At 45.9% G+C, this 72,089-nt stretch overlaps 1 protein-coding gene across 1 annotated transcript; it reads right to left on the bottom strand.

The window, feature by feature from the left end:
* Positions 1-35,865: 35,865 nt before the first annotated feature.
* TXNIP (thioredoxin interacting protein) lies at positions 35,866-42,632 on the bottom strand. Its single transcript, XM_086945393.1, has 8 exons — positions 42,161-42,632; positions 40,503-40,575; positions 40,231-40,378; positions 39,496-39,598; positions 39,128-39,384; positions 38,789-38,957; positions 38,100-38,254; positions 35,866-37,524 (listed from the first exon to the last, which is right to left on the bottom strand). Exons 1-8 carry the CDS (start codon positions 42,408-42,410, stop codon positions 37,474-37,476), a joined length of 1,206 nt encoding a protein of 401 aa, XP_086801519.1. The 5' UTR covers positions 42,411-42,632; the 3' UTR covers positions 35,866-37,473.
* Positions 42,633-72,089: the final 29,457 nt, after the last annotated feature.

Below are 72,089 nucleotides of genomic sequence, written 5' to 3'. Positions count from 1 at the left end.
AAAGCTACATTCCCAAATTTGCTAAGACCAGGCATCTTATAGCTCACTAATCTAGCTTCAAACTTCAAGGGGTTATCTCTACCAATACACTCGCAAATATACGAGCCCCTCAGCTTTGGTAATTGCAATGACCAAATCAAAAACCAAGAAACCAACCCCTCAGCTTTGGTAATCACAATAATCAAATCAAAGACCCAAAGAACCAAAAACTAAGGACTCAAAGAACCAAAAATTAAGGACTCAAAGAACCAAAAACTAAGGACTCAAAGAATCAAAGAACCAAAGAACAAAGGACTGGGAGCGACCCACTTATACTTAACTCTTACTTTTACTATTCAAAAGGTTATCCAAATTCTAACTGTCGAGTTCTACATGACCTAACGGTCTTTTTTAGAATACTCACGCCAAACAGGTTCTCAGTCAGGAGTGACATCATGTGGAGGATCAAAATCAGGATGATCAGAACTATACTAGGTTGCAGAAACAAAGAATCTCCAGAATCCCTGTGCACAGAGTACCTCCTTAGTAAAATCCTGTTCTGTCCTCCTCAGTAGATTTCAGCCTCCTGACAAGATCACTCCCACAGAAAGTCACTTCCCTGATGAAGCCCACATTGGCCGCGCCATTTGAAGAACTGAAATCTTAATTCTCAGGGGTCTCATTAATGCTCAGAAGAACTTGACACAGAAGCTAGAGTATAAAGAGAACATTTTTATTAAACTCAAATGAGTTAGGCCACGTCACACAGAAGCCGTAGCAAGTGAATGAGGTAGTCTGAGGAATACAGAAAACAGAGGCCTTATATATGCTCAGGAATACAAAACTCAGCATAAAAGTAAGGGGCAGTCCTTGCTTTTGCAAGCATGCAAAAAGCCCAACATTCCTTCTTACACAAGCCGGACAAACCCATAATTAAAGGACCACAACCCACATCATAAACAGACCATAAAAGAAGGAGCAGAAACAGATGAGAAGTAGGATAAGGGGTGTGTGTGTGTGCATACCAAACTTTACAATCTCCTGTGCTCTGATCCTTAATCTTGATCAGCTACTGGGCAAGGAACTGGCCTAACAAGGTCAGCTTCAGGCAACAGGGTCAGTTCACTCAGGTCATCTAAAAGTCAGCTAAAGTCATCGGCCTCTGTGAGGGCAACTACAAAATGGCTGCCATGCACAAAATGGAACCCAAGGGTTCAGAATTCACGGAACCTCACTAGCTTACTTCCACCCACCCTATCTTTCTCTCATTTTCTCTCTCATTTGGTCTCTCTCTCCCACCTCCCATTTTCTCTTTCTCATTTTCTGCCTCTCTTTCTCTCACTCATTCTCTCTTCCTGCCTGCAACTTCTCTCATGTTCTCTCTTGTTCTGTGTCTTTCTCTCTCACTGTCTCAATCACTCTGATTTCATCACTGTCATTTTATTTCTCTCGCTCACATGCTCCCACTTTTTAGGTCATCATGTCTTCTAGCGCGTGCGAGATAGAATGTTTACTAGAAGGGTCCTGAAGCCTGCCCATTGCTTACCATTTGTGGGCTTAATTGTCACTCTTATTTACTGCCTCCTAATGCAGCAGCGTGCGCCGGCTTCACTTCCTCATCTTTTGGCTGGACCAAGTACTGATTGTTTCACCTTGATTAGTGTCCTTCCCCTTCTATTTATGAGGTACTATTTCCCTTTCTTCTACCCCTGTCACCCTTGTTGCTTCTTCCCTCCCATCGCCCACACCCCCTTGTCTGTGTTGCACCTTCCCATACACCCCTGTTGTCCATGTTTATTCTTCCCTCCGACCCTCACATTGTCCTTGTCGTCAGTTCCCTCCAACCCGTCCATTATCCATAAACCCTCTTCCCTCCCACCACCATTGGTTGTTGTGTTGCCCGACCCTCCATAGAAAAAAACCCATTATGAAGCGGCCAGCGCTGGTCACGTCATATCGATATTTTTCCAGATGATGTAGTTGCTATATAAGAGATAAAATAACGCAATTTCATTGGCTTTCCTGCTGTATGTAGTTACATGAAAGCCATCACATTCGATCATCTCTAATCTCAGATCTATTTCTGATCCCATAATCATTGGATCTTTACCTTCCAGACTGTGCTTTCAATTTGAACTTCTGTGCCCCTAAAGTGTAAGGCACTATACAAGTAGCCTTATTCTGCCCATGCTTTGGACAGACATCGCACCCCCGCCATCTTACTTCTCCTAGTGCTTGCTGCTCCGTATTGGAGAAAGATATGTCACATTATTCCACTAATGCACTTTAATTCCAGTGTTGCTCCTGTTTCACGTCTCCTTGGAGTTGGCATTGTTTTATTGCTCTCGTTTTTTAGGTCTCGCCTAGCAATGCAGTGCATGCGCCGCTCGCCTTGGCGAGATCTATTGTCATTTTTTTTTTATGCGGAAGGGAGACAGGAGATGTGCACGCATAGGGACAGGAGATGTGCACGCGTACGAATTGCAGCGTTTCAGCACAACGTGCTTTCGCTTTTGCTTGTTATCTTCTGTTCCTGTACAGCTCAGCAAAGACCACCAGGTGGCACTGGCGTCCATCAGTTACGTGGGCTGTTTTTTGTCCATCGTCTGCCTGACAGTAACGCTTATCACCTTTGCTATTCTAGTGTGAGTAATGTTTACCTAGTTTACCCTTTTATAATCAGAAGAGGACATTTTGTGCTAAAGGTTGAAAAGATGTTTGTTTTTTTGCACATTTCATCTTTCTAAAATTTAGATTTCTTCATGCATGCTGTAGATCCACCTGTTTACTGTGTTATTGACATTTGTAAAGTAGACAATCTGCCTAGTTACACTCAGGGTTATAGGGTATAGAGAAGCCTCGCACCGAGTGCAAAATTGTGTAAAAACGAACATAAAAGTTGTTATTCCTGTGAGGAGCGGGAAGGGATTACACATATACCATCAAACAAAATGTATACATCGACATAGTGGAAGGGCAATAAAAGGACAATCCCTCTCAGTGCTTATGATGCTGTGGATGGCTCTTTCAGCTTTATCTGCTTTCCACCAGTAGTCGAGCAGACAGCATCGCCCTGTGCACTTCCAACACAAACTGGTCCAGAGATTCCACAGGAGTCTAGGCGCATACAAATCACAGCTCAAGCCCACCATGCAGCAGACCTGCAGGACCGGTGTCATTTTGGAAATACGAATGTAGAGCAGTGTAAGTCATATCATCCTTTGGTGGAGCACCGTGTCTACCTCGTGCATGGCAGTGGCAAGAGGCACAGGTCCTGCTGCATGAACTGCTCGAAGCAAATCAAAGACCACAAACATTTCATAGGTGTCTGGTCAACATCAATTTCAGAGTTAATGTAGAAGCTCCTGCTACCCAACCTGGAGCTGAAAAGAAGGTGGTGTGATACGCGGTGAGAACAGAAGGAGAGAGATGAGAAACGGGGGGCAATAAAACAATAACAGCAATAAACTAGAACCCACCGAATCTGTGTATAGGAAACAGGTGAAACCCTGTGCTTAAGAAAATAAGACACTGTCAAATAGGCCTCAGCCCACTCTATCCAGGCTGGAGCATCCATTTAGCCCAATGCTAATCATTTGAGGGACTTTAAAAGGGTGACACTTGTCAGCGGTGAACGTAAGATTTGCAGGTTGTATGCAGATCTCTGCAGCAGGTGGCCAGCCCTCTAAGCTATATCTCTAACAAAAAGCAGGCACGGAGAACTCTCAGAGTAAAAAGATGCAATTCCATTTTCATCCGAAATGTGCTACTCTGCTAAATTCATATATTTTTTTTATGTAGGAGCTATTAAAGCGACCTTGTGTACGTGGAACTAGTGAGAAGATAGTGTGCTGGGCTAATGCCATTGCTGCAGGGGTCTGTGCTAGAAGCCGTGGATTTCAGTCCGACCCGAACTTCGAATTACATCTTTTAGAGGGTGGTAAACTTAGTGTTTCTATTTTCTGCGAAAAATACAGATTACCCTTGCCCTTTACCTCGGTCTCTCGCTACAACTCCTTGGTGTCTTTGCGTCTCTGAGAAGGGGCTTCACGTCTCTGTGCAGAGCTGGGCAACCCCACCCCTCTATCCCCCTTTCCCTCATGTGGGTGCCCATTCCTCCTAGCCGAGAAACTCGACCGGATCAAGCCAACCTTTCCCACACCAGGATCATCGCATAAACATAACAAGCATTTGCAGTGCAATAGGTCCCGCACTTACGCGAGTTTCAGCTATTGACATTGCAAATAACAATGCCTTTTATTTTTGTTTTCGCTTTTAAAACAACAATAAAAGGCATTGTCAGTTGCAATGCCAATAGCTTAAACTCGCGTAATTGCGAAACCTATTGCAATGCAAATGCTTGTTATCACTTCTATGCAGGGCACGAGTCGGGGGTACACGCTGGTGGACGGCGTCCACCCACTTTTTTCACAGGGTAGACGGCGTTCACCCTGCCAAGAAGTTGGGCCCAACTGAAAAAGATGCTGAATTCTTCCCGGTGTAATTTCCAAACACACCAGGACACTTTCCGCAGCGCCTGCACGTTGTTATCTCCTTTCGATCTCAACTACATGCAGGCGGGGACTAGGATGGGGCTCTCCTATTTCTGACTCCTGCTGCACCCATAACAAAGGCCGAATCTGAAGGGTCATCAGGCCTCCTTTTGTTCGAGTCTCCTGGCTGGCAGCAGTCAGGAGCCTCACACCTAGAAGCAAATGCAGCAGAGGGGAAACAAAGGCTCACACCTAGTTAGCACTTCACACATACATAAGAGATGCAGCTTTTCACTTTTTTCAGGCTCTATTTAGTAGATATGCATGCACTGTTAGTACGTCAGGTGTGTCGATCTTTCCCGGTACTTGCACAAAATAATAACATTTATATTGCGCTTACTACCCAGAGGAGGCTTTGTAATAATTTAAATATCACAATTTCTTCTTTTAAAGCACTATGGCTAGAGGAAGCTTTAAGCTGACAAAAAGCACCATTGTTTTATGTAAAGCTTACAAAATTGTGACTCTTCTGCCTATATAGGGAGGGTTTGCAAGTATTTTCGAAATGTGCTCAAATGTACTCATGATCACCTGCTAAACATATATGCAAGTGCAAAAACAACAGTTGAGGGACAAAATGCAGAACAATGTCATACATTCACCCCAGTACAGAGATCTGGGCCTAAATCCATCGATTTTTTTGCACTCCTCACCACCCCTGTTCAGACTTGGCCATATGCAAATCAGCCTTGACCCTGTGCCGCCTGGAAACAGTCCAGCCCGAACTGCCAAGCCATGTCTTCCCTGGACCGGAATCAAGCATCTTAGGACCGGTTTCTGGCTATCAGCCGTCATCAGCCAGGATAGCTTGACTCCAGTATTGTGGAGAGCACGGGACTCACGTCTGAGTAATAGATGCCCCACTCAGGGTGACAAATGCAAAATCAACAGTTGATGTACAGAATGCAGAACAATGTCATACATTCACCCCAGTAAAGCGATCTGGGCCTAAATCCATCGTTTTTTGCACTCCACACCACCCCTGTTCAGACATGGCCATATGCAAATCAGCCTTGACCCTGTGCTGCATGGGAACAGTCCAGCCCGAACTGCCAAGCCATGTCTTCCCTGGACCGGAATCAAGCATCCTAGGACCGGTTTCTGGCTATCAACTGTCATCAGCCAGGATAGCTTGACTCCAGTGGTGTGGAGAGCACAGGGCTCACGTCTGAGCATACCCGTCCCACTTGGGGTGACAAATGCAAAAACAACAGTTGAAGGACAGAATGCAGAACAATGTCATACATTCACCCCAGTACAGAGATCTGGGCCTAAATCCATCGTTTTTTTGCACTCCACACCACCCCTTCAGACATGGCCATATGCAAATTAGCCTTGACCCTGTGCCGCATGGGAACAGTCCAGCCCGAACTGCCAAGCCATGTCTTCCCTGGACCGGAATCAAGCATCCTAGGACCAGTTTCTGGCTATCAGCCATCATCAGTCAGGATAGCTTGACTCCAGTGGTGTGGAGAGCACGGGACTCACGTCTGAGCATACCCGTCCCACTTGGGGTGACAAATGCAAAAACAACAGTTGAAGGACAGAATGCAGAACAATGTCATACATTCACCCCAGTACAGAGATCTGGGCCTAAATCCATCGTTTTTTTGCACTCCACACCACCCCTTCAGACATGGCCATATGCAAATTAGCCTTGACCCTGTGCCGCATGGGAACAGTCCAGCCCGAACTGCCAAGCCATGTCTTCCCTGGACCGGAATCAAGCATCCTAGGACCAGTTTCTGGCTATCAGCCATCATCAGTCAGGATAGCTTGACTCCAGTGGTGTGGAGAGCACGGGACTCACGTCTGAGCATACCCGTCCCACTTGGGGTGACAAACGCAAAAACAACAGTTGATGGACAGAATGCAGAACAATGTCATACATTCACCCCAGTGCAGAGATCTGAGCCAAAATCCATAATTTTTTTGTACTCTACACCACCACTGTTCAGACATGGCCATATGCAAATCAGCCTTGACCCTGTGCCGCATGGGAACAGTCCAGCCCGAACTGCCAATGGGGGGGAATGTTTTGCCAATGTGCAACATTCCGTCCATCATCTTGTTTGTTTTGCTGTTCACCCTATGTGGGAAGGGTATGCCCAGACTGGGGTCCTGTGCTCACTAAGCCACTGGAGTCAAGCTATCCTGGCTGATGAAGGCTGATAGCCAGAATCTGGTCCTAGGATGCTTGATTCCGGTCCAGGGAAGACGTGGCTTGGCAGTTTGGTCTGGACTGTTCCCATGAGGCACAGGGTCAAGACTGATTTGCATATGGCCATGTCTGAACTGGGGTGGCTTGGTGAGCAAAATAACGATGGATTAAACCCAGATCTGTGACTGGGGGTGAATGTTTTGCCATTGTGCAACATTCCGTCTATCATCTTGAGTGTTAAACATATATGTAAGGACTTAAGATCTGATGTCTCTTCTTGTGATGCCACTGCCTGTGATGTCACGCGGCTCACGCTTCGCGATGTCACACACTGTGATGTCACGCGCTGTGATGCCACTTGCATGGACTTGTGCCCTGCTTCCATGTATTTTAAGGCACGCTTAGCACCCCCACCCTCCCATTGTCTATGGCGCTTCTTCCCTCCCACCCCCACCCTCCCGTTGTCCAAGTTTCCATTTCCTTCACACTGCCACCCTCCTGTTGTCCGCTCTGCCTCTTCCCTCCCATCCTCCCATCGTCTGTATTCCCCCTCTACCTGCCATAAGAAAAAAATGTGCTATGACGGAGCAACATTGCCACATCATAGCGTTTTTTAGCTGCTTGTTCCCTCAGGCCTTCCCTTCTGTTGTCTGTGTTGTCCACCTGCCATAAAAAATGCCATGCTACGAAGCAGCCATACTGGTCTACAACATGACTAAAAGACATTGGCAAAGCTGGTAGCTCTCACATGGATGAACCCTATTGGGCTTGCCAATGCTTGTTCATTTTCGCTGTCTCTTGTGGCCCCTCACCATCTCTCGTTCCCGCACAGCTTTAACAGCCTTCCTTTCTCTCAACAAACAGTAATTAACTTTGTTTAATTTCCAGTTTCCCTGCTCAGGGCTCGGTCGCACGAAGGGCCATCCATCGCCTGAGCAGCGCAGTCCATTCCATTCCTGGGGCCGGTGCCTGCCTGACTAACAATAGGCGGAAAGCGAGCTCCAGGCCGCCGCCCCCCATCTGGCAGTTGGTCACATCCATTTCCATGGCGGCTCTTGATCCTATCGGCGCGCTTCTCATTACTTGGCTGTAACTGCTCCTGTATAAACATCCTGCAGGTAGCCGGGAGTTTCCATAACTAAACTGTCTCCCAGCAGAGCCCACTCCAAGTTCTCTGGCTCCCTGACGGACACTGGAGCCTAAAATAGCGGCGAGAACTGGATGTAGGGCGGCGGGCATTTTTTTGTAACAAAATAGATGTTATATGACGTTACAATGAATGAATTTATTGACTGTTCGATTCATTAAAATCATTACAGTAAAAAAAAAACATTAAAATAGATTCCCCCCTAACCCCCTGCCCCCTTCCCTGCCCTTCAATATATTTGTCCTCATAATCTTCAGCTCATTTATGTCGGTTCTCAAAGTTACTTGTAATTGCATGTTGAGTAAAACGGATTAATACTGGGAGTTTAAAGTCTGGTTTGATTGGTTAAACTTCAAGTTTTGAATAAAAAGATGGACGCCCTTAGTGCCTGGCGGGGACCATCCTACTGACTTCAACATATTACAAAATGTAGTGTGCCAATTACGAGAAGTTACAAATAGGTGTTCTGAAAAGTGTCTACGCCACTCAAGGCAAAATGTAGGAGTGACCTGTAGTTGGGAAAAATTGTTGGTTGTTGGCATTCCATCTCTCCTTAAATACCGGTGGTACATCTCAGACTGCAGTCACCCATGACTGACTTGGTCGCAAATATAGCAGGCTTTTAGAGCAGTGGGTCTCATGATGTGGCGCAAACACTAAAGGTGATGGGAGGAAATGCTTGCAAATAGTCCAACCATTGACAATCGCACCAGGTAGCATTGCAATCCATTGTTTTGTTGCCCACTATGCTGACCTCATGTTAGCCCCAGCCACATGTAAATCAGCCTTGGTCCTCCTCCAACAGGAACAGCCCAGCCAAAGCTGCCAGGTCCTCTCTGAACCAATGGCCAAAGTGTGCTAGACCGGCAGGGTACGTGTGTCCCTACTTTTTAAAATTTAATCGAATCAGTTCCCCAACTTTTTTATTTTGAAACTGCATCCCGGGATGGCTGAAATAGCCATGGCCTATAGATAAAGCTCGACTTCTTGCCCAGAGAAAACAAGGTCAGTGTCCACTTCTCATGCTCTGCCACTGGCAGCTGCCACTCTCTTTCTTCCTCTTCCTCTAATTCCTTCTTTTCTGTCTCTGTCTCACTCCTCCTCACTTGCTGAAAACCATGATTTCAAGAAACGGCTATTACCCTCTCTTTCCTCCATTCTTTCCCCTGTGAAATGGTTCCATAAAAGTAAGAAAGACTTTTGCTGGAAATGTCGTCTCTTTCTGATATTTTTGTATTCCAATGTGTAGCCTCGAGACAAAGAGAAAAAAAGGTTGAAAATACAAACAAAAAAAAATAACTAACTAAAGCAAGCCCGAGTGGTCGCAAAGTGGTCAGATTGGTTTTATTCACACCCAAACACATTAGCGCCACTTTGCAGAGTTTGCCACTGAATCGCTACTTTAGATTTCTCGTCTTTCTTTGAACAGCATTGTTTTCCCGGATGGGGAAGTGCACAATTCCTGGAAGTGCTGCAATATCTAGTTGTTGCGTGGAGTGAAAAATGTTTAATGTGACCCATGTCAGCTGTTTCCCTTATTTTAGTTTATAAAATACGTACCATGTCTCTGTGTTCAAGGATGTGATCTTTTTAAACCATACTGCTTACATTTTGTAAGAATATAAACAATGGACATTTTAATGGGTCCATGTTGTGCCCTGTTGTCATGTCCTTAACTTTTCAGGCAAAAATACTCCTTGATTTCTGAATAATGAGTGTAAAGACGTTAAGATAACCATGTTGTTCCTGCTTACATTTCATATGCTTTGCTTAATCTTGCATTTCCTAAGAGTGTTTGCTTTTCCCAGGATGTTGTTACTTTTTTTTCAGGCAGCATATTGCTCTTTTCTAGTGCATTATTTAAATTGAGTCGCATCCAGGTGTTTATAGCGGGACATATTGGGTTTTAGTTGAAGGCAGTGTGAGTCTTTCTCAGTGGGGCAGTATGGTGTTCAGTGGGGGAGAGGATGTGGCACTAGGGCCAGAGCTGCTGAATTTGGAACTGGGGAACCAGGTTCAGCCTTCATGACCAGTCCACCAGACCACTCTCCTGAGGGACCTTATTCTCAGGCTAGACCTTAGAAGGCCCAGCTAGACCTTAGATGCCCTGGTGTCTTAGCACCAGCAGGTGGACCCGAGTAGTGGCAAGTGTGTCTTAACCTTGAAGGTGTCTACCACAATCTATACTGAAGTTCACCTCCAGTCTTGCTGGCAGGTCTACGAAGCTGGACACTCTAGAGCAACAGTAACTCTGTCGCTGAGGTCACAGGAACCTTGAGGCCAGTCCGCCTCACCCCTTGGTACTTCCATTGGCCTTGTTTCAGCAGTAGCAGTGCAACTCACCAGGGACTGGCAATGCAGGATTTGCAAGCACCCCAAACTAAGTTTGCAAACTTCACGATCTCTCTGTTTCATACACAAGCACTTTTAACATGTGCTGCCTGCTTTGGGGCCACTAGAATTATGCAGCAAAAAATGATATTGCAGTGTTGACTAAATTATGCAGCAAAACAAAGGCTGCAGCGTAATGCAGTGCATTTTCTGATACTTTATTATTTTTATATTTTTACACCTACTAAATTTTGCTGCAAAGATTTTGCCTCATTAGCAATATTTTAATATGCAAATGCAGCAGTGAGAAAGGTAACCAGTCAACCTTTGTAAAGGGCCCTTCGATTCACAGCAACACAAGTCAAATGTTTTTGTAACTTTGATCCGTTTGAGCTACCAACTATTTTTTTTTTTAATTATCAGATTACACAGCAGATGATGTATTAGGTAGCAAATGTGGCATAGTCATAATTACTTGGAAAAAATTTCAAACTAGGGGATTTTGCCATTCTTGTTTGAACTGCTCTTGGGGAAAAAGGGAGGAGAAGTACTGATAACAGAAACTGCTTGGCTTGGAAAATATTGGCTTGTGATTTTACTTTTAAGCGTATTTGGGACATTCTGAGATTGGAAATGAATCTCACTTTGTGAATGTATTTTATTTTATTTATTTATTTATTCGACTTATCTAGCGTGTTATAACCCAGGGGTCTCTAAGCGCTTTATCAGGGTCAGGGTCCAAACATCAGGTACTGTGAAGGACAACTGTTAATAAAAAAGTTACAGAACACCCCATGCTTGCTGGAAAAGCACTGTTTTTAGTTTCTTTCGGAAGGCCAACAAATTAGTCTCCTTCCGTAGTTCAATTGGCAGCTTATTCCAGGCTGTTGGAAGCAAAAATGAAAAGGCCTGTCCACCTACTGTGGCCAATCTACAACGTGGTTGAATAAGTAGAGAGGCGTCAGCGGATCGAAGTGTCCGTGCTGGGCTGTAGGGAACAAGCCGAGATTTTATGTACATTGGAGCCTTACCATACAGGGCTTTGTGAACAATACACAGTCCTTTGAACATCACCCTCTGCTTAACCGGCAGCCAGTGCAGTTCTTGCATAAGGGGAGATGCATGGGTATTCCTTGGTTTTTTTTAAATAAGCCTAGCAGCGTCGTTCATGACAACCTGCAGCTTATACAAGAGTTTCTGTGGCAGTCCTATATATAGCGAATTGCCATAATCTAGCCTAGCCAAGATCGTGGCAGAGACTGCCCGTCTCATGGTGGAAAAGGACAACAAAGGTGCAACTTTCCTAAGTTGTCGAAGGAGGCCAGTGCAGGTCCCTACCACCGTCCTCACTTGCTTTTGCATAGACAGCCTGCTGTCCACCTGGATGCCTAAACTCTTGACCACAGCAGCTGGTTCCGGAGATGGCCCTAATTCTCTTGGCCAGAAATCCTCAATCCATGGGTTCCCTGCGATGGTAATTGGCAGTACCTCGGTCTTATCCGGATTGATTTTTAATGAATTTCTGGACATCCAGTTGGCTGTGTACTTCAAGATGTTCTGTAGTCTTACGAGACCACCCGGACCCTGGTCAAGCTGGATCACTATTTGGGTGTCATCCGCATAGTTATATACATGGCAGTCCATCTGGTTGAGCAGTCTGATCAGGGGTTGTAAATAGATGTTAAAAAATAGGGGCGACAAGGCAGACCCTTGTGGCACTCCGCAGGTGATCGGTGTAGTGGTGGAAAGAAGGTCACCAAGCTGTACTCTCTGAGACCTCCCTTCAAGAAAGGAGGAGAGCCAGGCGTGTGCTGTACCCACGATGCCAAAATCCATCATCCGCGACAATAGTTGTTTATGACAGACAGTATCAAATGCCGCGGAGAGGTCTAACAGCACCAGGGCACTTGGAGTTTTCTTATCTGCCCTGTTCCTCAAATCATCCAGAATAGACAGCATGACGAGTTCCGTGCTGTGATTCGCACGGAACCCAGCTTTTAATGTCAATAACTCCTATTAAACCTTAAATAAACATGTGTATCCATTGATTGAAATAAATAATGTAATAAGCTGTAACTGGTCAGTTAAATACCAAACAAATAGTAAAATTTGCGATGTTTTGTCCATTCTGGCCACACCTCTGACTCCACCCACTGACCCAGTCCTTGGGTTATTCCCACCCTCTGATTCTCTGCCCACAGTTACCCTACTCTTTTTCCCCCACTTCCACCACTGCTCTGAACCAGAACACGAGCAACCTAGGACCGGTTTAGCCCAGTCAGGGCTCCTCATTTGTGTGCAACTTGGTTCCAGCCCCACACTGCGCAGCACACAGACCTTCCCCATGCTTATAATGCATACAGGCCATTTGAGGTGGAGTGTGGGTGTGTGAGGGTTCAGTATAGCTGATTCTGCCTTGGGCTTTACATCCTTTACAGATGTGCCCCGCATGTGATTGACTCACTGTCCTAGGCCCAGCCTTTGTTCAGGCATTTTTTACGGAATCTGCCCCTGCCCTGGTGCAAAGTCCAAGATTTCGGATCATTTTGGAAATGCATAATTCATCTACATGCTATTGCCCATATACAGGACCCAATTTTATTTCTGTAGTCCATATACATAGGTTGGCCACTTGTCCCTCATTTTGAAGGTTTGTCCTGGATTTGAGGATCCTGTCCCGCTGCTGATGTACATGCATTGCAGGACACATATTATGCTTCCCAGCACGTTTAACCCTATCAGATAAAAAGGAACTGTCATCATATATCCCTGTATGAACTGTAAAAGAGGTGTGTGTCAGTGGCTTAGAGGGAGGTGCTGCAGCACAGGAGGGGCCCAGCACCAATGAGCTTGAAGAGTTCAGCTATTGAGGTGCACATCCTCCCCCACCTATCAACAGCCCTGGATGTGTCATTGAAGGCCATGCTGGGTTTCTGTCCTGGGAATAGGCCTTTGGTCTTTATTTCTTCCATGAGGCCTGTTGCAAGATACTGACACATTGTCAGTTGAGTGGACAGATGCACACGGAGAGTATGATATGCCTAGGATCAAACAGTTTGTTAAAGTAGAATACCTGAGGCCACAGCCCTACATCAGACTGCAGCACAAATTATCTGCTACAGAGTCTATACATTTGGCGCCATGTTTTATTTTGGTGAATAAACTGTGAGACTGGGTACTCTTCTGTACTCCCAGGTTGTATCCACTCCTTTTAATCCCATGCTTACTGGCGGATTTTACCTGGATTCTAATTACAAATCTAGCTAAAAAGGATTAAGTTAAATAGGTGATTGCTCAGACGCCCACAATTTGGCAATTGGGAGGCAGAGATAAAAAATAGATGTTTCCTGAATTCACAATTCCAATTCGTCCACTAGACTACAAATGTAGTGGCAGTGGATTGATGATAAAGCCGAAAAGGCTGCCCTTCCCAGGGAACTGTCACTGTGCTGAGGGCCCTACCCTGCTTCTGAACACAAGTGTTTAGATCCTGCCTATTTAGGTGAAGTGGTAAAGCTGGAATTAGAAGTCAAGTAACCAAGTTTCACGGCTAAAGTGAACCCACTGGGCCTCATCCAGTGGCAGTAGGTGATTACTGGGTTTATGGGTGGTGGGCACTGGTATTTACTGTTGGTGTTTCGGGGTGTAAGTCTATTTCACTGCATTTAGGGCAATATGTACAAACACATTTTCCCATAGACACAGAATGGGTAAAACCCTTTGATACATCTGGCCATTAGATACTAGAGCTGTTCACTTTCTAAACTTGTCTCTCAAAAGTCTCAATAGCGAGCAGAAAAGGCTTAGTCCGGGAGGTGGCAAAGGAAAATAACTCATGCCATATGACACTAATCCCAACTGATGAACTCAGTCCTCAACTCAGTTATGTCCTTTAAGGTGGCCTGATTTCAAGGGAAGTAATTTAGAAAGAGACCCCTAAATAGAGCTGTGAGACTCACAGTCACCTGCGCCTCAACAAACGTCTTCTGATGTCTCTGCACGCGTAAAGTGTCCTGCAAAGTGATAATGGAAAGTTGGCCACCCTATGTATATGTTGCACAAAATGCATACATTCCAGATTGCACGTCTACCTGTAAATCGTGCCAGACATTAATGCTGCACACCAGTGATTAGAATCGGTGAGATTTGACTTCGAGTCGCGAGCCAGCCTCAAGGGCAGAAACGCCCTGTGTAGGTGTGTCCCCTTCAAGGGCGAGTGCAAGTTTCTGCATAAACAACCTGCAGTGGCACATGATTTCCACCACCTTTCACCCACTGAAGGCTGGGAGTGGAGACAAGGAGAGGTCTCCATTGGTCGCTAGGAACAGCGCACCTGGATGCCAATATTTTGTGAGGGGCGTGGGGGTGTGGCGGTAAATCTGGTTGGGTGCCAAAGTCAGGGAGGAGGGATGCTGCATCTCAAGTTGGTGATTGGTGTTTACCCAAGGCAGTCATGGTAAATGCCTGCTTTTTACATAGTACTGTCACTTTTAGCAGATATGGGGCATATGGTTTCGGAGTTCGGTGCCCAAGTCAGTTCTGAGACATTATACTGATAGCTTGACCACTCACAATTTCCCAATAAACCATCGGTAAAGGGATCTTCATGGTCGTTGGCTTATTAGTAAAGAAGCCCGTAGGACTTAAAACGTAGGGTAATTCAGTTTGTAAATATCAGGGATCTTTGTAAGCAGATAGGCCAAGGAGTGAATGGACTTGGGTTCAGAAGCTTCCTTTCATCTTCTGAGAAGGTTTGACATCCACGGGTAGGCCACCCAAAGAGATAGCATTACTGGTCAGTGAGAGCAGCAAGCAATAGCGAGCTGTGTGAAAAGTGGGCACTGGTGGTAGGTGTGAGACACCAGGGGGGTCTATTTACTAATATTTTAAGCCCTGTTTGCGTTATAAAAGTGACGCAATATGGCACTAAATCATTTTTCACCTATTTACTTTCCAGCCTAAAACCTGTTTTCGGCTGGAAAATAACTTGAAAGTGACGTAAAGCAGCGCATAGAATTGCTTTGCATTACTTAGCACCAATGGGCGTCCCATGGGTAGTGCATGGGTGTTCCTATGCAACCACCCACGTTGTTTTATGCTATGCCTATTTACTTAATAAGGTAGATAAGGTTTAGCATCAGAAAATATCTTCCATTTCAGATAGGTGCTATGAAGGAGAAATGCTTTTATTTCTCCTTTCTTTTCCGACATTGCATGTGTGCTGCACTGGGAAAAGGTTTCAAATTAGTCTAAGCATAGTATTTTGTACTGGAAGGGAATCCTTCCCATACACAACCTACGCTAGACTCACAGAGACACCCTTGCACCATGATGCAATCCGTGGCGCAGGGCTGCACATTTCTGCACCGGCGTTGGGGAGAGGGGAGGAGAATGCCATATTTCTGTAAATATGGCGCTCTCCTGCTCTCTCTTCATGCAGCGCAACATTTGCGGCTGCTGCACTGCGCTGGGTGACAAACTGGTAATTCTGGCCCTTATTCTGGTAGGCGATGCTGACCCTGAATGGTGGCACAAGTTGGTTATGGGAGATTACACTGTCAGGCCTTGTGAGGGATTGGCAATGGTTGACAGTGCAAGGAGTTGGGAATGGTGGACACTAGGAGCTAGCCATCATTCACCATTTGCGGAGAGGGGCAAGGTGGACAGAGTGAGGAGCTGACACTTGTGGGCAGTGTTGGGAGCTGAAACTGACTGGCATTGTGGGCATCTGTCTTCTGAACCATGTGTGCAATGTTGGCATTGGCGGGCATGGTGAGAAGCGGACACGAGTAGCACTGGGACGAGAGGGCACTAGAGGCTAATGCTGGATGGTTGCACTGCTTGCAGTTGTGAAGCTTTCGCTCCTTGGTTGTGTGAGTGCAGCCCTGGTGGGCAGTGTGTAGAGCTCACACTAGTGAGGCACACGGGCAGCTATCAGCGGTGGTGCTCGTAGGTTGCTTGCAGTGATCGGCAGTGTGAAGTGCTGACAATGGGCACAGTGTGAATAGCCACCACTTGTGTGCTAAGTTTGGTGACACACGACGTTTACTACAGTGCTGGGTCACAGGTATGCTTAAAGAACAGCTGGCACTGGTAGATTCCTGTCAATAACCAAACCTCAGTCATACCCGCCAGAAGGCATTGCTGCAGTTCACCAATGTGACCACACAGTTGTAGATAACCAACAGCGAGCAGCTCTTACCTAGTCCCTCTCACACTCTACAACCGACAGCGATTAGCTCTCACCTAGTCCCACTCCCACTCTACAACCAACAGCGAGTGGCTCCTACCCCCACTCGCACTCTATAACCAACAGCAGGTGGCTTGTACCTAGTCTCACTCACACTCTACAACCAACAGTGATTGGCTCTCACCTAGTCCCACTTCCACTCTATAACCAACAGCGATTGGCTCTCACCTAGTCCCACTCGCACACTATAACTAACAGCGATTGGCTCTCACCTAGTCCCCCTCACACTCTACAACCAACAGCGATTGGCTCTCACCTAGTCCCCCTCACACTCTACAACCAACAGCGATTGGCTCTCACCTAGTCCCACTCCCACTCTACAACCAACAGCGATTGGCTCTCAACTAGTCCCACTCCCACTCTACAACCAACAGCGAGTGGCTCTTACCTAGTCCCATTCACACTCTACAACCAACAGCGATTGGCTCTCACCTAGTCCCACTCCCACTCTACAACCAACAGCGATTGGCTCTCACCCAGTCCCACTCCCACTCTACAACCAACAGCGATTGGCTCTCACCTACTCCCACTCCCACTCTACATCCAACAGCGATTGGCTCTCACCTAGTCCCACTCCCACTCTACAACCAACAGTGATTGGCTCTTACCTAGTCCCACTCACACTCTACAACCAACAGCGAGTGGCTCTTACCCCCACTCGCACTCTATAACCAACAGCAGGTGGCTCGTACCTAGTCTCACTCACACTCTACAACCAACAGTGATTGGCTCTCACCTAGTCCCACTTGCACTCTATAACCAAAAGCGATTGGCTCTCACCTAGTCCCCCTCACACTCTACAACCAACAGCGATTGGCTCTCACCTAGTCCCCCTCACACTCTACAACCAACAGCGATTGGCTCTCACCCAGTCCCACTCCCACTCTACAACCAACAGCGATTGGCTCTCACCTAGTCCCACTCCCACTCTACAACCAACAGCGATTGGCTCTCACCTAGTCCCACTCCCACTCTACAACCAACAGCGATTGGCTCTCACCTAGTCCCACTCCCACTCTACAACCAACAGCGATTGGCTCTTACCTAGTCCCACTCGCACTCTATAACCAATAGCCTAGGTAGGTAGTGTAGGCCAGGGTTAATCATGTGGCATATCGAATGAATATTAAGGGGTGCCAGGGTGAGAAACAGGGCTGGGCAGTGGGTTGGAGCACATGGAGGACGTTTTTTGGAGGGGGTGCTCCTGGTGCCTCTGTCACATTCCCCTTCTCCCTGAGTTAATATCAGCAGGCACGCGGGGTCAGGGGAGCTCAAGATAGAGACTACAGTAGGCGATGAAGCGGATGGAGTGGTTTGAGCTTTTTTGCCAAGGCTGCTTGGGTTCCCAGTCCGGCCCTGGTAAAAAGACACACGAAACTTGTCTTTCTTGGAAATGAGTTGCAACAAGTTCTGAAAGTTAAATAACAGCACAGACGTACTTCAGATGCAGTAAACAAGAACGCCCTTTGGTAGGGCTGGGTGTGGGCCATTTTCTGGCGTATGAAGTTCCACGCCTGCCAGTAAGATGCTCCAACGAGCTAACACAGAGTCTCAACAATAATAGCGATAGCACCCGTCCATGGGACATCCATAGCAATGTGGACTCACGAGTGCTATCGAACACTTCTTCAAGATGGCCGACGCTATGACGAAAGGAATAGCTAGTGAGTGGTGTCATAAATATTCACCAGTAATTCCTTCAAGTTGAAGCAACACAAGTCACCATGGATTGCCTATAATGAAATGCTTTGACTTCTCTAAGTCACTTTTTTCTTTTTTGGCCAAATCCAAGAGTATATCCAACAGTATGCCCTCATGTATGCATGTACAAGAGTATATGAATGTCATTTTTGCACAGGTCATTGAAAGAAGTGCTACATACTTAATTCACATCCCATTATATTCTATTTATTTAAATAGCACGATTTAAATGCAATGTTAAACAGTTATTTCATTCTCATGTACCCTTTATGTCCTTTAAATACAACATTTAAAAACAGACACCCTATAACATTTAAACTTACAGTTCATTCCCTACACATGCCACATGACTTATATGCCACACATCCCTTAATATATCAACTTCTACTCAACATAAAACCAGAGTTATATTTATAAATATATTAGAACAGTCTTCTGATGAGGTGATCTAAAGATGACATCGATACAGCATTTTCGGTGGAAACTAGTTTTTTACATCCCTCCTCCTTCGGCCAAGCAGAATTTGTTAGTCTTCTTGCGCGGCAACTTGATTGTCTCTACAGGGTGGATCATAAAACCTTAACAGTTGTAAAAGTAGGTTGAGATGGTTCCTGCGAAATCCATACTCAAAGCAACTGCTTCAGTTAACATCCCTGAGTGTGGGAGGGCGTGAAAATGTATTAAATTTGCCATCAATGAGCTGCCATTTAAGAGGGTGCCTATTCATCAAGTCTCGGTTAATAGATACATCTCCTCCAATCACTCACGTATTCCATGAACTGGTGTAGAAAGTCTCCTGCCTCACGAAGGGTACTGTGAGTGAGTGCAGCAAGTTCAAAAGTTACGCAACATCAGATCAGAGAGTGCAGTAAACAAGAACACCCTTTTGGGTGTTTGCCATATTCTGATTTAATGAAGTCCACGCCTGTCAGTTAGATGCTCCAGCGAGTAAACACGTAGGCTCAACAACATATTAGTGATGTCACCCATTCCTGGACATCCATAGCCCTGGTGACTGCAGAATGCTATGAAAAAAGATGGTAGACTATATTGATCAAGCAATGACAGGATGAGTGATGTGACAAACAGGTTATAGTTGTGCGATGTGGTAAACTGGGGGAGATATGATTCCTACCAAGTATTCGCCATTAAGGTTAGGAAAATATAAAATCCAAGGTAACATTATGCATACAATTACAGTTTTGGAATTATCATGAGATCATTCTCAAGGAGTTATCAACAAATTTTAAATGAGTGGCTAAGTGCCCATTGACGCATATTACAGGGACTTTGAAGTTTTGTCTGTGCTTGATCTCCTTCGCGTCCCGTACTTTCTTTGGATGGTGATGTTCTCGGCGTCATAGTAGCGAGGAGGACGATGATCCAGAGAGACCACCTTGTACCTTGCAGTGCAGTAAATTGAAATTTCACTTGGAGAACACTTTGTGGGATGTCTGTATTTAACCGGTATTGTGCATTTTACATGAAACTGCAACTGATGATGTCTGGTGATCGCCGCTACCATTGTAATTGTAGGCTAACAGCACAATTACTGGAAGATGTAACCCGGGTCAAGATTCCGGACATATTTTCCCCCCACCACACCTTCTGAATTTCATCTCCCTTCCTCTGAAGAACTTTAATGTGTCATTCTTGTACACCCTGCACAGAAAGTATAGAATTATCGATGGATAGCTGTCAATAAAGGCGTTGTTTGCCACTGTGGTATTCCAAGTGATGCTGGAGATACCACAAGTGGTAAATCCAGGCCTTCCAAGATGTCACCTGGGCACACAGTGGTGGAAGCCATCCATAACATGGCCTCACCTCCCTTAGTCCCCGTCTCATTGCTGTACTCTAAAAAATATTATATACCTTGCGTTCTGTCTCCAACCCCAGCCACCACCTTGCCAGCCCCACCATCGCCAATATTTTTTCTTTAAAAAGCCATTGCATTCTTGCCGCTCTCCCACATCACCCTGGGTAACTCCCTCACACTTTTTATCCTAGTTTGAAAAAAATACCCGGTATACTGCTACAGTCTCTCATCATCCTCTGGGTTTTTCCTCCCACTTCCTGCCTAAATTTACTCCCCGCCTCTTTTGTGTTAGATGCCGGCAGCAGGCGCCCTCCTGATATCAGCGCTGTGGGAGACCATTATTAGCACTGCTTACATATCCCTATCAGCGCGCATGCGCAGGGAACAGGCATACATGCCAACATTTTCACACTAGGAAGAGGGAGAATTTGAAAAAATAAGTCTGCAGAATGTATTTTCCCCATAGGCTTATATTGAAGCAAATGTAGTTTTAGGCAGGAGACACAAAAAAAAGCCCCTTTTTACTTCAAAAATTTGAACCCTCTGGCCTGAATCGGGTCTGTTGGCAAGAACGAGGGAATGACCTCACAAACACCACCCACATCCATCCACATTCGCCAGCCTTCTTCAGGTCTTGAGACACTCAGTGAAGGTGGTGGATACCCATCAGACAGAGCACTGGCTTCAGGGCCCAGTATGTCAGTGCTCTGACTTCAGAACAGTGCATAACTAGATTTTGAAACCGGTGTTTATGCTAATGGCTGCCTAAGTATAATCTTGTTAGTTTCACCCACCTCAATGGAACTCTGTTGTGATCTAGGGGGGCAGGGGGGGGGGGATGGGAGCATAGAATATTCCGATTTCAGATGCAAGAGTAACAGAACACAATATGCCCCTTTTACACACTTCAGAAGATTCAAAGGCGAATCAGCAGTCCATGTATTTTAATTTCACACCATAATAGCAGGTTACATACAGGACAAGGCAACTTAGCTGCAATTGCAATTTTACAAGACACTATCATTACTGGATATTTAAAGTCTCAACCTGGGGCACATGTCCCTGGCATCCTTGGTGTTCTATGGACACTTCTTGGTGGGGAGAACGGCCAAAAGAGGTCACCATGAGGGCTACAGAACTGAAATCCACTTTTGTACTTTTGAGTGTTTCAGGAACTTTTTAAAGCAGAAAAAACTCTGCTTGTACATTTGTATATATTTTCTTTTTTTGTAAAAGTCTGGCATTCATCGTCTTTCATTGTAATGGGCATGGAGCCCGATTGCTGATATTTGAGTGGGTTTTTATAAATGTTTCTGAATGTTTAATAGTTACACTTTATCCATACTGCAAGCAATAGCCTTTTTTTAAAAGGCTGCTTGTCAAGATAATTCCTACAGTTGTTTGCATTTTAGACCAACTATTAGGGCTATCATGTATATTTAAAACAGACTCCAGATTCTAAGATGGCCCATTCTAAGACCCGCCCTTTCGTAGCACCATTTTTCAACATCTGATATGAATTTAGGTGCACACAGGCACACATTTGTACTCAGGCTCAGAGTAATCAGCACAGAGAATATTTCATCTATTGCTTTTTTTTTTTTAAGTGAGGCTGAACGTTTGCTTACAGTGCCATAAGACTCAAGCTGCTTCTCACTCTTTAGACCAAACAAGACTGGTTTTTTGCCTCTTCTGCAAAGGAGACAGAGTCTGGCAGTTTTGCAGGACTCCTCCTACTTTGGCCAAACTCAGACTAATTTGCATACGGCTGGTTACTTTTTGTAATGGCACAGTGAGCAAAAACGATGTTTTGAAATATGCCTCACAACAGTGGTGTAAATATAGCCCCCTAAGCCCCGTGGTGCAGCCCCCTCTCCCCTGAGAGCTACTGACTGGGTCCAGAGCATGGGGGGTGGCTCCTTGTACTTTACAAGGGTCCCCCTCAAGCTTCGCTACGCTACTGGCCAACAACCCGCGGTTGAGTTTTGTTCAAACATTCCACCCATCGCTTTTCTGTTTTTCTCCCTGAAGCACCACAAGTGTGACAAGCATGCCGAGCCATGTGACTGCGACTGTGGTCAGGCTGCTCCTTAGTGATGAATCCTCAGCGAGGCTGAAACGTGTCGCACGTTGCTTTTGTCACCTGGCAGCTTATGCAGGCCTGTTTCCACTGGGGCACGATTAGTCTTGTTTGCATATGATTGGGGGTTATCTATAGTGGCAGAGTGAGCAAGAAAAGATGTAGTGTGCTGAGGCTAGCCAGATGAAAATGTCTGGGGTTTCTTGTGTTCCTGAGCGAAAGGGCCATGACCTAGCAGGGCCACCGGTACTGCCCCGTTGCAGGTCCTGAATGTCCAGTCACTAATAATATAGCTTAATATTGTAGCCAAAATATTGAAGTAAAGAATGTCGGCAGGTAAGGATGTGTAGATTTTCTATTCCTAACTCCACATCTATGTACCTTGACAATATATATATAGTGAACAAGCGGTGTCCGCGCTGCGAAACGCGTCTCAGACAACTTGGGTGAATAAAATTTGAAGGCACACAAGCTTGGGTCCGTGCCTTGTTTTGCTGGCATCACGTGGGCAAAGACGCAGCGGCGGCGCAGGATTTGATCATATATATATATATATATATATACATCTTCAAGGGTCATAGATATGGAATTAAGAATATTAAACCTGTTCTTTCCTTTATGCACCTACAATTTAACATCTTTGTCCTCGATATTCCTGCCACAGAATTAAGTCATCACATTATTCCCTACACGATATTCCATACTACAACCTGCTGGGCCTAATGCCTAGAAAACTTCTCTTGTTTTCCTTCTTAATATATTTAATTTAGAAACCATTGCACAAATATTGAGAGGATGCCCTATAAAATGTGCCTCATATTTAACTAACTCCCAATGCCACATTTGATCTCCAGACTGCCAGAATGTATGTCCTACAATCATATTTTCAAGTAAAGTTCGAGTTTCCTCCCCTTTGGACTTTCCCAACTCTGGAACTCACTTCAAGAAACATCATGCAATGTGAGGAACTGATATCCCTCCTCGAGGATTTCTTGAACAACTCTGCTTTCGCCACAACTGGCTCTAGTCCATAGATATATTTATTTTGGTGTTTATTTATGATTGTTTGCAAAAATTGTTTTCAGATTTTCTATTGCCATCAAGAAAGTAACAAGAGGCTATCTCTCTTAAAATACTTTACTTATCAAGGATGTAGAAAGTGAGCCACCTAAAAGGATCGACTGCATCAAGTTCCAGGCCATTGATCATTTAGGATATCCCAAATCTCGAATACAGAATCTGAATATGAGCGGTTGGCGCCTCTTTGCTACCAGCTTAGTCCATGATAATAGCTCTGTGGCCTCTAAGGATCTACCATATTAGGGGAAACAACCATCTCAACGCATGCGTTACGACGCATGCATTGACATCGAGTGCACTTACAACGCACGCGACGGTACGACGCGTGCGTTGTCTACGCATGCCATTACGTCGCATGCGCATTTAGAATGCATGCATTCCCAATGCATGGGATGTAATGGATGTGTGCTGAGACGGCCTCCTGGGGACACAGACGACAGGGAGATAACGCTGGAACAATGACGAGACAGGTAAGGAGGTGCTGTTTTGGGGTTGCGTTAGGGCTTAGGGCTAGTTGCAGTATAGGTGCTGTTTTGATGTGGGGGATTAGGGCTACTTATAGAATGGGTGCTGTTTTGGGGTTGCGTTAGGGCTACTAGGGATACTTAGAGAATGGGTGCTGTTTTGGGGTTGCATTAGGGCTTAGGGCTTCGTGTACTATTGGTGCTGTTTTGGGGTTTCCATAGGGCTTAGGGCTACTTGCAGTATAGGGACTGTTTTAATCTTTGGGGATTAGGGTTTCGGGTTGAGGTCGTAGTGTAGGCTTGAATTACTGTCTAGGGCTTAGGGTTTAGGGAAGGGTTAGTGTGCCATATTGCCATATTGTAGGGTTCTGTTTCATGGTTTAAGGATTAGGGTTGGGTGAAGGGAAATACGCATACGGCAAAACAAATGCTATGCAATAACATGCGGGGTGTCTGTATGCGATGTAACTGTATTTCACATGCATGCCTATACGAAAGCGACGTAATGATATGCGATGTGATTACTCACGATGCATGGGCGCATGCGATGTATTAATTGCGATGTAAAGGCATGCGATGTAAGTGTTTGCGATGTATCATCATACATCCCCATATTAGAGGCACAGAAGGCTAGCGGTGCTACAGAATTCCAGAACTTGGAAGGGCCAGGGCACCCATGCCAGAGTATCATTGTCAATAATGATTCTGAGACTTTCATTCACAGGTCATAGGGAACACATGGCAGACTGCAAGAGAATGCTACGTTTCCACCACAGAGATAGCATCAGTGAGCACACTGGCTGGAAACAACTTAGATGTTTTTTAACAGAAGCTGAAAAATGACCAGACCCAGACTCCTACTAATCTTAATTAAGACTGATACGCCAGATTTGCTGTTGTTTAGTTATCGCTACCATCGAGCCCTGTCTCGGGTGGGACTTTGTACCCCAGAAGTCAGAACTGAGGAGGAGGAACATGCCCCTGATAATGTGCTAAAAGCGCTCTTAGCTCCCTGCAGCGCGGGACGCCCGTTTTACGGTGGCTTTGTTGTCGCTACCATTGAGCCCTGTCTGGGATGGGACTTTATACCCCAGAAGTCACAACTGAGGAGAAGGGACATGCCTCTGATAATGCAATAAAAGCACTCTGAGTCCCCTCTGGTGTTGGACGTCTAGAAGACGCACCTGGGCACATGCTCGGGACAAGAACGGGCCCGTCTGCCCCCGCCCGCGGCCGATCGAAGCCGGGCAGGGCCTCCCCTCTTGGCTCAGACTTCTTGTTTGTGTAGGACTACGGTAAGAAGTCATCTCCACTGCCTAGTTTCAAAGACAGAGATGTTCTCTCCCATTACATAATGGTTACGCGGAAACTCACCCAAGGCACTGTGGGGAAAAGTTCATGGAGCCAAAGATCTACTAACGCTACAGCTAACTACCTAACGGACGCTGTAGGTCTGATAGATAATGAAATAATGAACACTGGCAGGGACCAAACATGCTGCAAAAGAGGCATTGTGTAGTGCCATAGAGGAAGTTATGGGTGAAATAATTCCATCTATTATTGAGTCCCTAAATCTTACTGATGCAGCTGAATCAAATATCAGCCCACTGAAGAGGACTCAGGCTCCCTGTGTCTCTAACAAGCCCCTGGAAATGATTGATCTTTCGCTTAATCAAGACCTGAAATTGCCACCAGCAAAAAAGAAAGTAAACATTAAGCAGGAACTCTGAGTACTATTCCTAAGAAGACATCCAAACAAAACAAGCATTTTCAATGCAATATTCTCGCATTTATAAGAGTCTTAGCTATAGACATTGTAAATGAAAATGCCTATTATTTATATATTTTGAAAACAGATCAATAAAAGGCACTGCCATTTACAATGCCAATAGCTTAAACTCTCCCAAATGCGAGACCATTTGAATTGCTAATTATTTTAGTAATTTTGCGGATCACACATAAAATCAGATCCCTGTCCAGAATTTCTGTGAACTAAAGTGATGCACTGAGCACGCTGAGCACAAACTTTAAAAAGTAATTGCCCATCAAGCTTCAGACTGAGGGAGGCTTTGCAGAAGGAAAAGCTAGACCTGAATGTGTCCGTTAAAGCACTCCGTTAAACCGGATATGCAATTTTGTATTAAAAAAAAAGTGGAAGTCATGCCTTCTCTCCCTTTCCATGCCCTCCGTTTCGCCACTCACTTATCTCCACTCATCGACTGGCGCCTCTCTCCTGTATCCCGTTGCTTTGCCGTATCATACTCATCTTCCTCTTGTAACCAGGAAGAATAGGGCAGCGTTCAGCTCATGTGTGGTGTCAGCGCCATAACAACTGACGGTTAAAGTCATAGAGGACGGCAAAACAGCAGGTGAAAAGGAGGGCAGACTATTCAGAAGCCAGATTAATGTTGAAATATCCGCCTTCATTCAGTGACGTAAAACATCAAATTGTCAGGGAGTCAGTATAGTAGTCTTGAAGCACTTTCCGGTTTTGATATAGGCGCAATAAAAGAAATTTCTGGGCAAGAAACTTTGGTGTGTGAGGAGGAGCGGAGACTAGCGAAACCTGATATGGATGCGAAAACGACGAGGGGCCCAAGTTCAACGAGAGAGAGAGCCACTGCTCTTGCCTGCACTGACTGGTGCTGTGCGCGAGCAAAATATCGAGTCTGGGTGGGCAAGCGCATGGTTAACATAAAGTGTGACACGCGCCACTGACAGGTACTGTGCGTGAGCAAAATATCGAGTCCGGGTGAGCGAGCCGGAATGGAGACAGGGAGGTGTCTAAAAAGCCTCACTGCAAATCAAAAGCGCGCGTTTAATATAAAGTGTGATGCGCACCAATGAAAAGCAGAGGCGGAGCTTCCACCCTACTTCCAAAAGCAACCCGGCGACAATAGATCTCACAGAGCAGACAGCTCATGCGCTGCAATGCTAGGCGAGACCTAAAAAATGATAATGCCATGGGGCATGAAAACTACCAGGATGCCTTATATCTAAGAACCTGAAGTCACTGATTAAAAAAGTAGATGCAAAATCCGATACTATTGAAAGAAAGGCCCTCTTAGAACTTACAGAGATCAAAGAGTGTATAAACGGAACTAACCCCTACTACAGTGAACAAGCCAGCCGCAAGAGAACAACCTGCACCAAAAAGTCCCACCCATGTGCCTCGACAACTTGGCTACCAAGCACTGTCACCAGAAGCAATATCTGGGAGGGACTGTCAAATACATCATCAATAGATCGGGAAGTGTCCACTGCATGTTTACAGGGTAATAATAGTACTGGAGCTCTGGCATATGCCTCGGATTCTCTACATTTGTGGCCTGATCCCACTCCCTACGTCATTGTCCTGAAGGATATCCCTAAACTAGAGTCACATACCAAAAACAACTGGACTGATTTGAAAAATAAAGTTGTCCATTGGATGTCGGATCACATCGGTAATACCAACTTCCTGGTCAGGCGGGTAAATTGAGTGAAGTCTTCTCTGTAGACAGGGCACTGTGGCTGCATTGTTGTACATTTCTGACAACCAGCTGTGGTAAAATCTCTTCTTTTTAACTTTCACTGAAGAAAACAAATACAGAATAGCTAAGAGGGGAAGATTATTGCCGTTCTCTTAGGCGTTTTCTATAAACCCTCAGTAAATGCCCCAAGACCACAGGGCTTTTATCCCCTGTATCAACTCAGCAACTACAGAATGGGTACCCATGTGATCAATTCAAATAGATGTGCCCCATTAGTGAACAAGATTGACAACAGGATGCCATAGGGACTAAGGTGGAAACTAGAGTGCCGGGAAATGTGATAGCTGTGATGTGACAGAAGATCGGGGACACAAAATAAGGCATACAAGTACTGGAGAAACACTAGTCATTATATCTTGGAATTTTGCAGGAGTTAAAAATAAAATAGACAATAAAGAATGGCAATGTTATATAAATATGGCACATTTGATGGTCCACGGAAATATGGTGGTCGCACAGTTTTAGTATTGATAGCTTTGAATCTATAATTACACGCGCAACTCCATCTACTTGCGGGCGGGCAAAGTGAGGGCTGGCGACCTTAATATCAACAACAGCACCAGTAATACTAAAGAAATCATTCACTAAATCCCTTTATTTTCAGATTGTACTTTTACAGACCGATAGGAGACAGTTCATTGTAGTGATACATTTTCGTAATAATGTTTTTAAAAGTCCGATGTATATGGTAATAGGGGAACTCGATAAAGAATTGGGAAACTTTGCGCAAGGGTCAGAGGCAGAGGGTGTATATATATCTGGGTGAGGGACTTCAATATTAATAATTGTCAGTACTTATCGAGAGAGGCATGTGGATATTCTGATGTCTTAGGGAATGATCAGATTCACTTTTCCAGGACAAGTGCGGAGATTCTATAAACAAATTGCTATGTACATATAATTTAGAACTGTTGGGACAGTGTGATGATAAGGTAAACATCCCTCTGCCTACTTTTCAAGGAAATAGGAGTTGTTTGTGTAGTGATAATATAATACTTTCAGCAAAAGGTCCTGAGATGTTTAGCTCTCTTCTTGTAGAACACCCTAGTTTTAGTGATCACCTCCCGTTAACACTAACCTTAACTATTAAATCTAAATCCTTTGAAGCTTCTGATTTAGCATCCCATAATGAGGCAGCAAGTAATAATGGTATTAGTTTTAAGTGGATTGGGAAAATTGAATTAGCCCTTTTGGAAATGGTTGCAAAAGGTAACAAAGAGGATTTCATCACCCGTACCGTACCGAATGGGAGGCACCACCAGGAAGGATCATGGCAGCATTTGGTAAAATAGCATCTGCAATCACCAATATATTCAAAGTGCCTAATAAGGTTCCAACAAAAATAATCTATTGCGGTTTGACAATCAGTACACACTGGTCAACCAAAACCTAAAGAAGGCTTTGCAGTTAATGCCTAGAAACAGAGAGGAGGTCAAAAATGTGAGACACATCTACAACAAGCGTTGGACCTGAGAAAGAGAGAAGATTCAAGATTTTTATTTAATGCTTTGGAACCTCCTTCCAAACAATCTATTTGGAAGAAGCAAAATACCAAAAATTCACACAAAAATTTTCAATACAGATTTAAAAAAGATTTTTAAAAGTTAAAAAGTAGGTACAAAACATTTCATTTGGGGCCTCGTAGTTTGTGCATCAAAAAGAAAAGTGGTCTCAACAACTTAATACGACATAATAATAAGGCAGGACAGACAAATAAGACGTTTCAAATCCTGGATACCACTTAGACACAGATTACAAACATTTGATGAATCACACCAATTAGACAGTGGTGGATCCTCTGCTAAGGCGGAGGAGCGTCACCTCACTACTCACAGAGCAGTGTAAAAGAACAAATAAATTGATAACAACTGAAGTTATTATTTTATTTTTATTATCGCCAGGTTAGGGCGGGGCTTGCCTCCCCTGACGACATGGAGGAGGAGTGGTTGCTGTACTCTAAAGTGCACATGATGCTTTGGCCGGACGCGTTAGCTCGGCCAAACCGTCATGCGCACTTTGCAGGTTCTCCCCGCAGGCTGTATTACAGCCTGGGTGGAGAACATGCCCATGCTCCCTGTCCCCATCTGAGCGCTGAACCATGGCGCTCAGACCAATCTCAACGCTGTATTGCAGCATTGTGATTGGCTCAGGGGACTCTGGGTGCTTCCTGGAAGACGAGTGGAGGAGACACGACATAGGTGAGATGAAGGAGAGATGCAGCGATCAGGTAGGTGAATTTTTATTTTTCGAGACCCTCACCATCCCTCCCCTCCTCCGCCACTCCTGTATTGTACCGGCTGCCACTGCATTTCTAAGTTAATACATTTAGCGGAAGTATATCCAATCTCATTAAAATCCAGAAGCGCCTAAACCCATGTGGCAAATTCCATGCCAAATATGGTTGAGGACTTGTCACAATAACAGACTTCATTAATACTTCCTATCTCTTTTCAACAGATGACGGTGTCCAGGCAATGACATAAATTTACAGAAGCTCGTTTTAGGCAGGTCTTTAATTGAATTGGCGATAAGGAAGATACCACATTTTCATCTAACTCAAGTTGTTTGAGTGCATACTTAAGACTTTTCTCTCTTCAGTTCGGAAATCTCTTTGCATATGACTATATTGAGCTCTGGAAGCCTTCTTGCATATAAAGCCCCTTAGAGAAACAAGATCACTTTTTGTCAGACTAAAAGCACATTGTATCACTCCTACCAAACTTTGTACAAATGTACTTTTGATCCCAAATTCTAGTCTTAGAGCAGCAGCCTCTGCTAAAGTATTACATGAGGATAGCTGTCTTATGATTTGACCTTCTGTATTATCCAAAAAAAAACCTATCTTGCCACATCTGTTATCTCAACCTCACACAGTAAGGTAGGAAGAATCTTGGCCTGGTATACGGACAGAAGGTACAAAAAATGTCTCCTACCTACACCATTATAAATGTGTCCAGCCTTTGGCCTGAGACTGTGCTTTACCAACATTGTTTGACATATGATCTGAATCACTAAGGGTACTGCACTTAATTTTTCCTAGGAAACAATATGATCTAACACTTTCCAATTTTTGAGACCCCAAGTACCATAAAACGTTAAAATATTTTAATGATTTCTTCCCTTGAAAGAAAACAATTTAACTTTTTTGAGGAATTAATCTTTAAATAATGCAGGTACGTATATTGTTGAAGCCCCGCCAAGCGGCTATTTAGACCTTTCGGGGATCAAGAATTACAACGCCATCTGAATAGAGCAGACATGTTAAAGAGCGACCTCCGAAACGTGGTGGAAAACCTGGACCTTTCGACGTGAAGCTGGGAGGATCGTGTATGTATAACGAAAATAACAATGGAGTGAGTAAGCATCCCTTCTTTAGACTGTTTTTAGTCATGGAAATCCATGGATAAACCAACAGAATTTCACACCAGGTTGAGGAGTGCAGGGCAATAATTAAATGCAGCAAGGTTTCGGGTATGTCGAGATTAAGTAACTTTTTCCAAAGTGTTGGATGAACGCTTTATCAAAGACTGTGGAGAAGTCAAAAATGCGGCATAAACTAAGGAGCTCCTGATGGTGACATATTTTTCATTAATAAGCTGAAGAGCAGTAATGTTATCCAGCGTACCATGTGGTTTCCTAAAGCCTGTTTCTTCTAATGAAATGATCATGCTGCTCTGTACCCAGGTATTAAGGTAATCTAATACGCACCTGGAGAAGACTTTACCAGGAAGAGAGAACTACAAGAACAGGTTTGGGCCAGTCTGGAACAGGCAGCAGTAGAAACTCTGTGCTGTTCTGGAAAACTATAAATACCCCGTTCCTCATAAATAACTTAGCCTAGAAGGTGGAGGTATTTGTCTCCCCAGCGGACTGGAAAAACCATTTTGGAAGTATTTTTAACCCAAACAATGAACAGGTAGATACCTCTGCAGATGATACACATCTTATAATATTAGCACAATGACAAACAGCTAGTTTAGACGAGGTAACCTCTGCTCTGGGAAAATCTGCCAACTGGAAAGCTCCCAGTACCGATGGGGATTCCAGTAGATGCATTTACATCCTGTACAACATTATGGGCCCCAATTTTGACACAGGTATGCTGCACGAGGGTGTATTCCTTCCACTTGGACAGATAGTATTATTGTCCCAATATTTAAAAATTGGGACAGAGGGGGTGTAAAATGGTGCCACTCAATATACCTTTTGGATTCATCTGCCAAATTAATGGGTATCAACAGGTTATACAATCCTACAGTCTTGCTTTCCCCCACCCCTCCTCCTGAAGGAGACCTCACATGATCAGCAGATTTACTGTCATTGCTACTTTAATTTACCAGATTTTGATTGGGAATATGTAATTTCCCTACACAAACATGTATGAGTGATGATATTGTACCACACCACTGTTACAGTAAAAGCATGCCTGGATAGAGACCACTTCCATAGGCACAATATGCATGACCCCTCTTGATTAACAATTCTTAGTCTAGTTTCACATGATCCACTAAATCTGAATGCTTAAGATTGAATAAACTTCAGTACTAGAAATTAACGTATATATTTTTTTTAACAATTCTCCTCTCTCTTTTTCTTTCTCCAACCTCCTTACCCTAACAGGTGTTAATCTTATGATACCATTGAGTTATGTTGTCCTGATGATGATCCCACATTGCTGAGGGATCGAAACGCCCTCAACACACACTCTGACCCATGAGATTGTGTGTAAAGATCATGGTTGGGTGCGGAAGAGTTTTTCTGTTCAAATAAGTGAACCCAATTTCTTGTATGTTTACTGGTCAGAATTCGTTTTTCTTGCCTGTATGTCTATTGTTTTGTCTGTGAAACACCGGTTTTAGAACTACCCCGGAAGGGTATACTCCCTTCTTCATGGTGAAAAAAATAAAAATCTTGTTTGTCATTGGAACAAATATTGGGAACTATAATGTTTCTTTAAATATTCTGTGCACATTTATTAACTAGGGACCGTTGTTCGCCTTATTGCTAAACTGGATAATAGAACTCTTGGGATGGGGAAGCAAGTGTCTGGGTGGTATAAGGGGAGGGTCATGGCATGTTGGCCTTGGGTTTGGTGGTTGGGTGTGTAGAGGTTGATTACGGTAGAGTCAAATAAGTATGGCATGAGGAGCTGTGTGATGTAGTTTGGAATAGGAATTTAGGGCCAGATGTTGGTAATCCCAGATTACCGATTCTTAAATACAGAATCATACCGATTCGGTATTTAAGAACAGGCAAATGGGATGTCGGTAATTTTACCGAAAAAATTACAGAATCAGTAAGTTTCGGTAATTACCAAATCGGTATTTACCGATTCGGTAATTGCCATTCATTCCTATGGGCCTGGAGGCCTATAGGAATGAATGTCAATTACCGAATCGGTAAATACCGATATGGTAATTGGGGGAAACATTGAAGGGTGGCAGGGTGTCACTTTGACACCCGGTTGCACCCCTCAATTGTGTTTGGGTGCACATGTTGCAGACATACATGCCATGTATGTCTGCAACATGGCACTGAAGCAATTTGCATAAAATTGCTTTTTGTTTTTTTTTCTTTATTTACCACCAACTTGTAGTTGGTGGTAAATAACAAATCCCAAAAAGGGGAAAGCAATCATTTGAGTGCTCCCTACATTGCTAATTCGGTAATTTACAGATTCGGTATTTTAAGGAATCAGTAATTTACTGATTCCTTAAAATACCGAATCGGTAAATTACCGAATTAGCAATTTGGGCACCTACATCTCAGTAGCCTAATTCCGGTCGGTAACGACCGAAATTCAGTAATTTCGGCTATTACCGACCGGAATTACGCTTCCTACATCCGGCCCTTATTGAGGGAGCAGAAGTGTGATCTTGCCGTGTGCCTCACCTGTTCAGTGAAGCAGGACTGTTTGTGATGTGTTTTGTTTCAGCAAAGCATGGGTTCCATCTTGAGAATTTTTTTTTTTTGCTCCAGAGGTCTTTGGTGAGACTGCTACTATGGGTCTTGTGTAGTGTGGAATTTCAAAATTAGAGGAGTTCTTGGAGAGGAAGTGTGTGATCGAGATTAATGAGATCATGTTTCCAGTATTTCATAATAAAGGTTTATCTGAGTTCTCCCTCTTTATTAATTTCTCCATAACATTTGTATACAACCCATTCGCCATATTTTGGGAAACCATAATGATTAATTGAATAGTGATGAAGATCATTTCTATAGCATGCAAACTAGAAATGAGAGGTAACAATAATTCACTGCACAGGGACGCTGTATCAGTTTACTAACTTTTAGAGGATTCGAGATTTCTTTTTAGGATGCCTTTTTAAGCCAGGCATCAGTTCCTGTTTCTTAACTTTCACAAGGAGGACTTCATCTGAGCCTATTTAGGACCCCACATTTTATTTTTAATTGGAAATATTGATGGAACAAATTGTCTTTAGATGGGCAAAGTAAAAAAAAATATTTTAGAAAGACTTCGCTTTGAAAGGTATTCTCAAATTCTGGACCTAGGCAGAAATACTTTAGACTATCCAATGATGAATCACAAATAAAATCACTCAGAGAACAAAATTATAGTCAGAGTAGATAAAACATATTGGCATCAAAATGTGTGTTGCATTTGGGCCTTTCTGCATGGTCATCCCTACACTTTTTGCCTTTACCCTCCCATTTTCTGAACCCGTTTTTTCGGCTATTAGGACTCTGAGCCCCTTACCACTGCTAACCAGCGCTAGAGTGCTTGTGCTCTCTCCTTTAAATATGGTAGAATTGGATTACACCAGATTGGCACCTTTAATTTGCTTTGAAGTCCCTGGTAAAGTGATAATACATGTACTCAGGACTCAGGGCCTGTAAATTAAATGCTACTAGTGGTTTTGTGCACTTATTGTGCTATCTAAACATGTCTCAGACCTGCCATTGCAGCCTGTGTGTGAAATTTAAAGTGCCATTTCGACCTGCCAAAAATCTGTTTGCCAGGTCTAAACCTTCCTTTTCAACACACAAAAGTCACCCCTAGGGTAGGCCCTAAACAGACCATAATAACCCAATCTCCAAAAATGTGGGTACATAAAAAAAAGCTTGTACCCCACCAAATCCAATCCAGAAATCTACAGTCATGTACATCTCACCCCACATACCTTAAGATGACCAAAGCAAGGGGTAAGATTACAGGGAATTCAAGGCCACTGGCTGTGGAACGCCGCTTACGCCTTGATCTAGTGGGCTAAACCAAACTATTAGGAGTTTCACAGAACTTCTAAAATGGGATCGTTTCAGATGAGCACTTCATCAGATATCAGAAGTGCTGGCCAACAAGAGTATGGAACATTCGACAGGATAGTGCCTCAGAAGATTGGACTCTTGCTTCGCCACCCATGAACTCAACATTTAGAACTTGAAGGCAGTCAAAGCAGCATGCAGCGCTTTATGAAAATTTAAGGAAGCATAACCAAGTTGGAGATCTGGGACGATATGAATCCTTCTTGTTTCTGTCCCGGATGCTTTGAATTGATTTTGTAGGTCTACATCACTCCTTTGGGGAAGATATTTGAAGCACCCAATTTTCATTCTGCATCAATTATGGGTTTATTTTTTAATAAACCCCATCCTAGGCCTCCTCTTACTAAAGTGTCCTTGTCATGCGGAAAAATGCAGTTGTGCACTTTTACCAAAACCTTCTGGGTTGTGAATGCAGCAATGACTTTGTCCATTTCTCCAGGTTAGAGAGACTCTCTGCATAGGATAAAACGCCTAAATGCTTTATTTGCTATGCTGGATTTGTAAATATACTAATAAAAATAACTCTTGGGTCCCAAATGTTTCCATAAGAGTGACGACAGCTCTGTCGAAGGTTTTATTTCAGAGTGCCAAGGCTGCCATGTTTGATTCCACCACCCCACATTTCCTGCCTCTCTATCTTGCTCTTACAGGTTACTTTTAATCCTCTTTCACCTTTTGTTACCAGTTCCACCCTTTTTTAAATCCCTTTATCTGCTCTTCAACAAAGTCTGATGGTGAGAAATAAGTCCATGTCCCCAATTATGAGCGCCACTGGCCACCACCTGCACAAATTAAGCCGTGGGCTTGTTAAAAAGTCCATGTCCCCTAATATGAGAGCAACTGTCCACAACCTGTACAAATGTATTTCTGGGGTTGTGATCTCCGTCTTCATCCTTCAATATGGAATTACTTTCAAAAGTGGACTAAATATTCCAGACGAGGCAGATTTCTTGTGCCCAATCTGAATGAAGGGGGCCAGTTACACATTCATGGTTAGACTGAAAACTTACTGAGCTCGCAAGGCTCCAGAGAGTACCCAGGATTTTGGGACTGGTAGGGTTTCTCACATTACTTGCACGTTTTAGTCCTCAAATATATTAGTAAACACCCACCCGGTGTCTCGGGTGTGTGTGTGTGTGGGGGGCAATGGATCCACACGAGATATAGGCCACAACGCTGTCAACATAGCCTAGTTCCTTTCAAACAACTCATTGCCTTTGTATATACCAAAGAATCCAACTAAGGGAAAATTTGAGGGGTTTGTGACTCAGACACTCTTTTTGCCCTGGAGGATTTGTGGACATAAAATTCTGAGTTAAACCAATGAGCCATGAAAGTTCAAGGGGTCTGTATTGCAAGAAAGACTACTGGTCAGCGAATACTATCTGCCCCCTAATAATAACAAAGGGACAATGTAATCATTTTATTCCCATGAATTCTAATATTTTGACAGCAAGCAAAACGGAAGTATGAGACAGAAGTATGTATTTTTCAATTTGTTTATTTAACAAAAGAAAGCCTGTTCGGCGATATCGTACAAAATAAGTGCTTTAAAAACAAATATACAAAATAGTAATAAAAAATAATACATTATCAAAGGCAGCAGAGTTAAGTCACTTACATGCAGTGCTTAGTTACAGTACAATACAACAAAAATGAAATATAAGTGCATTGTTTCTCGTTAGGTCTACTTCCCTGAATACCTGCAAGAAGCAGTGGTAAGTGGTAAGAGCTGGTTACAGTACTCATGGGCTGCACCAGGGGGGTGCCACTAAGGACCAAAGGTATTATGGCTTTAGATATTAAGAGCTTTGGTCGATGAGCATTTGGGGAGGTACACAGAATGCATTACGCCCTCCCTTCCATGAGACAGATGCAAAACTGTTAACCACAAAACAAGGAAGACCACATCAGGAATTGCGATAGCGAGAAAGTAGTTATTCTGTGACTTGTCACATGAAATGTTAGCTTACATTCTTGAGGGGAGGAGTGTGGTCAACACATTGACGCGTGCAAACTAAATAAGTGCTACAAAAAAAAGTACATAACACTGGTTTCGATAACCACAGTGAAGCGAAGGCAACATTTCTTGAAATAAATACAAAAACACAGATTTGGATAACGATTCAGTCGTATCAAGTGAAAGAACACGCGGCGAGACAATCCACCTGAACTTTTTCCCATATCGAAGGATGTTGCTTTCTGGAACTGAAATACTGAGGGTGGTCGTGGTACAATCTTTGGCGACAAAGCTTTTGCTTCCACGCACCCCACTTTTAAGGCAAACGTCCTGTTCTCCTTTATTTCCACATTCTCCAGGTCACAATTGAATTCTCACTAGTCACACCCTTCCTCCTACTACAGTTTGTCTTTTCTTCCTCTTTTCTTTTTTGGAATGCCAAGAGTCCAATATTAACTTAAACTTTCAAATCACCAGGCTTTGAAATCCCTATAGTGGTCAGTGCCAGAAAGCAACAACTTTAGGGAAAAGTCTAAAACATCGTGAAAATGCAGACCTTATAACAATAAAAACAAAGGACATAAGTATAAATAGACATTCTTATAAGCGAACAAAACATTGATCTGTAGAATCTGTAACAAAGGCATTTTCATGAACAGAAAACTTTTTGTTGAGAAATGAACTCTTTGTGCTGATTCAATTCAACTTTTAACGTGTTCTTGCGGTAGGCCATGATCCATGGCCAACAAACATGGCCGGCTCAACGTATTGAAGCCCAATCTTTTAGTCTATATGACCTCGAGTCTTGGCACATTCACGGCTCCTGTGCTCTTTGGTGGGTATAGAGATCTGAGGCATCAGCAAGGCTGTCTTTTAAACAAGCTCATCAGTGCAGCCAGACAAACTTACGACTATCAGTTTTACTAAGAGAGTCATAGTTGGCATGGCTTAGACAACCAGAGTCACACTGTGCGGCGACTTGCTCTCTCCGCTCACTTGCACTTTCTCAGGCACAATTATAAGTGCTTAAAACACTGGCAACGTCCACTGTGCTTGCGTTGATCGCAGTGCATCGGTGAGTGCGGCAAAGTAGATATACTTTAAAAATGGTAGATCTGTTGTCTTCCATCTTTAGCGTGCACAATTGTTGTTACAGTTGTTAGCCACTTGGTTAGCATCCATCTGGAAGGAAATAAAAGAAGATTGATTGTTAACATTTCTGTAACAAGTTACTTAAAGAGACAGGACTGTGCACTTTTTGGAATTTTACTAAGTACTTGGATGTTTTAAGGTCTGTTCACAAAGCCACCTAAAGTTCGTAAAATCGTAGTCCGTAATTCTACTGCTCATACTCAAATGTATCTGTGAATCAATCCCGCAGTGCCATGGGTATCTTTTCATTGTTACCAAGAAACCATAAAACCCTCTATCTCACACTAGCGCCCTTTACCTTCTGCTCTAATATCTACAATGTTATCAAAGAGAACAGTTCAAATGAGCTAAAGAGTTTTCTTATGCTTTAAGTAGAACAAGTAGGTTCTCTAAGAGGCAAGGAACCTTAGGATAGGAATTATGGGCCAGCGGCACCAAAGGGTTTTGCCATTCTGTGTCTATCGGAAAATGCGTTAGTACATGTGGACCATGTCCACAGTGTGCTGCTGGATGACCAGTAGTGGTGTACATGTGGTGGCGCCCGCTCATTATCCTATTGCTAGTGGAGGCGAAACACACAAAAGCACAATGACCGCCACACTCACCTCAGTATACATTGGTGGAGGCATATACTTGAACTCGGGGGCGTACATGAAGATGGGACTCTCGCAGCAAGAGCTGTCCAGCTCATCCAGAAGCGGCGTGGTGGGGCTCTCCAGCCTGTGGTCCTCGTGCACGATGTCGAGGTAGCTTGGGGGTGCTGCAAAAAAAAAAAAAAAGGCAAAGCAATGTTAAGCTTCATTCAGTTAAAAGTTTTTGACAATCAGTAGAGCATTCAACTCCTCAGCTGGAGCCCCCCCTTATTTTTCTAGAGCTGATCAATGTTTACTTCCAGTATCTCGAACATTTTCATAGAACACATTGGACAACTAGATCCGCGTGTTCGTGCGTGGCAGTGTTATTACCAGTTATAAATGGCTGAAAGATGTCTCCAAGTTAGAATTTTTTAATATGGGCTTTCTTGACCAACTGTTAGTACTATTTAATTGACAGTAGGCCACCCAAAAAACAGGATCCTTCTCTGTTGAGAACTTTGCTGTGTTTAGCCTTAGGGATTTTTACAATGGCAGTCCAAGTCAAAACTATTATTTTAGACAGGGTGGCTAAACCCTCTTAAGTAATGCATTCTTCACCCTGATATCACCAATGAGAATGATCTAACGCACTAATGAACGTAACATAGCGCCCCAAATGGGCTCCGTGTGCGCAAGACCTAGACTGAGAATGAACCTACCTTCTGGTGTGCCGGGGATGTTGAGGTCCACCCAGCTCATCTCCGAGCTGACCTGGCTGCTCTGACTGGCCATGCTGGATGAGCGGCTGCCGAGACCTGAAGATGTGCTGCCAATCACAAGGGGCAGGTCCAGGATGATCTTCTTGGATCCTGGCACGCTGACGTAAATCTATGGAAACAAGGCGGATGCAGAGAGTTAGCGACTCCATAGACTCCTTCCTTTGTGCCATGCAGTCATACAATCTACCTCCAACCACTCAGCAGACAATCCCCCCTCTATACAATTGCAGGTGGCAATCACGCTTATATGGGAGATGGGAAGGACAGTGCGGTACTCACCAGAAGGGAATATTCCACGCGCAGGATGTGGCACCCCAGGATGGATGGCTTGATTTTGGGCACCCTCAGGCTCTTCCCGCGCCAGGAGTCGGTCATGCCGGAGATGATGTGGTTGCCCCTCACGCTGCATAACTTCTGAGTGAACACCTTGGTCTCCCCGTTGGCCAGGTAGGTGTGCTTGGCCAGAATGGCTGCCTTAGGCACCACGATGCGGGAGCAGGTATTCTCGAAGTCGGCACTGATGCAGATTTCATCTCCTATAGATGAGCAAGCAAAGTCTTTGTTAGACACCTGTGGTAGAACATAAACCTGGCCTTTTAAAGTATCCCAGCATCCCCTGTGCACAAGAGACCACTGCAAGGACCTACCTTCACAGAAGCCTTTCCTGTTGATGCTGGCGCTCAGAGACACGCTCCCGTCAGGAATAAAAAGGCACGTTGTCTTCTTGTTTTTCTTGCCAGAAACTGGGCACTGAAAGGAGAAGAGCGCAGAATTGTTACAACCTTAACAAAGGCTTTTTTTATAGCTTTTTGTTACAAAGTGTCTGAGTCCTCTCTGCAGCTTCAAGGTTTCCAAATTCAATTGCTCAGCTGACCTTTGGCACACATCACCCAGGCTATGTAACACTGATGCCTCTAGCACTCAAAGTTTCCACTACAAGAATCGAGCTATGGTCCCCGGTCTATTATACTTATGAGGTGAACATAGGCCCTTGGATTTGAAGGGAAGTGTGTAATCAGGTATATTATTACGCCCTCAAGAACTAGAAAAGCCATCCACTGCGCTAATCTCTCGGAAATCATTATGAAGAGGCTTGTCCTTAATGCCAGTTTCTGGCTTCCCTCCAGATCTGCTTATTAAATATCCCAGGAAATAAGTCAGTAGCTTCAGGCCATCAACCCAGTAAGTGCAATTTAACATTTCACTTTGAATGACAGCTATGGATGGGCAAGTGTGACACACGCAACCTCGTGCTTTTTCTTAAATAAGTCATATTCCCAAGATGAGCTTATTAATGTTTTCTTTCTTTTAGGATTAATCGACCCTACAAAAATCTTGTTCAAAGAAAAGCAGGAGGCTCGATCTTTAGCAATGACAATTACCATTAAATCAGGAGTGTTCACGTCCACCAAATCCACAACCTCGAAGCCTTTTTCAACTTCCTGCGCAGGCAGTGATGGGCGGTCCAGAAAAATCTTCACACAATAGTTGACGGAGCCGTATTTTCCTTTGAACGTGCTTCCCAGAGGCCTAGAGGACAAGAGTGGAAAAAAGAAGTTGGACATTAGATGACAGATGAGGCCTGGGCAGTGGGATGAACAAGAAATCTAAGCTGGCTCATTATCAATGGATGGGCAGACATGTAGATACCTACCCTTGAGGAAGCTCAAAGCTGAACTTGTACTCGTATTGGTTTCCAGGCCTTAAGATGACAGAGCCGTCAGTGTCTGCAGAAAAGGGAGACAGAAAAAAAATACGTTTATTAGCAAACCGAACGCCTTCCACATACATGGCACTAAAATACTATTTGGAACACTCTGGAGAATTCACGCACACATCCAAAGAACAAGCTAATAACACATATATTCAAACAAACTGATACCCAAATTGAATGGACAAATTAATTTGGAAACTGAACACCCTGTCAAAGCCTTATTGGTCCCAATATCTCTGCTACAAGAGGCCAGCCAGTCAAGACAGGTGTGGTACTGTCCCCTCAGTACGTTTTACTCAAGCGGAACTAGTGCCCATGTTCTGCCACCGGATTGAATGTCTTCCTAAGCCTGTCTGCAGTGCATGCCTCTCCCTCCACAAGCTGCCCTCCTCACCCCAGCCCACCCAAGCATCCCATGAATGCCAAGCCCCCTGCTGTAGCCTCCTCTGCGCCATATAAAGAAGGCTCTACTGTACTTGGAGTTAGATGTCACAGGACCATACCCCTTCCACAGTATATCATTAGGGCCAATGGGGAGTTAGATGTTTCAGCACCACACACCTTTCCCAATATATCATCAAGACCAATAGATGTCCCAGCACCACACCCCTCCCCCAATATATCATCATAAGGACACTATACACCAATAATATCTATCAAGCCAGTTCTTGAAATGGAAAATAAAAGTGCAGGTTCAAACCCTACAATCACATCCATATGCTAGAACGCACATCAAACGGGTGGCCCCACAGGACATCCAGTAAATAGCCAACAAAAGACATGGGTCAACGCGATTTTGACAATGTTTGCCATGTGAATAGGCTCGCTGCACAGCAGCATCAAACGCCAGTTAACAAAAACAGCAATATTAGAGGACGGAGAATTTAGAGGAAATTCTATGCGCTTCTATGGGGCACGTGCGCGCTTATGCCACTGCGAGTTCTGCGACAACAGGCTCGCGCCTCATCCACAGTCTGGTCACGTCCTAGGCTCACTGAATGTCCGTCTGCACTGCATACATAGGGGCGGTGCCAGGCTGCGGAATCAATGCACAAATCCCATGGGGATGGGCTATTCCACAATAGGCGAAAAGTGTGCGTGTGTATTCGTGATAATTGCATGGGATGAAAATCACTGGAAGCACAGCAGGGCGAGCCTTGTGAGAATACTGAAGGGTGGCCCTGTACCTGGCAGTTCACTATGAAACAACGTATAGCAATATGCTGTACACTAGCATGAATGCCCATATATATATACATATATATATATATATATATATACATATATATATATATATATATATCGAACCAGCTGTGATTTTAGGCCAACATTTATTCAAAAATATACCGCATCGAATGGCTACAATGTGCCATGGCAAACAGTCTTTACTAGTGAAGAAACATCAGGAACTTTAAAAGCATTTCTAAAAACAATTGTGCTTTTTGGTCTTATTTGTACACGATCCATACATCCTTCAATTACAAACGTTTATGTGAATGTTTGATATTGCATCCATCTTATTTCTATATGCTATATCACACATGCACAATCCAAACGAAGTATGACGAGACGCATCACGCATTATTTCTGATACTCACCACAAGCCTGGTCCTCCATCTGCAGGGTGTCCTGGATCCGCATGTACTCCATCTCCTGCTTGCACTGGTGCGAGCCCTTCGACCAGAACACCTTGGCAACGCCGGTGGCTAGCAGCCGGACAGCGCTAACTCGGGTCACCTCGGCTACGGTCACAAGGACGCGGCCAACCACTTTCTCGCCTGGGCAGTAGACCTTTTCGGGCTCACTGAACATCACCTCCATGCTTGGGCACCTCTTGAACACCACCATGATGAACAAATGAAGGATCAAAGGTTGGCACTAATTGGCAAATAAAAGCAAAGCAATTTAGCGCTCCTCCAATTAAATAAACCGTTTACAGTTTATTCAACCAAATCCCGGTCAGAATATTTGCTTTATCAGGTCACTGAATGAATTAAAAGTCCAATTAAAGTTCCTTGCTATCTGGAACAGAGCGACCTGAACGTTCATAAGACCAGTGTGGTTGTAAACACAAGGCGGAAGCAGCCAGCCTTTTATAGCCTCGTCGAAGCAGTGACTTGTTATTCTATCAGCTCGCTGCCATGTGCTCGGAGAGTGATCGCCCGTGGCCGCCGCGTGCACAGCAGCCTCATTGGCCGCCAGACAGATGCGCTGCAGCTGTTTAACCAATGAGAGGCAAGTAGCGGCGCGTGGACAGCAAGTGCCAGGGGCTGACGAACACAACAAGAACAGACCGGGTTTCCCCATGCCTCACGAAAAGAGAAGAGGGACAAACAGCTCCTGTTGATGGAATGAGAAGCACTGTCAGCCATGTTGTAGAGGACAGCGTATAAAGACAAGCAATAACTTCTTAGTAAGCGACAGTCCTCTATCTTTAAGTACATTTAGTGACCAATGTAACAGCAGCCTTGTGTAAAATGTATATTATTCTGAAAATCCAGTGGCGTTTTAAATTAAAAAATAATACAATTAACCCCAAGGGAAGCAGTTAAGGACTCCGCGGGAACTTCAGATCCCGTGTTTTCTTTTAACAACTAGTGAATTCCAAAGGCTGTAGAACAAGGTTACTTTATTCAATTGAATTAAAACAAATTGTGAAAAGAAAACCTTCAGGAATAGAGCTTGCATCCATGATGTCCTAGCATCGTTAGGCACCCTGTATTTTCTGGTAAATTGCATGGTTTTGCTCCTTATTGAACTATTCGGTTTCACTTTAATTTTTCACAGACCGAGCTGCTTCCAATTCTGCAAGGAACTGTCTAGGTTTTCAATCCCATCAGGTGAGCCTGCACTCTTCCTGGAAAGACCACCAGCGAGTGACAGCCGGAGCACCCAATGAACGTTTAAGATTGTCTTTAGCATTGCACGGTGCTATCCAATCGGAGCGCGGCAGAGGAGATATGTATTGTTGCTGCGTCGTCCTTGTACTGTGTTTTTTGTCTTTCACTTTATATAGCACGTATACTCGATGAGTTGGGTTAGGGAGCAGGCGTTTAAGCTCATTGTGAAACGGAAAAAAGACAGCCGCTTAATTTCTGTGACAGAATACGGGAAGACTGTTATTTATCACAAATGTGGCAGAATGTGGGCAGGCTTGATTTACGCCAAGCTGGTAATTTGAGGAGAGTTAGCCCAGTCTGCTTAGGGAAAATGAATTATCTTATTATTTGAGGGAATACGTTCTTTGAACATAGCTTGGACAAGAGAACATTTTTGCTAACTCACTGATTTCTTAGAATGAGTCTAGCGAGACATGGTGTAGTCTCTCTGTGAAATTTGGCCAAACCCATCCCTTGTAATTCGCCCCTTGTAAAATCTTCCTGTTCTGTGGTCCCTCAGTAGTCTTTGTCCCACCTTTTGTGGCTCCTTGTTTTCGCCCTGGCAACTGACCCAGTTACATGGATCAATTCATCTTTCACCACTTGTGCACGTTTGGCGCACTACTTTCTGTTTTGCTTCAGATCGCTTGCCGTCCCTACACCACCTACCTCCTCCCATTGCTGCCTTTCATTACCTCCTCGTCCTGTCTCCCCGTCCCATTCCTTAACAGTGAGCAGCTAGTCTGCTCCACAGAAACCTATTACCTGAGCTTTTGCACTTCCCCCCAACATGGCTTCACTATCACGTGACAATAAAGGGGGAAGTGTAGCAGAGAAACATCCTGTTCCTTTTTTTCTGCGTTTGCAGATTGCCTTGCTACCTAGCTGTGCTGTGGGTAAGTGTTGCCTTTTTTGTATTTCTTTGTGTTGCGGCGGCCTGCTTTAGCGGCTGGCTTTTTGTATTTTTTCTTTCTTTGCCCCCTTACTGTTGTGCCTTTGGGCGCGGTTCGCTTTAGCAGCCGCTTGGGCTGTCTCCGCTCACCTGGGGGTCGCGGCCTGCTTCAGCGGCCGTTTTCCTTTTTGCCAGTCCCGGTTCGCTCTGCTTTAGCGGGCGGGGGATTTGCGGTGATGTTTTCGGCGACGCGTGTGGTCCGCTTGGATCCTGGGGGAATATTTCGGGCGACCGGCTGTGTTTTGTAGTCCGGCCCCTTTTTTCTGGTCGCACGGGATCTCGAGTCCCCGGGACTTCGTTCCTTCAAGTTGGGGTCCTTTCTTCCTTGCCCCCGTCCTCTGTGAGTGCATGTTTTTGGTTCTTGGACGCTGTTCTCTGCAGACATGGACACTGATGCCCCTTCCTCTGCTGCTCCTCTTGATGCCCTGCGCCTGTTAATTAATGAGGTGGTGGCTGCTGCTTTCCTGGCTAGGGACGCTGCTGGGCCTCCTTCCAAGGTGCCTCCTGGTCCAGTGGATCCACAGGCCACTCCGGATGATGAGATTGGTCCTGAAGAGGATGAGGGTGCCCGGGGGCGCTTTGTTCAGGGTGTTGAGCTCTCTGGCCTCCATGTACGGGACAATTTGGGTTTCTCTCCTCCTGTTGCGGATGGTTTGGAGGATGACTTCTTTACACAGTATCACCAGCCGGCTCCTACTCCTTCCCGTTGCATGGTGCTGTGCGCAAGGTGCTGGATCACGAGTGTAAGGAGGTGGATAAGTCCGCCTTCCCTCGCTTCTTGTCCAGGCGTTACCCTCTGGAGGGTGTTGCTGCTGAGTTTCCTCAGGCTGTGAAGGTCGACAATTTGATGGCTGGTCTTTCCTCTCAGGGTTTGGTCCTCTCGAATGACGCCCTTCCTGCAGACGCTGTGGATAAGCGTGTTGAGGGGCCGGTGAAGCGTTCTTATGCTGCTTCCAATTTTTCTGTCCGTGCGACTGCCTATTTTAACTACATGGTCCAGTCTCTCCTCAAGGATTTTCAGTCCCTATCCCTTCTGTTGCAGGACGGTGAGGATGCCACCCCTCTTTTGTCTATGATGGAGTTGCAGGTGCGGTACTTGTCGGATCTTTCCTTTGACCATTTGAGTGCAGCGGCGGCTGCTTCTGGTGCTTCCATCACTGCACGACGACATATTTGGATGCGTTCCTGGAAGGCTGAGTCTTCCCAGAAGTCGGTCCTCCTTAAGTTGCCCTTTGGGGGTTCCAAGGTGTTCGGTCCTCAGCTTGAAGAGATGGTCAAGCAATCAGCAGAGAACCGCAAGCGTGTTGCTCTGGCCGCCCTCCTTCTCGAGGCGTGATTTTTTTTTTTTTTTTTTTTTTTTTTTTAATTTTTGAAAACCTTTATTTCACAAGAGCACACAGCTATTCAGCCTAACATCCCGGAGGCAAGGCAGCATAGTAGGCAGAGCATAGTAGTGCAAGTCAGGTACGGCAGAAAATTATAGGTTTATTTTATAATTATATAACAATAGGAAGAAGACGCCAAGTGGCGCCGAAGAGTGGCAATAGGAGAAGAATACAGCAAGGAATAGAAGGCCGGGAGGAGAAAGAGACCAGCAGCTCAGGAGTACAGAAGAGTGGAGGATGATAGGAGGGGGGGGAAAAACAGGATCAATCAGGTATCGTACACAGTCGGTGTCATAGGTCACAGTGACAGGTGCTCATCCAATGAAACAGGCTCGGGCGGCAGACACACATCACCCCGGTAAGAGTTCCAAGCACCCCACACCCTGTTCCATTTGTTAGGTTTACCCCTGGCAACATAGACAGTCTTCTCCCGGAACATACACCAATCCATGTTGGCCTTCCACTGTACCACCAGGAGTGCCGTATTGGCCCCCCACCTCTGAGCGATGTCTCTCTTGGCCACCATATTGCCTAGGGTCACCCACTGAGTTTGGGCTGTGTTGTGATCTGTCGGCTCCCAAATGTTGAGGAGGCACCTACGAGCTTCAGCCGCAATCCCCACTCCCAACACTTCGCTCATGACCCTGTGAATCCTCCTCCAGTAGGACGCTATGGCCGGACATTCCCACAAGATGTGTAAGAAGGTAGCGAGGGCACCACAGCCTCGACGACAGAGGCCGTCGGGCGAGTAACCCATGTGTATAAGGCGGGGGCCAGTAACGTATACCCTGTGCAGGATTTTAAATTGGACCAGACGAAGCCGAGATGAGATGGCAAACTCCTTAGGGGAGGACAATGCACTCTGCCAGTCCTCCTTGTCGATTTCCAGGCCATCCGCCACCCACTGGTCTCGCAACCCAAGGAGAAGGTCTGTGCGAACATTAATTAGTTTTTTGTAGGACAGTGAGATCGCGCTATCGGGCATATGGCCGTCCAGCACTCTGTCCTCCAGTGGTGAGCTTTCCGGGATATCCTCCCCAGGGGTCATAGCAGAAAGCAAGGCATGCCTCAGCTGGGCATATCGGAAGAACTCCGAGGCACCCAGCTGGTACTCAGTCTGTAGCTGGGGGAAGGTCTTGATAGTCCCTTTGGAAATCACATCCTCCACCCTAGTGATGCCAATGAGGTCCCATTTGTCAAAGCCCTTGGTGTGCCATAGTCTGCCCAACATATCGGATTCAAACAAAGGAGTGAAGCAGGTCAGTCTGCCCTGCCATCCCTGCACCTTGGTGATCGTACGCCAAATAGAGACTGCCGTCCTCGTGGGACCAGACATACGCCGATCCAGGGATCTGGAGTAAAGGGCTCGGTAATAATTACCACCACTCCTAAGCCACCTGTCCATAGCGTAGCCGGGGCTATTCACCGGCCCATAAAACCCGTGATTGAGGGCTGCAAGCTGGGAGGCCCAATAATACCTACGAACATCCGGTAGTGCTATGCCCCCATCGTACCACGGGAGCGTGAGCTTCGTGATCGCCACCCGAGGGCGGCCATCCCAAAGTAGGGCCCGCTGAAGACTCTCAACTTCCCGGAAATACCGAGCCGGTACCGGGTCTTGGGTGTTTTGTAGGGCATACAGGAATCTGGGCAAGGACATCATTTTAAACAGGGCCGCTCGGCCAAGCAGGGAGAGCGGGAGCTTACGCCAACCCTCCACGTCGCGTCGAAGGCACTGCAGTGGGGGGAGCAAGTTCTGGTCGTATCGAACCTTCGGGTTCCCAGAGATGTAGATCCCTAGGTACTTGAAGCCCTGTGTGGCCACCTGAATATTGCAGCCTCTGGGGAGGCGCGGCGTGTCCCCTTTCAATACGTATAGGGAGGACTTGGCCCAATTGATAATCAGGCCAGAGTATCTCCCAAAGTGTCTGAGCACGTCACAGGCAACAATGAGAGACTTGTACGGGGACGTCAGATATAGGAGGATGTCGTCCGCGTACAGGGAGATACGGTCCTCGAAATCAGGTGCCCAGGTGATACGATGGAGGTCAGGGTGGAAGCGCAGTGAGGCCGCCAAGGGCTCGAGAGCCAGGGCAACAAGCATTGGAAATGCAATAGGTCTCGCACCATTAGAGTTAGTGCTTTTAGAATTGTTTATGGGTTTTTTTTGTAAATGTTTAGCATTTTTGTTTCCTGTAGCCAATGCTAAAGAATTACAAATAAAAAAAGCCATAAACATTTCTTAAAGCTGTAACTGAAATGGTCTGAGACCTATTGCACTGTGTGAGGGTGAGGGGTTGAGGGTGAGGGTGGGTGAGGGTGAGGGTGGGTGAGGGTGAGTGAGGGTGAGGGGTTGAGGGTGAGTGAGGGTGAGGGGTTGAGGGTGAGTGAGAGTGAGGGTGAGTGAGAGTGAGGGTGAGTGAGGGTGAGGGGTTGAGGGTGAGTGAGTGAGGGTGAGGGTGAGGGTGAGTGAGGGTGAGGGGTTGAGGGTGAGGTGTTGAGGGTGAGTGAGGGTGAGAGGTGTTGAGGGTGAGTGAGGGTGAGTTAGGGTGAGGGGTTGAGGGTGAGTGAGAGTAGTTGAGGCTGAGTGAGGGTGAGGGTGAGTGAGGGGTTGAGGGTGAAGGTTTGAGGGTGAGGGTGAGGGGTTGAGGGTGAGTGAGGGTGAGGGGTTGAGGGAGGGTGAGTGTGGGTGAGGGTGAGTGAGGGTGAGGGTGAGTGAGGGTGAGTGAGTGTGAGGGGTTGAGGGTGAGTGAGGGTGAGGTGTTGAGGGTGAGTGAGGGTGAGTGAGAGGTTGAGGGCGAAGGGTTGAGGGTGTGAGGGTGAGGGGTTGAGGGTGAGTGAGGGTGGTGAGTTCGGGTGGAGGGTGAGGGGGTGAGGGTGAGGGGGTAGGGGGTGAGGGTGTGGGGGTGAGGGTGTGGGGTGAGAGTGAGGGGGTGAGGGTTAGGGGGTGATTGTTAGGGGGTGTGAGCGTTAGGGGGTGTGAGCGTTAGGGGGTGTGAGCGTTAGGGGGTGTGAGCGTTAGGGGGTGTGCGGGTTAGGGGGTGTGAGGGTGAGTGTGAGTGAGGGGGTGTGAGGCTTCGGGTGTGTGACGTTGCGTGAGTGTGTGTGAGGGTGTGAGAAATAATAATAATAATAATATGTATTGCTATGGAGGGCACATTTGGAGATGCTTTCTGTTTACAGAGTGTCCTTTGCAGATAAGAAATGCACCAAACAGAAAAAAAATACAATGTATGTGTATATCTGATATTTTGGAAGGAGGGCAGCTAAGTGCCTTGCATTTTAGTACAGGTGTGATTTGAATTGCCAAGCTCTTTCAAGACAATTGGACATTATTGCAATCCGAGAAGCCAACCACACCCTTCAAGTGCAAACACTTGTTCTGCCTCCAGGAATTTCCAAAGACTGCTGAATAACCATTTCATATTTTAGTTAATGGCGGGGGCAGTGGGAAGTGTTTTCATATATTGTCCGAAATCACATTCTCACCCCCCCCCCCCTCAGTCCCAGCTAAATAAAAAAAAGTAACAAAGTAACGATCCCATGTATGTTTCTGTTCTTAAAATATTAAAAAAAACAACCTGGCCATATTAAAATGTTGCACTAAAAGCGTCGAAAAGCATTGGTGTGAGACCCATTTGTGCCTCGAAGCCTCGAAAAGTTGTAAGATAGGCGCTTGGGCTCCTCTGTAGGATGGAAGAGAGAATATGTGTCTAGGGTCCTCTTTTAAATTTAACATTTAACCCCTGATGTGCTTTTGAGAAGCTTTACCGCGTGTTATGTCATAGGTCACGTGTAGAGCGCCTGCGCCGCCTCAATGCGCTGCTGTACAAAAAACACTTCAAAGAGAGGGGCAGGCATGCTTCCCAATGAGGCTGCCAGCTTACCCTGGATGCTATAAACAAAGAGGGCGTTCGATTAAACCGCTGCTCCAGCACGATTAATCTACATTTTTTCAGCGCCATTAAATCTGATTTTCCAGCACTAATCGTGAAACCCCTGATACAGTGGAGGCGGATTTAATAAAAAACAAGTAAAAAAAATCAGGAAACCACACTAGAGGATTAAGAAGTTCTTCACAAAATATATATTTTATTGTATGTGGCTGGAGAAAAATGTAAATAATTAAAGGGTATGGTCTTTTGAGTAAAATTATGCAAGTACAAATGCTACAGGACAGTTTCCTCTGCTCCCGGCTCCCTTTCTAGTGTCGCCTTTATCGCTCAAACTCATTTGGCGCTGCGTAGGCATTTGAATTTGGTGAAACCCGCATTTACCAAAAATAATATGCATTTGCTTATGCATACGATAAGTAAGGATCGTGTGTAATCGCCTATCCTTTAATTATTAATAATGACCTGGCGATAATAAAGTGTCACAATAAAAGTGGTGAAAAGCATTACTGTGAAACCCTCTGTGCCTCGAAACGTTATTCGATAGGCGCTGGAATGCCTATGCTTACTTGGCAAAACAAAAACAAAACAAAGATGGAAAAGGGGCTTATATTTAAAAACACGTTATCAATTGCGTTCTGATATAATACAGGGAGCGATTTGATTAAGCACAGGGTGGCTTGGTGTGATAAATAGAATATCAATTCTGGATGTCATTTCACAATTGGAACACACGTATATTACTGAAATGAGCCTAGTCGCAATGCACGTGTCATAAGTCTATGTACTGAAATATTTTCCAAGTACTAATTCAAGAGCTTATTTTATTGCATGAGCTTAAAATAGTATAGAGTGCATTGCATGCGTGTTACTTCAATGAGACGGCCAAACAAAATGTGTACATGCTATAATGCCTCTTATAACACACTTTACCTTCACCCCTTCCATTCAACTGTGAAAAGTCTCTTCTGCGTTTTCCACAGGAAATGACGCACCTCCCTATCTTCAAATGATCCCTACGAACAATTGTCACGCTCTCCCACTAAAGCACTCCCATTTGTATGCAAGTTAAATATTTATTATATAAGAAATCTCATTTTCTATGGCTGTTCAAACGTAAAGCGCACTAACAACCATTAGATGGGCGGAGAAGCACAAGATACAATAAAGAAATCATAAGCATGAGCGTGAAAAAAAAGCGAAAGAGAAAGCAGGGTAACCTGACCCAGGAGGGGGGAGGAGGGAGGAGAAATGCGTCTCGGCCGGAGCAGGGGGCGGAGCAGGGAGAGCGGGCTTTGAAATGTACTTCACACGGCCGGCCGGTCGTGAAACTGAAAGCATGGCCGGCCGGCCGTGAAAGCCTTTGATGCCGCAGGGGGTGGAGCGGCACCAGCTGGGAGAGTAGGCAAGGCAGGCGGCTGGGGGCATGTGCACGCGCTTTTAAGCTCAATGCGCATGCGCATTGAGCTTAAATTTCTCGTGCACTGCAAGGAATCGCCACGATTCCTTGCAAGTTGGATAAAGAGTGGATAAGCCACCATAGTCTCGCTTGCTCGATGCGCATGCGCATCGACAGGCGAGACCTAAAAAGGAGAGGCGACAGGGGGCAACCCTGCCTGGTACCCCTGTGAAGGACAAAAGACGTCGACAGGCGACCATTCACGGATACATTAGCCATTGGGCTGGCATAAAGGAGTTTCACCCAGCTGAGGAAGGCCGGGCCAAAGCCGAACTTAGCCAACACTGCCCAGAGGTAATTCCACTCGATGGAGTCAAACGCCATGGTGGCATCGAGAGATGCCAGCACAGCTGGCTCCGTAAGAGTGTGCGCCCTAGCCAGGGCGCCATGAAGCCGTCTCAAATTGAGGGCAGTGTTGCGGTGCGGAATAAAGCCCGACTGGTCCGGGTGCACCAAGTCGCCAATAACCCCAACCAGTCGGTTGGCAAGCAATTTGGCGAGGACCTTGGGTTCGGTGTTCAGGAGGGAGATAGGCCGATATGAACGACACACATCCCTTGGTTTACCGTCCTTGTGGATGACCACAATAGTGGCCACCCTCTGGTCAAGGGGGAGAACGCCGGCGTCTCGCGCCTCCAGGAACATAGTACGGAGATGCGGGGAGACCACATCAGGCCGTATCTTGTAAAGCTCAGCCGGGATTCCGTTGGGACCCGGCGCCTTGCCAGATCTCAAGGAGCGAATCGCAAGGGCAATCTCGTCAGAGGATATGTCCCTGTCCAGATCATCGCGATCCGCCTCAGAGAGACAGGGAAGATCCACGGTCGAAAGAAGTTCTGCCGAGTCGGCCTCTGAGCAATCAGAAGTGGAGGTGTAAACACCCCTGAAATAGTCGGCAAAAGACTCGGCAATGGCTGAGGGGTCAGTGACAGGGGTTCCATCTGCCCCCAGGATCTCAGGTACAACCCGACTGGCCAACTCCCTCTTGTCCAACCAGGCCAACAGCTTGCCAGCCTTGTCCCCCATGTCATAGATACGGCCCTGCTGTTCCCTAGCCAGGGTCTGGGCGGCATTCGTAGCGAGATCTTGGTACTCCAATTGCTTTAGAGAAAGCGAATGGAGGAGGTCTGGGTTAGGTTCAGGATCCAGTTGGGCTTCGAGGTTCAAGATCTCTTCCTCGATACAAAGGAGATAGGCATCTCTATTCCGACGGGCCTCCGCTATTAGAGCGAATGCCGCGCCTCTCAGGACGGTCTTGAACGCCTCCCATAGGGTTGCGGCCGACCCAACCGAACCCTCATTCTCGGAGAAGTAAAGGTCTATAGCCTTGGCCAGTAGGGCACGGGTCTTTGGGTTACGAAAGTACCAAGGATTGACCGTTGCCGGTCGCACCGACAAGGCGATATCGAAGTCAAAGGAGACCAGGAGCGGCGAGTGATCAGAAACTCCTCGCGCCAGAAAACGAGCCTCAGCCACGGCCGTAGCGTGAGCTGCCAAGGTAGTCAAGTCAAGTCAAGTCAAAGAATTTATATAGCTCACTACATACCCAGAGGGTCTCAAGGCGCTTAGGAAGGGGAGGAGGATTACTTGTCAAATATCCATGTTTTAAGTTGCTTTCTGAATGCTAGGTGGTTCTGGGTGAGGCGAAGGTAAGTGGGGAGTGAGTTCCATGTTCTAGCAGCCAGGTATGAGAAGGATCTGCCTCCCATGGTGGTCTTGTTGATGCGAGGTACAGTGGCGAGGGCTTGGCTGGAAGAACGTAGTTGTCGGGAGGGGGTGTAGAAGGACAGTCGTGAGTTGAGACATTCTGGTCCAATGTCGTAGAGTGATTTGTGTGCGTGGGTTAGCAGTCGGAAAGTGATTCTCTTATTGACGGGTAGCCAGTGGAGGTCTTTCAGGTGACCAGAGATGTGTTCGTTGCGTGGGATGTCTAATATGATCCTGGCTGAGGCGTTTTGGATTCGTTGGAGTTTCTTCTGGAGTTTAGCGGTGGTACCTACGTAGAGGGTGTTTCCGTAGTCCAGTCGGCTCGTGACCAGAGCATGGGTGACAGTTTTCCTGGTTTCGGTGGGGATCCAGCGAAATGTTTTTTTGAGCATGCGAAGAATGTTGAAGCAGGATGAGGATACGGCGCTGACTTGTCTATTCATAGAGAGTGAAGAATCCAGGATGACGCCTAGGTTCCGTGCGTGGTCTGTCGGGATGGGTGCTTTTCCAAGGGCTTCCGGCCACCAAGAGTCATCCCATGCAGAGGGGGATGTACCTAGGATGAGGACTTCTGTTTTATCTGAGTTCAGTTTCAGACGGCTGTGTTTCATCCATTCGGCAACTTCTTTCATTCCTTCGTGTAGGTTAGTTTTGGCGGTGCTGGGGTCATTGGTGAGAGAAAGTATAGGATGTAGTCTATACGGGACAAGCTGCCATGTGCACTGGACAGGAAGGAGTACTGACGAAGCGTGGGGTGTAAGAGTCTCCAACTATCTACAAGGCCCATTGAATCTATAAACGAGGGCAACCACAGTTGAGAGTGGCGAAGGTCTCTAGACGGTTGCCGGTCCAGAGTGCCAGAGCAGACCGAATTGAAGTCACCCCCAACAATAAGTAAGCCGTCAGGCAGAGCTAAAATGGCGCCACCAAGGTCCTGGAACGTGCTGGTCTGTAGGCCAGGCGGGATGTAAACCGAAAGTAGGATGAGGGCCCTCCCCTCCCACCGCCCAGCCACCGCTGCGTAGCGTCCCCTATCATCTATCGTAGTGACGTCAATCTCCAGAGGAAGGGAAGCTCGGACAAGAACGCCCGCCCCCCGAGAGCCTGAAGTGAACCCCGAGTGTGCCACCATCTTGTACCTTTTGCGATTGAGCGCCTTACATGAGTTCCCAATCAAATGTGTTTCTTGTAGAAAAACCACATCAGGCATGTGACGCTTAAGCGTTTGCAGCACAATTCCCCGTTTGATTCGGTCTCCCAACCCATTGACATTCCATCTGACAACTTTTAGTTTCCTACCCCCCATCATCGTGGCACCCTCCCCCACCCGGCCTGAGAGACCCTTGCAGAATCAAAAGTGCAACAATATACATCACCCATTGCCGAAAGAAAGAAAACAAAATCACACTAAGAGACATTCGAACTTGTCCCAAAACACCCCCCACCCTGCACCCCTGCAGCAGACTAAAAAGCCCCCCCAACCAGCAGTGTGCCTGTCGCCCCATTAACTAGTCTACAAAAAGCCCCAAGAGGAGTAAGGATTCCCCGCGGACACCTCCCGCCCCCCCCCATGAAACGACAGGAGCTCAAATTGCTATTACACTGAGAAAGAGACGAATGTCACATTTAGCAGGACCACCAACCGCCAGTGTCCTCGTAGTAGAGCCAGTTCTCACAAATCAGCGCCACCAGCAGCGCCCCCTTCGCTGTTCTCCCGGTCGTCGTGACGCTGTGGTAGGGTGTCTAGCCATTCGCTTACGTTGTCCGGATAGTCAAAGAACAATGCACGGCCGTCGTGCTCGACCCGCAGCTTGGCCGGGAACATCATCGAATACTTGAGTCCCATGTCCCTCAGTCGCCGTTTCACTCCCCCGTAGCTCTGGCGTTGTCTCTGTACCGCCCTGGTAAAGTCAGGGTAAAAGTGCACCTCAGAGTTCTGATACTGTAACGGTCCGTGCCTCCTGGACGCCTGTAAAATCGCGTCCCGATCCCTGAAGTTGAGGAACCTAGCAATGATGGGTCGAGGTGCCGCGCCCGACTTTGGCGGGCCACCTGGTACCCGATGTGCTCGCTCCACCGAGAAGAATTTGCTCAACCCGGGGGGAGTAAGATGGTTCTGTATCAGGTCCTCAACGAACAGGTCTGCCGATGCCTCTTCCGACCCTTCCGGAACGCCAATGATGCGGACATTCTGTCGCCTGGCACGACCTTCATAGTCGTCCAGTCTCCTGGAGAATTGGTCAGAGGCGAGCCGTAGGGTCCGGACCTCGGTTTGCAGGTCCGAGACGTCGGTGGTAAGGCTCGAGGTTTTCAGGTCCAGCGATTTCACCCGATCGTTGGTTTTACCCAGGTCGGCCCTGATGAGGGTGAGATCCACCGCCAATGTGTCCACTTTGTGGGTCAAGACCTCGTGCTGTTTCTGTATTTCAGCTCGGATGCCCGAGATGGCCCCCATAATGTCACTGAGGGTGGGCTCGGACCCGTCTGGCGAGCCCGATGAGGAGATGTCCCTAGTAGAGGCCCCCGGTGCAGGCGAAGTGCGTAGTTGAGCATATCTATCAATCCTGTTCTGCTGCACTTGGGACTTGCCACAAACTCCTCTGTTCGATGTCTTGTCCGGGTCGCCCTTGCCCGCCATGTTGGGTCCGATGAGACCGTGGGGCCACCACCACACACAGCTCCGAGCCTAAGGTGCGCCGAGCCGAGGTTGTAGAACAGATGTGGAGCACAGGCCAGTGGTAGGAGACACAGCAGTATCGGAAATTCCGCCAGTGGGGATCACCACCCAGCACTACGCATCCCAAGCATGCGGAGTGACGGAGACCGAGGAGACAATGGCGCTTCCTTGGCAAGGGACATCACACGACGTAGCTCGGCGTAGGAACCTCCGATTCGAAAGCGGGAGGCAGGCTCCGCATCAGTGACCCATCAGCAGGCGGAATCCACCTACGTGGAACAGGATTTCGAGCAGGATTATTGCGGAGGGTCGGAGGGTCTGCGGAGCTCCGAGCTTACGCGGCCAGCTTGCTTGCCCGCGAAGCTCCTCCCCCTCGAGGTGTGATTTTGACTACAGTCGCGCCTTTGGGCCTCCTGCTCGGGGCGCTTCACAGCCCTTTCGTGGCAGGGGTCGTGGCCGGGGGGCCCCTGGAGGTGCCAAATCCAAGGCCACTGCCGGTGTTGCTGCCACCGCTACCTCCTCTTCCCAATGACTATCTGCCTTTGCCGGTTAGTGGTTGCCTCCAGTCCTTCCTGTCCCATTGGGTGTCGGTTCCAGATCCCTGGACAGTTCAGGCTGTGCCGGAGGGTTGCCGGATAGAGTTTTCCTTTCCTCCGCCTCCGGTCTTCCTTTTGACTCCCCTGCCCCGTCTTCCTCTGCGAAGGGAGGCGTTGTTGGCGGGTGTGCGACTTCTGTTGGAGAAGAAGGCTGTTGTGGAGGTTCCTCCTCTGGAAAGGGGCGAGGGTTGTTATTCGATCCTTTTTCTGGTCTCCAAGAAGGATACTTCGGATCTTCGTCCTGTTTTGGATCTGAAGCGGGTCAAACGCTTCGTTTTCCATCGTCCTTTCAAAATGGTGACTCTGCAATCCATCCTGCCTCTGGTTCTTCCGGGGAGCTTCCTGGTGTACCTGGATATGATGGATGCATATCTGCACGTTCCTGTCCAACCGGCGGACCAGAAGTTTCTCCGGTTTGCTGTGGGTTCCCGTCACTACCAGTTCCGGGTGCTCCCCTTCGGCCTTTCCTCGGCGCCCAGGATTTTCACCAAGCTCTTGGCCCCTCTGGTGGGTATTTTTCATTCCAAGGGGCTTGAGGTGTTTCCCTATCTGGATGACTGGTTGATTGTTTCTCCTTCTTTTTCTCAGGCTCTGACGGATGTGGACCAGGTGTGTCTTCTCCTTGGTTCTTTTGGGTTCCTCATCAACCACCGGAAGTTCTCCCTGGTGCCCTCCCAGTCCCTGAAGTTCCTGGGGGCTCTCTTCCGCATGGATCTGTGCATGGTGTTCCTCACCCTGGAGCGCCAGTTGACTTTGTTTCGTCACCTTTCTTGGCTTCTGTCCCAGTCTCAGGTGTCCGCCCGTCTCTGGTTGCGGAGTAAGGGGGAGATGGCGTCCACTTTGCATCTCCTACCTTGGGCCAGGCTGCATCTGTATCCCCTGTTGCATCATGTCCTGTCACACTGGGATCCTGCCTCCCTGGACTATGAGACTCTGATACCTGTCTCTCCTGGGATTCGGGGGGATCTCCAATGGTGGTTGTCCCCTCAGTTTCTTTCCCGGGGGTTCGATCTCCTTCCTCCTCGGACTGTGGTTGTGTTGTCCACAGATGCCAGTGCCTTGGGTTGGGGTGCTGTGCTGGGTGCCTCCAAGGCTGAGGGTCGGTGGTCCCTTTTTGAGTCCCTCCAGTCTTCGAACTGGAAGGAGTTGAGGGCAGTTTGGTTGGTTCTTCAGTGGTTCGCTCCTCTCCTTCGGGGTCGGGCGGTCTCGGTGCAGACCGGCAACCAGGTGGTTCGGGCTTATATAAATCGACAAGGGGGCATGTGTCGGTCTCTGTTTCTCCTCTCCAGGAAGATAGGGCTTTGGGCCGAGCTGCATCTCTTGTCTCGAACGGCGGTCTATCTTCCGGGGACGGAGAATGGGCCTGCGGACTCTTTGAGCAGGGTGTCCTCCTCGGTGTCTGTGTCTGTCCCCGGATCTGTTTGAACAGATTGTCCTCAGGTTCACCGTCCTTGGCTGGATCTCTTTGCCTCTGAGGCTTCTGCCCTTCTTCCTCAGTTTTGCAGCCTAGTTCCCTCCCGGCTGGTGTGGGCGACCAATGCTTTCTCAATTCTGTAGTCGCCGGGGCTGCTGTTTGCCTTCTCTCAGTTTGCCTTGATTCCGCGGGTCCTCCAGAAGGTTCGGTTGGACCAGGGGGAAGTTCTCCTGGTTGTCTCGGAGTGGTCTCGTCAGTCTTGGTTTCCCCTGCTGCTTCCTTTGTCTGTTTGCCCCCATTGGAGGTTTCCCCTGTGTCCCTCCCCGCTGCGGGCTCCTCTTCTTGGGATTGCCTCCCTGCCCCGCCTCCGGCTGGGGGTTTGGCCCTTGAGAGGTTGAGTTTGTTGGGTCAGGCTTGCTCAGTGAAGGTTGCCGGGTGCCTCCAGTTGTCGCAATGCCCTTCCACCTTGAAGTCCTATGCCCATCATTGGAAGAATTTCTCCTCCTGGTGTCTTGGAAAGGGTCTCTCTTCTGCCTCCTGTGAGGCTGTGTGGGTGTTGGACTTCTTGCGGGATGGTTTCGTCTTGGGGCTCGCGGTTTCTTCCCTGCGTGCACAGTGGGTTGCCATTCTTGCCTTTCGGGGTTCCTCTGTGTCCTCTGTCTCTCCGTTGGTGGCTCGCCTTCTGCAGAGTTTTTTGCTTTAGCGCCCTGTTTCTCGCTCTCCTGTGCCTGCCTGGGATCTTCCCTTGGTTCTCCAGACCTTGACGGGTCCCACTTTCGAACCCTTGGCCTCCTTGGACCTGAAGTTCCTCTCTTCTAAGGTTCTTTTCCTGGTGGCCGTTATTTCTGGGCGCCGGGTTGGTGAGATTGGGGCTTTGATGGCTTCTCCCCCCTTTTTGCGCTTTTGCGCTGACAAGGTCATTCTCCGTCCCAGTCAGTTTTTTCTGCCTAAGGTGTTGTCGTCTTTTCACTGTCAGGAGGATATTGTTCTCCCGTTTTCTGGATCCTGCCTCTCCGGAGGAGGTGGTCCTCCATTCGTTAGATGTGCTGAGGGCTCTCCGCATCTACTTGGAGCGGACCTCTGGTTTCCGTATGGTCGATTCCTTGTTTGTCACCTATGGCCTCTCTGGGCTGGGTCTTCGTCCTTCTTTGTCCACCCTGACGCTTTGGGTCAAGGGTGCTGTGGTTTCTGCCTACGATTCTGCCCACTGTCCTCTCCCCTCTTCTGTTCAGGGTAGGTCGACCAGGGGCGTTTCCTCCTCTTGGGCCATGTTCAAGGGGGCCTCCTTGAGTGACATTTGTAATGCTGCCACGTGGGCTGCTCCCCATACATTTGTTTGGCATTCTCGTCTTCAGTTGGGGATGGCGGCCTCTGCTTCCTTTGGCGCTGATGTCCTGCCTGCAGTACATGGTTTATGATATGTACTGTTTTTCTGTTGATTAAATGGACCTCTTTTCTCGCACTTTCTGGTCTGTTTTTTCCTACAATCACCGTGTGATTGGGTATGGGCTCACTGTTAAGGAATGGGACGGGGAGACAGGACGACGAGGTAATGCCCGGTTACCCACCGGTAATATTCATTACTCCGAGTCCTGGTCTCCCCGTCCCATTCCTGAGCCCTTCCCTCCCTCCTTGTGCTACTTTGTTGTGATTGTTTCGTTTTCTGGGCTTGTTTTCTTTGGTATTCTCAGGATGTTTCTCTGCTGCACTTCCCCTTTTATTGTCACATGATAGTGAGCCCATGTTGGTGGAAGTGCAAAAGCTCAGCTAGGTAATAGGTTTCTGTAGAGCAGACTAGCTGCTCTCTGTTAAGGAATGGGACAGGGAGACCAGGACTCGGAGTAAAGAATATTACCGGTGAGTAACCGGGCATGCTTGTGTCTGCCACACCAGTGTGTGCATCTGTGGGATTAACAAGACAAAGTGCCACCCATGCTTGTTTTCCAGATTTTTACTGCCCAAACTTGGCTTGAGGGCATTGTAGGCTTTCACAAGAAAGTCAGCTCGTCTGAGGCTTATTGTAAACGCGAGGTAATAAAGTGAATTAGTAGGGAACCACAAGATGGTGCTGGCGATGCCGGGATTGAAACATAGCTACTCGATTGCAGCATCCACAGCTCTAGCCGCTACACCACATGCCCATATAGACCAAGAGCTCCTCGTTGGTGTGAGATGAGGTTACTGGGAGACATCAGCATGCAGTGCATGGGCGTCCGCAGACATTTTTCCAGGGGGGGGGGGGGGTCAAAATGTTAACGTCATTCACCATCCTCCGACATGATGTGTGCCAAGTGGGGCACAATAAACACTGGGGCGCAGGAGGAGCCACGTAGTTCTGAATGCCCTCTCTTGCTATTTTCCAAGCTCTCTGCACTTCCTAGGTCATTCCTGTCCACGTGACAGGCTACCTCGATAGCACTGCCGAGCTCCACAAGTATTCTTCATCTATAAATATTCTGTGTAATATGTACACCATGTGCACTCCTATCTATCCAGGTGTGTGCAAAGAGACACAGAGACTGCTTCTGGGGTAGTTTCCAATTCAGCGCCAAGAAGGTGTACGTGCGCTCAATAAATTCCCTATAACATAACAACAATAATCTTTATACAAAGAGGCTGAGGCAATAGAGCATCTCCCCTAACAAACAGTTCATGCTCAGTTGGGTGTATGCAGCGCACATTTTAATAAATAAAACAAAATAACAGCGGGTTGGTCATTAGAGTTGACAATGGTGTAGAAATAGTAAAAGGGTGGATGGGAGACAGGCAGGTGGATAGTAAGTTAAAGGCAGGCAAGTGGGTGGCAGGGTAGAAGAGGCAGGTGAATGGGAGACAGGCAGGTGGATAGCAGGTTAAAGGCAGGCGGGTGGGAGCTTAGAGGAAGTAGCAGGATGGGAGCTTAGACGCAGGCAGGTGGATGGGAGGTTAGAAGCAGGCAGGTGGATGGGGGACAGGCAGGTGGATAGTAGGTTATAGAGGCAGGTGAATGGGTGCTTAGAGGATGCAGGTGGATGGGAGCTTAGAGGAGGTAGGTGGATGGGAGCTTAGAGGAGGCAGGTGGATGAGAGGGTAGAGGCAGACCGGTGGATGGGAGCTTAGATTGAGGCAGCAGGTGGCGGTTATTGGCAGATGGATGGATCCGACCAGGAAGGGATAGTGGTGGCTGCCTATTAAGTATAATGTCCTGACATACTCAAATGCGTTCAAACTTCCTCAGACAGTGTGGTATATTTTATTTTCCTCCACGTGGCACTTTTGGAGTCAGGGTGAGCAGGGGCTGGCCCTTGCCCTTGAGTGGCCAGTGACTGCTCCATAATACGGGATGAACATTTCTTACACACACCTTTGGCTGCAAGGCCCTGTTTATGCACAGCGCTATAGTTAGTACTTTCAGTTGGTCCTTTCTTTGCTTTTCCTGTTCTCAAGTTGGTCCTGGCCTCACACGCAGCATCTCCTAAGGATGCTAGGGGCAGGTGCCCCCTATCCCCGTAACCCCCTCGTGTCCAGGTCTGTTTGTTGCTGAAGTTGCTTTGAGCAGGCCTATCCTGGCCTCCTGTCATCTGAGGTTGGGATGCCTGTCACACACACTGCACCATCTACGGGATGCCAAGGTCATGTTCCTCCCCTTACCTAACTCCCACCCCCCTCCAGACCCCCTGGTTCAGGACTGTGGTAGGATGTCAGAGCACACACCTTCCAGGCCTCCTGCCCCCTGAGGTGGAAGCATTCCTCACACAGGTGTCTGTCCCCTCTCAGTAACAGGGCAGTAGCTGGCTGGAGCTCTGAGTAGGCCCCTCCCTGGGTGCTCTTTCCCTCTGGCGAGTCCGGCCCTCACACACAGCCCCAATGGACGAGAGCCGAGATCAGGTGCCCACCCCTTCAGTGCACCGCGCCCCAGCCTCGAAGGCCTGTCTGCGCCACGCCTTAAAATACGCATTACTGGAGCCCCTACCATCAGGAGGTGAGGGTGAAAGCCAGGGTACTAAGTCGCCAGCCTCCCTTGACCATGGGGACGTCTAGGCACATTGGCTCCGAAGCCTTTACGTGTTCCTAAGTGCACCTGGCTGCTGTGGTGCTGCTCTGCATGGGACTGAGGCACATTCAGAACCGGATTCCGTCCTTTTACAATGCAAGCGCCGCTTGTTCCGAGGACTCCGGTTAAAACACTCCCATAGTAAGATCAAAAAGATTGACCTAAGTGACATTCAAGCAAAATATTTGCATATCGTATGGTGTACGGGAGAGAGTGCTGTACTGAGCATTCTCTGAAGCAGGTGTGACTGCCACGTACATAGCATATCTCTGCTGTGAGAGTACCTTCTCAAAGCAGAATCCCTATATAGGTGCCCAGCGGGCAGGTATTTTCATAAATAAAGTGTCTGGTGTAGTGGGAGCACATAGATTGTGCTAATGTCCATCTGAGGCTGCCCTTTGGATTAGAAAATGTCAGAAAAAGACATTCCCAACAAAAGCTATTACTTACTATTTAGATCGATTTCACAGGGGAACGAATGAAGCAAAGGAGAGGAAAGAGAGGGTAAGAGGCAGTTCTTGGAGACGAGTCACAGTTTTCAGCAAGTGAGGAGCTAGACAGAGACAGAAAACAGGAGAGGTTATGAGTTACTTCACGCTGTGGAAGCATGCAGGCCCGGACCTGCTCTCTTGATCTTGCCGATCATCAGCAGTTTTCCCGCTCATCGAGCAGGGCCTGCAGACAAACACCACTGTGGGGGGCTGTCCTTGACCTTATGCGCGGTTCTTCACAGCGTAAGATATGTGGCGCAGCACTCGTCATGATGTCATAATAGGGATTTGGTGCTGCTGGCCTAAAATATATAATGAAGAGGCCTGCTCACAAAATTAAAAGATCAATCCATTCTAGTGTTACGGCAAGAGCTGGGACATCGTTACAAAAAAGAATGGCACCCGCACCACGGCACCAGTGCGGCGGGCTGGGTGATCGAGGGGGGGCAGGTGCTCCTCCTTGCCCCCCCTCCCCCTGCGGATGCCCATGATGCAGTGTGTCTGTCACGTCTGTCTTATCTCCGAACAATGCCTGCTCCAGGGCAGCCTTCATGGTGCAAGCACGTTGGTGCACCACCATGCTCGATTCTGCACCTAGGCTCTTCAGGCTCAGCAATTGATTGTGCTTCTGGCAAGGTGATCCATAGAATTCATAAGCTCAGGGGACTCCAGCCATCCTATGGCCTCTCATAGCATTTATGTTTCCAGCTTCAAAGCGCGTCTCATCCGTGGTTTTACTTTTCACTCTCTGTACCTTAAAACATGGAATCACTAGCCTGTTTCATGATCGATTATCAGCAGCCTGAGACCATGCACTGAGACCATGCACTAACATAAAGAGGTAGTACTGGCCCTGGCAAAGTGCTCAGCTATGCTGCAAAAACGGCCCTGTAACAAAAACTGCCCCCAGGGGCCCAAAACCGGCCCCCACCTGTGTGGTGCAGTGGGGCATTGTCCGGTGCCCGCTTTGACCAGTCCGGCCCTGTTAGTACTGTTTCCCAAAACTAAGCCACGCAATGAGTGACGTCAGTTGTTTCACCTGCAAAGTCCTCTGTCACATAACGGGTGAGGTGAAGTGAGTTGAGCTGGCATGCACAGCGTCTGCCTGTGGTAATGTTTCAATGTTTGGGACCCCAGTCCTCTCACTCCAGTAGAGCCACAAGCTACCAAGACAATCCACCTGACAATCAGCAAAACAGGGAAGCTCCAACCATTTATTTCAAGCTTCCACAGAGTTCCGTTGCACACAATAGTTCATGGTGCCAGTCCACCTGCTACACAAAAGCTAGCTAATCCCCTGGTATGCCGTTGTGGCGTGCAATTTCTTAGTTGTTTCCACGCTTCCAGTTTACATGCTCAGTTTAATTTATTACAGATACCGCTTCCTTGCGATATTCTAAACGGTGTGCACCTGTTACAACGCATTTTTTACAACGCACTACTGTTACAACGCATCCATTACAACGCGGATACTGTTACAACTCATGTTTTTACAACGCATTTTTTTACAACGCAGGTACCTTTACAACGCATACCATTACAACGTAAGTATTGGTAAGTATATAGTTATTTTTTACATGTTATATGTTTGGGGTAAAGGGGTATTTTTAGGGGTTAGGGTCACTTTTGGGTTTTTGGGTAAAGGGGTATTTTTAGGGTTCAGGGTCAGTTTTCAGTTTTTGGGTAAAGGGGTATTTTTAGGGTTCAGGGTCAGTTTTCAGTTTTTGGGTAAAGGGGTATTTTTAGGGTTCAGGGTCAGTTTTCAGTTTTTGGGTAAAGGGGTATTTTTAGGGTTCAGGGTCAGTTTTCAGTTTTTGGGTAAAGGGGTATTTTTAGGGTTCAGGGTCAGTTTTCAGTTTTTGGGTAAAGGGGTATTTTTAGGGTTCAGGGTCAGTTTTCAGTTTTTGGGTAAAGGGGTATTTTTAGGGTTCAGGGTCAGTTTTCAGTTTTTGGGTAAAGGGGTATTTTTAGGGTTCAGGGTCAGTTTTCAGTTTTTGGGTAAAGGGGTATTTTTGGGGTTGAGGGTCAGTTTTGAGTTTTTAGGGGTACAGGGTAATAATAAAGTTATATTTTTTTTAATTTTCAATAATTAATTTAAATTATATTTCATAAAATTACTTTAATTTATTTTTGGGGTTTAGGGTCAGTTTTCAGTTTCTGGGGTACAGGGGTACATGGTAAAAATAAAGTAATATTAATTTAAATTTAAAATAATTAACGGAAATTAAATTATTTAAAATTACATTAAATTATATTTTTAAAATTAAGTTACTATTATATTATTAATATTAACATATACTTACCCATACTTACGTTGTAATGGTCTGCGTTGTAAAGGTACCTGCGTTGTAAAAAAATGCGTTGTAAATACATGCGTTGTTACAGTATCCGCGTTGTAAAAACCGCGTTGTAACGGTATGCGGAGTAAAAGTCCGCGTTGTAACATCATATATCCATTCTAAACACGACACTTAGCGTCACCATTACTTATAGACAATAAAACAAAATATCATGTTTTAATGTGCATTGCTAATTAAAAGGGTCAATCAGGAATACATGGGCTGCTTAATTGCATTTGCTTGTTTACTTTTTTGTTGCTTCTGTCTGGTATTTCATTTTATTTGTTTTATGAGTGATAGTTTTCATTGTAAGTAATTGTCAACATGAGAATGATGAAAGGTTGACTCCACACTGCTGGAAGTCGAATTTTTATTTTACGTCGGCTTTTTCGGCTTTTTCATCCTAGTAAATATAGAACAGCTAACCACGAACAAGCACTGGCAAAGCCAATAGGTTTTGCCTATGCAGTATCAATGGCTTTGTCTACTTTTTTTTACATGCTGCACAGTTGAACTGCTGTGCAACATGGCTTAAACAAAAAAAAATAATTGCTATGAGGCACTCAATGCTGGCCGTGGTATACTGTTTTTTTACTTGAAGCCTTGTGTCACCATGTAAAAAAAACTTTGACAAAGCCAACAGATTTCGCATAGGTGAAACCAATTGGCTATGCCCATACTTGTTTTTATTGGGGGGGGGGAGGGGGTGGTGGTAGTAATGCATTTAGCAAGAGCATATTGTGTACTGAAATCTTTGTGGTGCACGCTGGGTATCTTTCAGACCAGGGTTTCTGATAGAACTAAAGTTGATATAAATTTGCACCCGGAAAGGACCAGTTTTAGGTCGAACCTACTAGAAAGTGCATGCACCATGTGTTTCAAGGCATATTATGGCTTACCAAGAACATAGAGTGGTTTTGATCCAACTCATTGCTTACCATTGGTGTTCTTACTTTGTCACTTTCATTTGTCTGCTTCTTATTCAAATCCAGCCTTGTCAGTCATGTGTTTGTCCCTCTTAGTTTCTCTTTTCAGTCTCATTGACTGGCTGCCATCTCTGCTTGCTTTTCACGCAATATTGTTTTTCTTTTCTTTTAAGCACTCCATGAACATGCATGTTTTTTCCTGATGTCTCCCTTGTGTTTGTCTTGGTACCTAAACTCCTTGTTGCTTTCTGTCGCTGCTTCTCTAAGCCCACTCCCTTGTGCGCTTAGTTTTTATCCATTCTCCCAATCCTTCCATTTTACACAAATACACAAATATATTTTTTATGTTAAAGACTATCTGTATTTTTAGACGAAAAGATTAGAAGACAGAGGAAATGCTCATATTTATGAGTAGTGTGAACCAAATTGCATTGAGTAATTCTCTAAAACGTACATTGAAGTGATAAGGGAAATTAGTGGCATTTAGTACCATGACATTGTAAAGGGGGATTTTTAAAATTGCCTTAGGTTTATTTGGTGCCTAAGATCTTTTGATTTAAATATAAATAAATGTCAGAAATTAATTGGGAAAAACCCCTAAGGTTTATTTTATCTTTCCAAAAGGCCCATGCACACGGCATGTGATGGAAGTAACTAAAACAACTTCAAAGAATACTGAGGATAATATGTCAGATTATCCAGAGTATCGCCCATGAATATTCGAAAGGAGCAACATGTATTGGATTAATAAAGTGTGTGCTGAATCCTTGGTATCAAGAAATAGGATTTATAAATTTGACCTTCCACCCCTAACACACACAATTAATCAGATTGGTGATTAGAATAGTGGCTTCCGCAAAAAAAATGCATCATTGAGCTATTTGTGAATCCACATCCAATAAAATAATATTGCTTAAGACTATTATTTTAAGCATGTGCATTCAGGTCTATCATAACAAAACCAAAGACCCATATATAGAACTCAGAAAAATTAGAGTTCTCTTCAGTGGTATTGACCTATCTCTGATAACTTGACGAGTGTCTAGGTAATTTGATCAAGTCAAGTCAAGTCAAGTCATAAAATTTATATAGCGCACTACATACCCAGAGGGTTTCAAGGCGCTTGGGGAGGGGAGGGGGATTATTTGTCAAATATCCACGTTTTAAGTTGTTTTCTGAACTCTAGGTGATTCTGGGTGAGGCGAAGGTAAGCGGGGAGTGAGTTCCATGTTTTGGCAGCCAGGTATGAGAAGGATCTGCCTCCCATGGTGGTTTTGTTGATGCGAGGGACAGTGGCGAATGCTTGGCTGGAAGAGCGAAGTTGGCGGGAGGGGGTGTAGAAGGACAGTCGAGAGTTGAGGCAATCTGGTCCGATGTCGTAGAGTGATTTGTGTGCGTGGGTAAGCAGTCGGAAAGTAATCCTCTTGTTGACGGGTAGCCAGTGGAGGTCTTTAAGGTGGCCAGAGATGTGTTCGTTGCGTGGGATGTCTAATATGAGCCTGGCTGAGGCGTTTTGGATTCGTTGTAGTTTCTTCTGGAGTTTGGCGGTGGTACCTGCGTAGAGGGTGTTTCCGTAGTCCAGTCGGCTCGTGACTAGAGCGTGGGTGACTGTTTTCCTTGTTTTGGAGGGGATCCAGCGAAATGTTTTTCTGAGCATGCGAAGGATGTTGAAGCAGGAAGAGGATACGGTGCTGACTTGTCTGTTCATTGAGAGTGAAGAATCTAGGATGACGCCAAGGTTCCGTGCGTGGTCTGTCGGGATGGGTGCGTTTCCGAGGGCTTCCGGCCACCAGGAGTCGTCCCATGCAGAGGGGGATTTACCTAAGATGAGGACTTCTGTTTTGTCTGAGTTCAGTTTCAGACGGCTTTGTTTCATCCATTCGGCGACTTCTTTCATTCCTTCGTGTAGGTTAGTTTTGGCGGTGCTGGGGTCCTTGGTGAGAGAAAGGATCAGTTGAGTGTCATCCGCGTAAGAGATGATGTTGAGGTTGTGTTGGCGGGCGATGGTCGCGAGGGGGCTCATGTATACGTTGAAGAGGGTGGGGCTGAGTGATGATCCTTGTGGTACGCCGCAGATGATTTCAGAGGCCTCGGACATGAATGGTGGGAGGCGGACTCTCTGGGTTCTTCCGGAGAGGAACGAGGTGATCCATTCCAGTGCCTTTCCTTGGATTCCGATGTTTCTGAGGCGCTGTAAAAGGGTGCTGTGGCAGACTGTAAGCACTTTAAGAGTACATCTTAATTACATAACATAACTAGACAAATATGTAATGTCTCTGGTTATCGAGTTTAAGATAAAAAAATGAAGGACTTGAATAACAGGTTCACCAATGTAAGGAACGGAATACAGGTCAGTGAGTGCAAATGATAAAAAAAGAGTAGGCAGAGAAGATGTTGAAAAACCCACAACTATTCAGCTAGCTCTAGATTTGTTTCGAACAGCCTATTCATTGATGTCTAAGAGAATTGTTTCTTTATTGTTTTGGAGAGAGTAAAAAACTTTCCATTCGAATGGTATGCATTTCAAGTTGGCTAAGAATGCTGGAGATTTAAAAAAATAAAACATCTCATAGTTTCCTGCTACAAATCTTTTTGACATTGGAGTTACTAAGCTAGCCGACTCCTATGTACATAGCCAATCGAGCACTACCAAGAATAGTGAGACGAAAAGCCAGCATTCTTCATTTACATAAAGTGGATTTGGAACCATGGACGTATATAACATGTAATATATAAAATGTAATATGAGCCCTTTTTTCCTTTCACACTATTTGAGAAACAATTATATAACCAGGCTTTTCCAAGCAAGACTGATAACATTTTTTTGGGACAAAATATGAATCTCAGTTCAGTTTCAACTTTATTTCAGAAATGGTTGAACTGTTAACATTCAAATAACATGGTGCCTTCAGCCTTTTGGCAGTGCCAATGTAAATGAAAGTCTGTGACACTTAGTTTGATTTTTTTGAAAGAGTTTCATGCATTGTGAGGGATTAACATGAGCCAGGATTGTGTGACTTGAGATGGATACTCAGTATTAAAATAAACTTAAAAACCTATTGCCAGTTTTATCATTGCTATCCAGACCCATGTTTAAATCTAGAGTTCAATGGTATTTAATGTTCATGTTGGGAAAGGGGCGCAGGCCCCTAATATATATCTATATATCGGAGCATGTGATTTTGCAGTTCAAGCAGATCAGATTAGGAATGGAGCAGCAGGAAATAAATGCACTAAGGCACATATAGTGATGACCATGGATCCAATAATGTAATATTTGATTGGCTTTTATGGTTCTCCTGTTGTTTTTCTCATTTACGGCATAGTCCAAGAGATTGCTGTATGACAAGTGTTGTATCCTAAAGTTATACGGCAATCCCACAATGTGAATTCGTAGATATTCACCAATACTATCACAGGCTGAAACTAGTACTTGGGTTGGATATTCTGGGCGATGTGTAGGAATAAAGAGCACTCCTATATCAAGTAATTCTTTACTTGATCTTCCGCATTTAGGACTGCAAGAGTCAGCCTTGATACTTGCTATTTTTAATAGTATATTTAATTTACTTTATAAAATAATGCATTCCAGACAGGTTATTTCAAAATGTATGAAGATGGTCACCTATACTGGCAACCAATTACCCACATTTTTATCAATATCTCATTTAAATGTGAAGCGTATATTTCAGACCATGTTACCCCGCATTTCATAGCAATTAACCAAATGCTTTCATTACTCTAGAAGACCTGCCCCATTTTATTAGTTTTAGAATTGTTACAAGGCCCATTTGATATGATTGCAAACTAGAGAATATTCCTCGAAGAGTTTGGCAAAATAAGTGACTGTCAAGAAGGATTCTGATTGTTAAGTTGTAAAACTTCCCTTTTTTCCAGACATCTGGAAGTATGAGTTTGCGCATTAAAAGGTCAGACGAAGTTTGTGGCACCTTATATGGCAATATGGATACACAGATACACATTGAGTTGTAAAGATTACTAAAGGTGTTTGTTCAACATTGTATATAGAGGTCTGTGAATTAGCACATGGTTTTATTGCTTTTTAACTAATGAATATGATGCAATAAAACAAAACCAATATAATTGACAATTCAAAGAGATGACAGTAGCAAGTGTACACTTGTGATCTACGTGATAGCGTGTGAGTTGTGTAATGACTATGTATATGAAACATGAACAACTCAAAGTAAGAATGGTTCATTGCCAGTTCATTGCCAGTTTTAAAATTAGGCAATATCATTCAAAAACAGTTTATTAGAAATATTCTCTGTAATCAATGGTTTTTGCATATTAACAAACTACAACTTGTAAAATCTTAAATTGACATTTTCTATATTTGACCAAGTGAGAATTTGGTGTTAGATGCTTTAGAATAAAAACAAAATTTCTTACCTGTTTTTTTGTTTTGCTCCTTCTTTGAAATTGCTAGGAGTTTTCTGAAATAGGATTTAGATAGGAGTATCCTTACCAGAGCATGTCATTATTGTTGAACCAGGAAGAGAAAATAAAGTAACTGTCTACATTTGAAAGTGATGAAACACATGGCCACAAAATTGGGAAAGGCACAAATCTAAGTAGATGGCTCTAAAAGTTGTCCTCTCAAGAGAAATATTTGAATGACATTATTTAGACCGTTTCTAGCGCTTGGACGCCCCCGGGCAGCAATTCGCGCTCTATAAATCTACTTTTCATTTCATTTCATTTTGTTTGCAGGCAATTTTTATAATGCCCTCATAGTCTACCTGAAACTGCCTGAGTGAAAATAAATGGCCATTAAAACAAGTAGTTTGTCAATCACACAGATTTATAGGATGGCTAGGGGGTCTGTGGTGGACGGAAAGATCGTCTGCCGCTTTTCCGCCTGTCCACTCGTCGACCAGCGGAAAACATGCATAATATGGTGGCGGTGTCTGCAAGACACCGCCAGCTATATTATGAGGATGGCAGAAAGCAGCCCTTCAATGGCGGCGTTGCCGCCATGGAAAGGCATGCGGTCTTCACTGTTGGGGGCCCGTAGCGGGCCCCCAGGATGTTGGGGGTGCACATGGACAGAGTGGCAGGCACCGCGTGGTGCCTGTCACCTTGTGCATGCCAATGCAGAACGTGCATTTCCAGCATAGTGGCAGGGAATAGGGGATGCCACTGCCACAATGACATCATAATTTCAGGTGTGGGACCACAGCACCCCTGGCGGAAGGTCCAGCATACCGTTACTGCCATCCTAATGATGCCCTAAATGCTGTTGTGTGAAAATAAATAAGACATACTTCAGGAGCACTGTGAACTCAGTTATGGACTTTTCAGGCCCAAAAAACATCTATTTTTATTTAATATACTTTATAGGATTTATTGTTTTTTTTGTACTAATCATTCAAAATAAATGTGATTGATTTTTAAAAGGAATGAATAAAAATATGTTTTTATCTACCCGTCACAGAAGTTAAACTATGTATATATCTGCTATACTGGTGACGGGTAGAACGAAAACTATTTTGTGGAAATCACATCTTATTTCTCCATAAATGGTAAAATAATATTACGCGTTTGAAGACATGTCCTCTCCACAGGTAGATTAGAGTCTAAAGTTCTTGCACTGCCCATGTCTTCAAACGCCTAAATACGAGACCCCTGTTAATTGTTCTATATTACCTAGTTGTGATTACTGTGAAACATTTTCTGCAATTGTTCCGCATAGAGATCCTATCCTGCCACAGGTGACCCGGAGAATCAGTTTGTTTGCCATCCCTCCGTGCCACGACAAAATCTGTAGAATCTTGCAATGAACCAATGAAAAGTCTGTGCCCTGTTCCCATAGATGTACATCTTTCTGGTGGAACATGTGAGCACTCCAGATCAACGCATTACCAGGAACAGGTTTGCTAACTTGGCTTTGACACACCTGGTAAAAATGATCATATCTCTGGCTAGGATGCCAGTTCTGGAGTTTTTACAGGGATGATAGAGTTCAGCAAAAGTTTATCCACCCAAAGGAATTCCATGAGCATACATTCATGCAGACCTTTCCAAGTTAATATTGCTAGTGGCATAGCAAGGTCAAGTGGTACCTGGTGCGGAAAATTTCTTGTCACCCCCGGCTTGACAAAATGGCAAAAATATGCTCCCACTACAACACCCCCCTTCCTATGCCACTGAATGTTGCCTGATCATTGCCACCCAAACCGGGAATGAATAAATCCGGGGCCTGGAGCCCCTCATGACCTTTTGCCTTAGAAAGAAAGCTGTGAAAACTATGTGTGCATTGTCACTGTGATCCTCGTCATCTGAATCCCCCACTGTGATTGGCTACAAGCTGCCCCAGTAGCTCCCTTACACGGAAGGCCTCTTAAAAGGCGAGTGTATACGCTCCAGTGGATGTTTTTTTGAAAGGACAGAAATATGGCTTGGCAGCTCCTCTTTTTCAGATTTTGTTCATGCCACCTTGGGACAAAGAAGCAAGAGTATATGGTTCTTACAAGTGATTCTGCTTTCAACATTGGTAGCCGGAATCCAGAACCCCTTTGGAAAAAAAACAAAATATAACTTTTTGTCGTTTCGTGATCTGGATATTGAAAAGACGATGGCAACTAAAACCAGTTCCTATTGAGAAAGGGGCTCGCCCATTCTCAAGGGAACCGAATTTGTGGGCTTCTTGCTCTTCTCTCTGATTTTTTGGGGGGAATTTGTTTACCTCTGGCAGGGATGCAAGGACACAGAATGTGCATACATGTTTGAACTTGTAGGTACAGCATGCCTGG

This window comes from Lissotriton vulgaris, chromosome 12, assembly GCF_964263255.1.
Source record: "Lissotriton vulgaris chromosome 12, aLisVul1.2, whole genome shotgun sequence".
NCBI classification, from domain to species: domain Eukaryota; kingdom Metazoa; phylum Chordata; class Amphibia; order Caudata; family Salamandridae; genus Lissotriton; species Lissotriton vulgaris.
The sequence above is the reverse complement of the archived record's forward strand: the minus strand, read 5'-3'. Positions and strand labels throughout refer to the sequence as shown.

Bases quoted from the DNA above. Each gene is read 5' to 3' on its own strand.
- TXNIP (XM_086945393.1), bottom strand. From the start codon at position 42,410: ATGGTGGTGTTCAAGAGGTGCCCAAGCATGGAGGTGATGTTCAGTGAG. The intron at 38,255-38,788 runs GTAGGTTCATTC...TTTTTTTTGCAG, and splicing joins CATCCCCGGCACACCAGAAG to CACCCCCAAGCTACCTCGAC. The intron at 37,525-38,099 runs GTGAGTGTGGCG...ATTTCCTTCCAG, and splicing joins CTCCACCAATGTATACTGAG to ATGGATGCTAACCAAGTGGC.